The sequence below is a fragment of the Miscanthus floridulus genome, chromosome 4, assembly GCF_019320115.1.
Source record: "Miscanthus floridulus cultivar M001 chromosome 4, ASM1932011v1, whole genome shotgun sequence".
NCBI classification, from domain to species: Eukaryota; Viridiplantae; Streptophyta; class Magnoliopsida; order Poales; family Poaceae; genus Miscanthus; species Miscanthus floridulus.
In genome coordinates, this window is record NC_089583.1 from 13190126 (window position 1) to 13261701 (window position 71576).

Here is a 71576-nt window from a genome sequence, read left to right on the forward strand (position 1 = left end):
CGTGCGTGCACAGCCCTGGTCAAACCCGTCGGCCCCCACGTGGCGGTCAATGCCAGCGGAGCATGGTCAAAACTGCTCCACGTAGGACAAAATAGCTCTGCCCGTGCCTAGGTGCTAAAAGTGAACGGTTTTGACAGTTGAGATATCACCAATAGACGGTTTTGTAGTTGAGTGTTAAAATTAGACGAACCCTATAGTTGAGGGGTTAAAAGTGGACTTAATCCAAAAAAAACATCAAAGACCATTGCAGACTGGCAGTGTAGTCTGGGCCTGAAATTGCCCCAGTTGATCCATATATCCAATGGGCTACGCGTTCCAGCCCTTTAACTAAGCATCGTGGCTACTGGCTAGTAATGAGCTGTTATTAGGCTTTAAATCCTTACATTTTGGGCTTCAGGTTCAGCAAACATTGAACTCAGCTTTTACAAACAATGGACCACCTTAGCCCAACATGGCTACAAGCCGACAACACAATGTGTTTTTCCCTTCCTATTCATTCGTTTGAGAAAAACCCATAAACCACATAAAATTAATTTATCCTAATAAAAAGTACAGCGTGGCTCGCTCCAGGACGTCCAGACGGATATCCACGTGCGGATGCACCTCTCACGTCGTGCCTGCATCCCATCCCACGCTAAGGCCCACATCCTATCCCGCGCCAGCGCCCGCCTCCGGACGCAACACCTACGCCCGCGCCCGCACCCCATCCTAGCTGCGCCCCACGTCAGCCTATGGCGTTTCGTCTCTATCGCGCGGCTCCCTCATTCCCTGTCTTATGCCTATGCCCCCGCTGTGCCGCGCTCCTTCCCCCGCCGTGGCGCCATCCCCTACCGCGCCCTGTCCTCCGTCGTGCTCTGTCTCCGCCACGCCCCTTCCCCCACCGTGCACCGTCCTTCGCCGCACTACGCTCCCATCGTAATGTCTCATCTCCTCTTCAAGCATCCGTCCTACGATTACAACATATGCAACATACTTGTATAGTCATTGCAACATTAAGATGAAACACTTGCAACATATGTCTGAAAACAGATGAAACATTTGGAACATACACTTGTAACATATGTCTCAAACAGCCGAAACATTTGGAATATACACTTGCAACATACGTGTATAGCCATTGCAACATATGCAACACCGGATCTACTTTTGCAACACATACAACATACATCTGAAACGTATGAAAGATGGTTACAGTATGTACTCATCTACTTGTTGCTTGGGAAATCGAGCCTCGTTGACGTGGAGCTCAATGCCGGCGTGGAACTCAATGCTACGAAGTGGCGCAGAGGTCGCTAGTGCGGAGCTCATCAGCGGCACGGATCTCGGCACTATCCACGCCCGGCGGATGGAGCACGGCTGTGGCGGGAGATGCGGTGGAGGCGGTGAATCCGCACGGGCAGGTGGGCGGCGCGAGCCGTCCGTCCGGCTCCCCCTAGATAAGATGGTATTTTGTCTAACATGCCCTTCTTCCTTCTTTCTTTAATTATCCTGATCAACCTGTTAATCAGGATCGATGCATGCACTTCTTCCTTCTTTCTTTAATTATCCTGATCAACCTGTTAATTTTATATTAAAAAACCGATGTATTACAACCACTCTTCTCTATCCTAACTTGCTTAAGACTAAAACATTTCTATCGTGTTGTTGTTGTTGTTGTTGCTGCTGCTGCATGTCGCAAGATCTTAGGTTTACCACGTCACCTAAGGTAGGTAGGTATCCGGGACGGGTGCGAGCACCCTCTAGGCCTCTGCCAAGCAAGCGATCGGTCTATATATAAAGCAACTTAAGTTCATACTCTATCCGTTTTAAATTATAAGATATTGCAATATATAAAAAAGTTAAAATATCTTATAATTTGTAACGAAGGGAGTAATATTTAGGTTCTAATTGGATCAACAAATCTAATTAATGAGCTATTAACTAGCTAACTATTAGTAACTAATGGATCTAAACGTGATTTTACTAACATTCCCTCCTGAATTCCTCGGGTGTATTTATATTCCTCCTAAAATATAATGGGACCAAGGTAATAAATAGCGGTGGTAGCGGCTGCAATTGCAGCCGCAATAGCGGTAGCGTCCCATTGCCGCTATCGCTACGAGGTAGAGCTCTGAACTTTGTAGCCTGGAACTTTGTGGCCGTAATTCTGAATAGCAAGCGATATTGCGGGACGCAATTGCACGTAGCAGGCCGTAGTAGCGTGGAAGCAAATAATATGTTTCTTTGCAAATTCTTAATGTGATGATTTAATGCGTGGAACACCATGTTTGTTTTATTAATTTAAATATGTGCGACATCGGTTCTTTGAGTGCAATTAAATGTCTATTTATACTCATTATTTATGATATATGTATTTAAAATTATGTAAGATTATCAAATGCCGCTATTGGAGCTTATCATTCATAATATCGTCCACTATCCGTAATCCGCTACCTCAACACTAATCAGCTACCGACCCTTTATACGTTATTTATTACCTTGAATGGGGCGAACTGATGTACAGAAAAAACAAGTGCGATTAACATCCTCTGGTACGGTACCTAATTAACTGACTTTGACCGGGAGACTGGCCTGGGATCGAGATAGAGGGACACGAGATGATGACGATGAGTCATGCATGCAGTCCTGCTCTTGCATCGCTCTCCACGCATCCACCGGTAAGATGGTGTTCGCGTGATTAAAATTTAGGAGGTGTGTCCAAAGAATGTTGTATGAGGTGCTTAAATATTAATAAAAAAATAAATTATATAATCCGTCAGTACTTCACGAGATAAATTTTTTTAAGTCTAATTAATTTATTATTAGCACATGTTACTGTAGCACCATATTGTCAAGTCATGGATTAATTAGGCTTAAAAGATCCGTCTCACAAATTTGTCGTAAACTATGCAATTAGTTTCATAATTAGTCTATATTTAATACTCCATGCATATGTCTAAATATTTGATGGAGCAGCGACTAAAATTTAGGAGGGCAACCAAACACCACCTAAAAAGGCTAAAGTCATGTCATGATGCCACATCACATCACTAAATCCGGTACGATTTGCACCTTCTTCTTTGGCATATATACATACAAAATCTATTCCCGAAACATGGATGCTTATCTTGAGCAGACGGCCGAAAAGAGATTAGAGCCAGGTAGGATGGGCTTGTCGTCCTAACAGAAATCATCCCTGCCCTACTCATCACAAATCATGCATGGATAATGGACTCATCAGTTGATTAGCTTAATGAGCGCAGCTTCAAGGCATCGAGTCTACTAATGCATATATTCGCAATCTTTAGAAAATGCGTGCTTTTTCCCTACAACAAAGAAAGAAGATGCAATATTCAATTGTGTTAGTTTAGAGTTCCAAATCATGAGTACAATCTGCGCCTGATATTCTTCACAGTGACCGCAAATATTCAGAAATGTTTTGTACCACGTGTGTCCTGCAGCGTCGACGGACGGACGCGTGTGATGTGAACTTGGAGAACGTGCCAATTCGAATTTCAGAATTCTCTTGGTCTGAGTGGAAATAAAGTCTTGTAATTTTTTCTCATGTATATGGGTGGCTAACGTCCGAACGTCCGAACGCGATGTCTAGCGCTTGTCCTAGCCTGCTGCACGCGCCCGCAAACGCCTCCTGCTGCTACGCACCTACGCATGCTGCCCTGCCTCGGGGATGGAACATGCACGCTCCACGGGTTAAGGCGTAGGGAAGTCGCCGCTTTTGGCGTGCAACACCGAGCCAATATAAAGTGGCTTGGCAATCGAAGAGATCGCCTGTTTAGTCTCCCTCTAAAACGTCAAAATTTTTAAGATTTTCTATCACATCAAATCTTTAGACGCATAAAGTATTAAATATAAATAAAAAATAAAACTAATTACATAGTTTAGACAAAATCCACGAGACAAATCTTTTAAGCCTAATTAGACTATAATTAGACACTAATTATTAAATAACAACGAAAATGCTATAGTGTCATTTTGTCAAAATTTTCAACAACTAAACTAGGCCTAAATACCGGAGTAGTTGCAACTACTATGCTGCATGCCCCACGTGCAGCGCACGTGCATGCCTGCTGCTGCTACGCATGCTAGTGCGCATGCACGCGGGACTGTCTCCGCCTCTGCCTGCGCTTCGCGTGCTTGCTAATAAAAACACTCCGCCTGCAGCGCACGTGCATGCCTGCTGCTGCTACGCATGCTAGTGCGCATGCACGCGGGACTGTCTCCGCCTCCGCCTCCGCCTCCGCCTGCGCTTCGCGTGCTTGCTAATAAAAATACTTGTTGCAATGTACGTCTGAAATATGTAAAATATTTGGAACATATTCGTGTAACATACGTGTATAGCCACTACAACATATGCAACATCCAGATAAAATACTTACAACCTACTTCTGAAACAGCTGAAATATTTGAAACATACATATATACCAATGGCATATGCAACACTAGATCTACTTTTGCAACATTCAAATAAACACACATGCAACATCCAGATAAAACATATAAAACGTACACCTAAAGCACACGAAACATACGGAGCTCGACGCCGGCGCATCGGAATAACCGGCCACGGTGCTCGAAAAAATAGACCAGCATTTAGCTGTCCACGGTCACCCATCATGGGGACCAGCAAACAGCGCATGCAGATGCGGCCCCACACTCCTCTCACGAAATCCAAGCGTCAGTCCTTCTCTCTGGTCACAGGCTCACAGCGCAAGCAGTACCCCACACGCCTCATGCATCCCCAGCCGAGCGAGCGGCCGCACGCGCTCCCGTATGCTGACCCACACAAAAAAAAAAACAGGTGAGGGCCCGCTTGACTGCAACTATACGCCTTGCTTTTTTTTTTAATTTCTTGGTCATCGCACACGTGCTGCAGCGTGGGTCGATCCGTCCTGAAGGATGCCCGCAACGAAGCATTACCGAAATAACATACACACACCATCCCTAATTAACATATGTATACACACCCTACTTTTGCGAGCAACAACTGAATTGGTAAATTTTGAGATCGACAAAATCACCGTAAAATGGACATGTCTTCTGCCACTAAACTATTAATTAACACCACTTCTTGCCTTTTTCTTTGGAATAAATGTAGAAAAATATTGGCACTTTGTCGAGGGAGGGGAAGAGTTCCATCATAGAGAATCCAAATTTTTTTTAAGGTCAATCCAAAAAATTAAGCTATGCTCATTTCACTATTAATCTTTTTTCGTGAAACAAGGTATATATGTAGACAATCATACACATATCTACTCGCCCTTATATACGAACACATGTGGATCTTATCTCTATGAACATCCAGTATATCTTGAGATTGATGATGGTGAGTAACCATAGACGACACCTCTTGCTATCGGTGGCTATGTTCTCTACTCCTCGCAATCATCATGCATGGATTCATCAGCTGATGTTGATTAGCTTAAGAGGTATTTAATCTATATAAGATATATATTAACTCTAAATCGATTAACACTTAAACACCGCAATCTTTAGGAAAATGCTTTTCTTTTTTGCCTAAAAAGAAAGAAAATGCAATATTCTTTAATTGTGTTAGTTCAGAGTTCCCGATCAAGAATAAAACCTGCGCCTCAAAAATCTTTGTACTGACTGCAATATTCAGAAATGCTTACACACCTGCATGTCCTGCGGCGTGCACGGATGCGTGTGATGAGTGGTTGGAGAATGTGCCAATTGGAATGACATAATTCTCTTGATCTGATTGAAAATTATTAATATTACAGTATGATGAAAGAAACATTTCACTAAAAAAGAGATGGAAAAACTGTGACACATTTTATATTTCGTAAAAGGAAAGAGAATGTCATATTCAATTTGGTTAGTCCAGAGCTCCGGATCAAGAAAAATTGTGCCTGTCAGGAAATCTTGCTCAGGTGTGTCCTGCAGCGTGTGCAAGTACGCGTGTGATGGGGATGCAGAACGTGCCAATTGGAAGGCCAGAGATCTCTTTGCTCTGAATGAAAATTAATTATGTATTTTATTTTGATATGATGAAAGGAACATTTCGATTAAATAAGATTTAAAATAGTTTAATTTGGTTTGGGACCAGAGAACAAAGCTGGATCCTGTGCCCTACCAAGCCATGCGACGTGTGTGGCATTCTTTGCGCTAACGAAAGTCTCCAATGGCTCTATTAAATTGAAGCAACTTCAGAAGGCGCCAGTTATCCACTCATGTCCATTTAGGGCACAAAAAATGGAAATTCATAAAGAGAGGGGAAACTAAAAGGTATATATAGAGGCCATCAAGCAACATCAAAATAATGTCTGTCTTTTTCTTCTTTGTTCTAGAGGGCATCAACCTCTTCATAGACTTGACGAGATCTTTCTATACAGTTTCGCTTAACTTCTGAACAAAATTTCAGCTCAATTTACTCACCCAAATTATTTCAGTTTGTTCAATCAATCTACACTATGACTTGTGAGATTTCTCCTTTTTTTTTCCTCTGCATACAAGTTGATTTTTAAGTTCAGTTTTGTGGGGTAATGGAGTACTACATCATAACTTTTGTTAAAAAAAATACGTTACTAATTTTTATGACTATTTTTATCGCCTGAGTGTTCATTAAAAAATAGTTTCCTTGAAGAGCAAACCAACAATCCTTGACAACAAAAAAAGTTTTCTTGCCCTTTCTCCAAAAAGGCCAACCTGAATTAAGGCTTGTTTGACATTTTGATATTATTGAGAACAGTCGAATTCCTACAACATTCAGGTGAATTCCCCCTATTCGAAATGGGGTGCCAAGAAAATTCCCCAGATGCCATGAGAAGAACAAACAGAGGTTGTTTTTTTTGATACTCAAACAGAGGTTGTTGGCCATTGAAGGTTGCTCCGGTACTAATTCGGCCACGGCAGCAAAGCAGTAGCATGGTATCAACCGTTAATTCCCATGATTAGTTATTCGGTTGGTGTCACGAGAATCAGTACGATCAGAGCCACCAAATTTCGGCATATTTCCACGCACAAATTCTGCACTGGGGGCGATCAAAATTTCTTGCTCGAGCCTTTATGGACGGCATGTACAACGAAACGCGTATGAATTCCGCTATCACGGCCGGGGATACGAATAAGCCCATAAAGAATAGTGCTAGTACACGCAGCCACACTAAACCAAGGGGTTTTTTTAGTCAAATCTCTCTTTCTCTCTCTGAGCCTCTGTGCAGTGTGTGTTGTGTCTTGTGTGTGCTTGGCTCCCACCACTTTCTCTCTCTGCACTTTGAAAACTTTGAAAGCCTCTAGCAAGCTAAGCACAGCCAGCCCTCCATTTCGTTGTCAGCATGTCAACCCTCGCCTCTCTCTTTTTCTCCCGTGCACTCCATCAGCCATACTTTCTCGCTCTAAAAATGGGAGCCGAGCACTGAGGAAGAACAAGAACAAGGTGCCCTTCATCCATTAGCCACCCAAGGTAAGGAGGGAACCCTCATTCTCTTCCACTTTTAAGCGTCATCAGTGTCGATTCAACATTCAACGTTCCCATTCAAGAATCAATTCGATGATGATTAAGTTGGTCCATTGCAATTTCTAAATTCTCCATGTGATCAGTTCTTGCTTCGTACCCTTCACCTTTTGTGTTCAAATGCTATTCCGTGAGTTTGAATTGAGAAGTATTGCACGGGTTTCTTTTGCACTGTTCACAATCAATACTTCCCAAATTTGAAGTGGTTTTAATTTGTTTATGACATACTATCTATTTTTTTTAAAAAAAACTTCTCTTTTATGTTCTGACAACATTTCATTTAGTGGTACAATTAATTTCTTTGACAAATTCTTCGTCCGCCTTGCAGGTGATTTCTGAACCAGGAGCTTCACAATCAGTCAATCACAAGGATGGAGCAGTACGAGGTGTTGGAGCAGATTGGCAAGGGTTCATTCGGCTCGGCGCTCCTGGTGAGGCACAAGGTTGAGAGGAAAAGGTGAGGTGGCCGGCAGATGCTGCCACAATGGATGGATGCGCTTTGTTTCCATGGTGTCACTCTGAAACCTGGCTCATTTTGCTACAGGTATGTCTTGAAGAAGATCCGCCTTGCACGCCAGACCAACCGGTGCCGTCGATCAGCACACCAGGAGGTATGCTCATACTTTCTGTCCAATTATAATTTGAAATTGGTTCCTGAAGAGAGAGAGAGAGAGAGAGAGAGCTATGTAATTACGTCCTCTGAAAAGAAAAAAAGGTTCAAATTTTGGTTCCTGAAGAGAGAGAGAGACTATGTATATGTAATTAGCTCCTCTGAAAAGAAAAAGGTTCAAATTTTGGTTCCTGAAGAGAAAGAGAGAACTATGTAATTGGCTCCTCTGAAAAAGAAAAAGGTTCAGATTTTGGTGCTGGATTGGACCTAGTACCTTCTTGTAGTATTCTTCATGGTTTAGCAACACACCTTGTGGTCCAGTTTCTGATGAAGAATTTGAATTTGAACACAAGTGGTTATAAATTTTGCAAAAGGGAGAGAAATTGAGCTCTCCAAGGGGACAAACGCCTTTGTTTCCTTGTAGAGCATTCGTGACTGCTAGTTAGGAAGCAGACTTTGTTTTGTCATTATCATCTTGTGCTAAACTGCTAATACATGAATAAGCCAAAGGGCCTCTAGTCCAGTTGGTCAGAGTGCCCTGGCGGCACTCCTCAGGTCCTGGGTTCGACTCCCCGTGGGAGCGAATTTCAGGCTAAGGTTAAAAAAATCCCCTCGTCTATCCCATATCCAAAGCACTGGGGGCACCGGCCCAATTCTCACTTGGGCGACGGAAAGCCACCGTGTAAGGATGGGGCGGGGGTTCGAGGGTTTTCTCGGCCTGGTGAGAAGGTCTTGTTATTTGGAATGCTGTGGGGGCAGTCTTAATCCCTTCAGGTCGATTTTGCTAATACATGAATAAACCTACACAAAACATGTGAAAGATTCACCACCCTTGCTGAATGTTCATACAGATGGAGCTCATTGCAAAAGTAAGGAATCCTTACATTGTGGAATACAAAGAGGCTTGGGTAGAGAAGGTGAGCATGGTCCCCTGTACTTGCTGTTCACAGTTGCAGCATCCGAAGGGCAATCTCCGGTCTTGTTCCTTTCCTTGATGTTTCAATGGTCCTGATGAAGGATGTGTATGCTCATAATTGCTTGAAAAGGAACGATTTTTGTTGTTATCAGGGTTGCTACGTGTGTATTGTCATTGGTTACTGCGAGGGAGGGGACATGTATGTCGAGTTCTGAAACTTCATCCCTTAATTGATCTAAACTACAATTGTGACCACTGTTCCAAAACATTTTTTGGGTCTATGCAGGTCCGAGGCCATCAAGAAGGCTAACAGTAACCATTTCTCAGAAGAGGTAGTTAACTAGTCTGTACTCTGTATAGTTTGTTCTGTACCCTCACATTCTGCTCACTGAACTTTGCCCCTTTGTGGCGTCCACCTTTTACTGCATGCAGAAACTTTGTATGTGGTTTGTGCAGCTCCTGATGGCACTTGATTACTTGCATATCAATCATATCCTTCATCGTGATGTCAAGGTTATCCATAACCTTTATGTTACTTACACTGCAATGGACTCAAGCTGCTTGAGTGATACCGATACTCATCACTCCTTGTAACTGTTTCAGTGCTCAAATATATTTCTCACAAAGGATCAAAACATAAGGCTTGGTAAGCATCCTATTGTCAAGTGTGGTTTTGGAAAAATTACTATGTACTGTATTTATAAAGTCCTTCATATAAATGATTCAACTATAACGCCCTTTTGTTCCGAACATGTGGTCTGAAACAGGTGATTTTGGTCTTGCTAAAGTCTTAACTTCTGACGATTTAGCTTGTTCAGTGAGTTTTCTTGCTCGACCCTTCGGTGTTTGACGTGTTTCTCTGTCGATGTTGCTTCTGTTTCTAATTATGTGCTGCTTCTGAAGGTTGTGGGAACTCCAAGTTACATGTGCCCTGAACTTCTTGCTGACATTCCATATGGTTCCAAGTCTGACATATGGTCCCTTGGTAAGATTGTATACATCAATTTTCAGTTGCACCTATTCTTCTGAACATTGAGTGTCTGTCATCTTACCTAAACTCCTGCAATGTCCATTCTCCAGGCTGCTGCATCTATGAGATGGCTGCTTTCAAGCCTGCGTTCAAAGCATTTGTGAGTAACACATCATGTTTTTGATGAAATCTAGTTTTATCATAACCTGTACCTTCATTTGTGATTTTCGACTCTTACAGGATATGCAAGCACTGATAAATAAGATTAACAAGTCTGCTGTACCTCCTCTACCAACGATGTACTCTGGTGCATTGTAAGTCATTGGCCTATACAATTTATACACAGTCCTTGTGAAATCCTTATGAAGATTCAGCATATAATATCTTTTTAGCTTAAATATGAAATACTAAGAAATTTTTTACTCTGGTCATACAGTAGGGGACTCGTCAAAAGCATGCTGCGCAAAAGTCCAGATCATAGACCAAATGTATCTGTTGGTTCACCATCACTGCGAATTGCACCTCACCCTGAAATCTGAGCTTATTTATTCATCCCGGTTCCTCTGTTTCAGGCTGCAGAACTGCTTAAGCATCCACACCTTCAGCCCTACGTGTTCGAACTCCAATTGAAATCGACTCCTCGCAATTTGTTCTCTGCTAAGCTTCCTACCAAATACGTCACAAATAAGGCTTCACTTTCTGATGCCGAAGACAATTGTCCATCCAAATACAGCAAGAGCCATTCATTTAAATTGGAGAGGGCTGTAAAATTTGACCAAGACACTTCTAGGCATGGCGGTCCTGGTTCTACAACTGGGAAAGACTGCCCAGAACTAAGTGAACAAATGGAGGGATTGCCAGACCAAGTCACCAAGAATGTTACTGACGAACTGATACATGAGAAGTATTCAAAAGTTACAAGATCTCCTGCACCTACTCCGAGAAGAGCTTCATCGACACCAAGAAGACATCTAGAACCTTCAAAGACATTTCATGCTAGAACAGCTCACAAGGAGGTATGAAGTACCTGACCATTTGAAAAGTCAACAAGTTGTTGGTAGCCTTATTGTCAGTCATTGTTGATTTCACAACATAATTGTTGATATTACCAGTCCCTACCCAGTAGACACCACTAATGCACTAACCTGTTCTTCAGAAAATGAAGAGCAACTAGTTTTTTCAGAAACTGACATTTCCTTGCCTCTTACCAAGAAGAAAAATGTTGAAAGATTGCTTCTAGCTGCTTGTGGCATCTTAAAATATTTTAATTGGCAACTTGTTAGCTTTGAAGCAATTCTGCATAACTTATGTTGTTTTGACACCAGCAGCCTCCATCGTCAAGGTCTTCAACAAACCAAACGGGTCAAGCCACACGGAGAGAATCGCTCCCCATGCGTATGGTCAAAACTCCTGATAAGAAGCAGGCCACCGACATTCTCACCAGATTGAAATCTCCTGACGTTTCAGTAAACTCTCCTCGAATCGACAGAATTGCTGAATTTCCACTAGCATCCTTTCAAAACCCATTGCATCGCATCACAAAGCTCACATCGCCATCTGTCATTGATCAATCCATTACCAAGGACAAGTGCACTTTCCAAGTGCTCCGAAGCGATAGCGAAAACTACATTGACTCTCCTGACATCGACCTTCTTGGTGCTGACAATTCACCTAGGAGTTCATCTGATTGGAGGCAGAGAAGGTTTGACACGAGGTCTTACCAGCAGAGAGCTGAGGCTCTGGAGGGATTGCTTGAGTTCAGTGTCCAATTGCTACAGCAGGAGAGGTTTGAGGAGTTGGGGATCTTGCTGAAGCCATTCGGACCCGGTAAGGCATCTCCAAGAGAGACAGTCATATGGTTGTCAAGGAGTTTGAAAGAAACTGGACTATAACCAGAGGCCTGTAAGTGCAAGACTAAACCTGCAATAGCTTTGTATCTTAACAAGCTTCAGTCTACCCTGTGCAGTTTAAGTATTGTGATTTTTTCACTTGACTGGTCTTAGTGGAATACTGCAACATGTAGACATGTTGTTAGTTCGGCAATCGTCCTGTTTCTGTAAACCTGTAATAACATGCTTGAGAATTTACCAATCAGATGAAAATACCTTAGATGCCTGTAAAATTGTATCTTGAAACCATGTTGACATTTGGAGAGCCATTTTCTATTGACATTTGGAGAGCCATTTTCTATTGACATTTCATTGTCATTGCATTTTGTATTTTTCTGCAGATCATGAAAACAGTGAGATGTTTATGGTCCTTCAGATCTGTTCTTGATTTTTATATGTCTTCTATAGAGAACTGGTTCAGATCTGGTGTTTATGATCCTTCAATTCTGTTCTTGATTTATATATATCTTCTATAGAAAACTGGTTCAGAGCCGTCCCTTGCTGCTCTGCACGACCCATAGATAAACAATCAACATGTCATGTACGGCATCCCCTACTCCAGGCGACGTCGCGCCCGCGACATACGCAGGGCAGCCGAACATGCAGCACAGGAGGAGGCGGCCCAACAGATTAGTGGCTAGAATTAGGCAATAGAAGATATTTAGCCTTTTATTTAGGAGGGAATTACTCCATTCTGTTTAGCCGTGGGCTATTTATGCGTGTAATCAGCACTTGAGTAAGGAAGGAAGAATAATTACCCATCTCTCTCTCTCTCGTTCTCAAGCCCGGCAACCGTGAGGGGCATAACCTTCGGTTCTGGAAGACACGGCAGGAGACTACGAACTCCGTAGTCGAGGGCCGCCTACCCTTGATCGCTACGCCCTTGACAACCTGGTATCACGGTCAAGTCGATCCTCAACCTCCTCCGCCACCGCGCCATCATCCCCTACACCAGCCGCCGCCAACCCTAGCCCACCACCAGCGCCGCCATCACCGGCATCCTCATCCGCCTCCGCACCCAACCCAGCCGCCACTATGTCCGAACCATCTCTCGCCGAGGTGATGGACATGCTGAAGAACATGAACTCGGAGATGCAGACCCTCAAGACCGACATGGCGGCCATGAAGGACAAGACCTCGTCGTCCTCTGGCACCGCCGACGGCCACCGGCCGGACGGGAACCGCGATCACGACTTCTCCCCGAAACATAAGAAGTGGGATTTTCCCCGCTTCGACGGCACGATCGATCCAATGCTCTTCCTCAACAAGTGCGAGGCCTACTTCCGCCAACATCGAACCATGGCGGAGGAGCGCGTGCGCATGGCGTCCTATCACCTGGACGACGTCGCGCAGCTGTGGTACGTGCAGCTTCAGGATGATGAGGGCACGCCATCGTGGGGCCATTTCAAAGATCTCCTGACCCTACGGTTCGGGCCTCCGCTCCGATCTGCCCCGATGTTCGAGCTCGCCGAATGCCGGCGCACCGGGACCGTGGAGGAGTACGCCAATCGCTTCCAGGCCCTCCTACCTCGCGCCGGTCGACTTGACGAGGCACAGCGCGTTCAACTCTTCACCGGGGGTCTTCTTCCGCCGCTCAGCCATGCCGTCCGCATCCACCATCCGGACACACTCGCGGCGGCCATCAGCTTGGCACGCCAAGTGGAACTGATGGAGAGCGACCGGCCGGCGCAGCAACCGACGCGGCCAGCACCGCGCGTTCCCTCGGGCCCCGCGCCATGGGCTGCCCTGCCAGCGCCAGCGCCGCTCCTGGCGCTTCCTGCCCCTCCAGCGGCCGCCCAGCAAGGTCGCGGCGAGGGCAACCAACGGCGCCTCACCCAGGAGGAGATGGCGGAACGACGACGCCAAGGTCTGTGCTTCAATTGCAATGAGAAGTTCACCCGTGGCCACAACAGGTTCTGTCGCCGCCTCTTCTTCCTCGATGGTGTGGAGATCGATGACGTCGCGGGGGACGGCGCCGCTGCTGCGGATGATCCAGGCGACAAGGAGGGGCCGTGCTCGCCATACGGGCCGCACCTGGGGCGCCCACCACGGCCTCGCCATGTTTCTCCCTCTCCGCTCTCGCCGGGGTACGCTTCACCGACACCCTCCAGATCGGCGTCACCATCGGCAGCGTCCTCTTCTCCGCGCTCCTAGACTCGGGCTCCTCGCACAACTTCATCTCGGAGTCCGCAGCGCGCCGCACCGGGCTCCCTATCTCCGCCCGGCCACGCATGACGGCGACAGTGGCCAACGGCGAGCGAGTCACCTGCCCGGGCGTCCTGCCCCACGTCACGTTCTCCGTCCAGGGCGACGTGTTCAGCACCGACCTCTTCGTCATGCCGCTGGCAGGGTATGATGTCGTGCTGGGTGCCCAGTGGCTCGGCACGCTCGGGCCGGTGACGTGGGACTTCCAGCGCCGCACCATGTCCTTCACCCGGCAGGGGCGCCCAATCTGCTGGCCGTGCGTCCAGGGCGCCACGGCGGCGGCCATCTGCTCCACCACGACCTCCGCGTCCCTCCTCGACGAGCTCCTGCACTCCTTCCACTCCGTTTTCGCCGAGCCTCAAGGACTGCCTCCACCGCGCTCCCGCGACCACTGCATCACCCTCCAGCCCGGCGCCCAGCCCGTTGCCGTGCGGCCATACCGCTACCCCGCAACGCACAAGGACGAGCTGGAACACCAGTGCGCCACGATGCTCTCCCAAGGGCTAATCCACCGGAGTTCCTCGGCGTTCTCCTCGCCCGTTCTGTTGGTCAAGAAGGCCGATGGCTCGTGGCGGTTCTGCGTGGACTACCGCGCCCTGAACGCCATCACCGTCAAGGACGCCTTCCCCATTCCAGTCGTCGACGAGCTGCTCGACGAACTTCACGACGCCAAGTTCTTCACCAAGCTGGACCTCCGCTCGGGCTATCACCAAGTCCGCATGCGGCCCGACGACATCGCCAAGACGGCGTTCCGCACGCATGACGGGCTGTATGAGTTCCTCGTCATGCCGTTCGGCCTGTGCAACGCTCCGGCGACGTTCCAAGCGCTCATGAACGACGTCCTACGTCCCTTCCTCCGCCGGTTCGTATTAGTGTTTTTCGATGACATTTTGATCTACAGCTCCTCTTGGGCCGACCATCTCCGCCACCTCCGCGCCGTGCTCACCATGCTGCAGCAGCACCAGCTGTTCATCAAGCGCTCCAAGTGTGCCTTTGGGGCGTCGTCCATCGCCTACCTCGGCCACGTCATCTCCGACACCGGCGTCGCCATGGATCCCGCCAAGGTGCAGGCGGTGGCCGACTGGCCCCAACCGCGCTCTGCCCGCGCGGTCCACGGATTCTTGGGTCTTGCGGGTTATTACCGCAAGTTCGTCCACGACTACGGCTCCATCGCAGCTCCCCTGACGGCGCTACTGAAGAAGGAGGGGTTCTCATGGACCGAGGAGGCAGCGGCGGCGTTCACGGCCCTCAAGGCCGCCGTCACCTCGGCCCCGGTCTTGGCGCTCCCGGATTTCACACGGCCCTTCGTCGTCGAGTGTGACGCCTCTACGCACGGATTTGGGGGGGGTGCTGCTCCAAGACAAGCATCCCATCGCCTTCTTCAGCCGCCCCGTTGCGCCACGCCATCGCTCTCTCGCTGCATATGAGCGCGAACTCATCGGGCTCGTGCATGCCATCCGCCACTGGCGCCCATACTTGTGGGGACGGCGCTTCACGGTCCGGACGGACCACTACAGCTTGAAGTTTCTCCTCGACCAACGCCTCGCGACGATCCCGCAACATCACTGGGTCGGCAAGCTTCTCGGCTTCGACTTCGAGGTGGAATACAAACCGGGCGCCCAGAACACCGTCGCTGACGCGCTGTCCCGTCGGGACACCCCGGACGGCGTAGTGCTCGCCATCTCGGCTCCGCGCTTCGACTACATGGAGCGGCTACGTCAGGCACATGCTCACGATCCCGCCCTCGTCGCCATCCGGGATGAGCTGGCCGCAGGCTCCCGCACGGCTCCGTGGGGCTTCGTCGACGGGCTGGTCACCTACGACGGCCGGCTGTACGTCCCTCCGGCCTCGCCACTACTGCCGGAGATCGTGGCCGCGGTGCATGATGATGGGCATGAAGGCATGCAGCGCACTCTCCACCGCCTCCGGCGTGATTTCCACTTCCCCGACATGCGCCGTGTCGTCCAGGACTACGTCCGCGCCTGCCCTACGTGCCAACGCTTCAAGACGGAGCATCTGCAGCCGGCCGGCCTCCTTCTCCCACTGCCCGTGCCGACCGGCGTGTGGACTGACATCGGGCTGGACTTCATCGAGGCGCTGCCCCAGGTCAAAGGAAAATCCGTCATCCTAACGGTGGTGGATCGCTTCAGCAAGTACTGTCATTTCATCCCTTTAGCTCACCCGTACTCTGCTGAGTCTGTGGCACAGGCGTTTCTTCACCGACATTGTACGCCTCCACGGGATGCCGCAATCCATGGTTTCCGATCGCGATCCTGTGTTCACCTCCATGTTCTGGAGGGAGCTAATGCGGCTCATGGGCGCCAAGCTGCATATGACCACGGCGTTTCATCCGCAATCCGATGGACAGTCGGAGGCTGCCAACCGCGTCATCGCCATGTACCTCCGCTGTTTCTCCGGCGACCGGCTGCGGGACTGGCTGCGGTGGCTGCCTTGGGCAGAATATACTTACAACACCGCGTACCAGTCCTCTCTACAGGAGACGCCGTTTCGCGTGGTCTACGGCCGCGACCCGCCCACCATCAGATCCTATGAAGCGGGTGACACGCGCGTGGCTGCTGTGGCCAAAACAATGCCCGAACGTGACGCGTTCCTGGCCGACGTCCGTCATCGCCTTGAGCAGGCCCAGGAAATCCAGAAGCGCTACTACGACAAAGCTCACCGCCACGTCTCCTATGCCGTGGGGGACTGGGTGCTCCTCCGCCTTCGTCAGTGGCCGGTGGCTTCCCTCTCTCAGGCGCCGAAGAGCAAGCTGCAGCCCCGCTTCTTTGGGCCGTACCGCGTCACCGAGCTCATCAACGAGGTGGCTGTACGTCTCGAGTTGCCTCCACGCGCCAAGCTTCATGACGTGTTCCATGTCGGCCTCCTCAAGAAATGGGTGGGCGCGCCTCCCGCGACGCCACCACCGTTGCCAGCTGTTCATCATGGAGCCATCAGTCCCGAGCCGGAACGTGCTGTGCGCACTCGCGTCGCTCGCGGTGTTCGGCAGGTGCTCATCCGTTGGAAGGGAGAACTAGTAGCATCCTCCACATGGGAAGACCTCGACGCCTTCTCCGCCCAGTATCGAGCGTTCCAGCTCGAGGACGAGCTGGTCGTCGAGGGGGGGAGAGATGTCATGTAGGGCATCCCCTACTCCAGGCGACGTCGCGCCCGCGACATACGCAGGGCAGCCGAACATGAAGCACAGGAGGAGGCGGCCCAACAGATTAGTGGCTAGAATTAGGCAATAGAAGATATTTAGCCTTTTATTTAGGAGGAAATTACTCCATTCTGTTTAGCCGTGGGCTATTTATGTGTGTAATCAGCACTTGAGTAAGGAAGGAAGAATAATTACCCATCTCTCTCTCTCTCTCGTTCTCAAGCCCGGCAACCGTGAGGGGCATAACCTTCGGTTCTGGAAGACACGGCAGGAGACTACGAACTCCGTAGTCGAGGGCCGCCTACCCTTGATCGCTACGCCCTTGACACAACATTTGTTCTCCAAAACAAAAGGCTTTCACAACTGCACCAAAGCTACCATAAGCATTTGCCAATTTGCTGGTGTCAGGGTTGAGAGCATGTCATTATAACTTGCTTGCCTGCGTTTCCTGGGCTCAGCATGCATTTGCCTGTCCTTGTTACTTGTTGTTCCATTTGTCACCGCAAAAACATAAAAATATACTTGCTGCAACTCTACACCCCAGTTCAAGCTGATGAAAACCTACCTGATCAGTAAAATCTGATGACCTTCCAAACAATTCAACCGGACCAGGTAATTCATCCCATACAAGCACAATTGTCGTTGACCAGTTCCATCCAAGTTTTACTGGTGAAAACTAAGCAGCACTTGTTGAAATCATACACCCACATATTGGTCCTTTCCCAACTCAGGTTTCTGAAAGTAGTTTAGGGATTCATGTCGAACTTCTGTTCCTAACAATATAACATGGAGACACTTGAACTGATTTGCTGAAAGTGGCACATATACACCATCTTCTGCCTAGTTATATCAGCCAACATACACAAACCTTTCTTTCTGCACTAAATATTATTTTTTGGAAGTTTGCATCATTGACAACATGTAGTGTAGCATACAGCCTCACTTTATTTACCAAATTCAGCAGTCAGGAGGCAACATTCACATTTTATTTTATTTTATTTTTTCCGCAACATCTCAAAAATCAGTTTTTAGGAGAAACGTTTTTCTGGCCAAACTTTCCATTTTTCAAAGACAATTTGATTGCTAGGTTGAACGACATTCTGATCTTACAAATATACATGCAGGGCCCAAGTTCATTAAAAACACTGTAGTGCAAGAGATGTCAAAGACACTTGGTCCAACAGCTTGCAAGATAACACACCAGAATCAATCAAATATTTTTATGGATCAACAGAAGTTTCAACCTAGTAAAATGGCTTTTTATCCCACAATAGAGTAGATTGATTGTCAATCCTCACAGCACAAACTAAATGTATGAATGTGAACTAGAGGAACATTGGGGAACATATTTATTGAAGCATCTTATTACCTGCTTACACCAATAGCTTATACATTAAATTGTAAAATTCAACACAACCAGCAAAGTAACTCAAAAACTCACTTCGTTTTGACACTGACACCGTCCGTTCCAGCAATGATCACTGAATTCGCCATGTTCAAGAACAACCCATGGTCAACAACTCCTTCCAACGCTGCAATTTCCTGTCCTGCTGCCAATGCATCCTTGATTGGCGTCTTGAAGTATAAATCGACGATGTAGTTTGAGTTGTCAGTGACATAGGGCTTGTCGCCTTCAAATCTAAGCTTGGCCTCGACTCCTTCCTCCTTAAACAGTTCCTGCAATCTTACTAGGTTGTACTTCCAGCAGAACTGCACAACTTCCACTGGCATGGCTAGACCACTACCTCCTAATCCATCAACTAGTTTTGTCTCGTCAACAACAACGATAAACTTGGCTGATGCTGCCTCAACCATCTTCTCACGAAGAAGAGCACCACCCCGTCCTTTCACAAGGTTCAGGTCAGGGTCAACCTATTTTAATTAAGGAATGTAATTAGCCAACCAAAAATAAAGTGGTTTGATGAATACAACAGGAAGTCAGGAATCCCCAAAAAACTGTAAGCATTTGGAGAAAATAGCAGCATAAAGTTGGCATAATATTGACCGTTTTCGAATTGTTGATATTTCCTATGATACTTTGGGAACCTGACCACAAAAATACAAAATTTCAGAACATTCCAACGAAACACAACCTTTCAAATGACAAAAAGGCTAAAGGCCAAAGTCACTTTTTCTCACTATGAACAGACAAAATAACACACGGACTCATCTTCTTTCATGCAGTCAGCAACAGGACAAGGTATGACGTATGTGCAAAGTCAAACCTTCCATGTCCAAATCTTTACACGACAGCAACTCTAGCTCGCAGGTACCACTAATCACTAGTACAGATATTACCAAGAAGCAATCAAAGGAGATGATTTATTTTCTGTATAAGCTTTTCCCCGGGATTGAAGATGGTTTGATTGGTTTATACAGCCCATACCAACCCAAAGGAAGAAAAAAAAAAAAGCGGCAATGAGACAAAAGCGGACCTCGTCGGCACCGTCGATAGCGAGGTCGATGCTCGGGTGGTCGTCGAGCGTGGAGAGCGGGATGCCGAGCGACTGCGCCTGCTCGAAGGTGCGCTTGGAGGTGGGCACGCCGACGATCTTCTCGAGCTTGCCGGCGGCAAGGAGCGCGCCGATCTCGGCGACGGCGAAGGCGGCCGTGGAGCCCGTCCCGAGCCCGAGCACCATCCCGCTCTGCACCTGCTCGACGGCGCGCACCGCCGCCAGCCTCTTGAGGTCGTCCTGCGTCAGCGCGGCCGCCGCCGCCGGCGCGGACTGCGCGCGGACGGACCCGAGGCGGGCGCGGCGGGCGGAGGAGGCGACATGGCGCGCCGCGGTGGGGGTGGAGGCGGACTGAGATCGCGGTGGCGGCCATGGGGGCGGGCGCGTGTGGGGTGGCGGGAGGTGCTGCAGCTCGGGGAGGTGAGGTGAGGTGAGCCAAGAGGGGGAGACGATGGGGAGTTGGTGGTGGAGGCCAGCGGCGATGGTGATCGTCAGTTGGGTTTTGGTTGGTGGTGACTTAAAGGCCAGGGCTTTTTCTTCCTCGTATTTCTTGATATATATTTTTTTTTCAAAAAAAAATAATTTGGCTGCCACGTAGGACATCACCATGAAATCAAACTTGTGTGGACATCAGAGCAAAGATGAACTTTTGTGATCAAATTTGTGAGGACATCAGAGCAAAAGACTAACTTTTGTGACATTCAAAAAGATTAACTTTTGTGTGTCTAGAAGTAGATAATGGCAGCACTTATTTGTGCAACAAGTTCATTTGAAAACTATGACTTGGGTTACCTCTAAACCTTGTAATGCCAAACTGAACCAACAATATTATGTGTATTCGGCGAAGGATATGTGCTGCCTTACAGATGAATGCAACTTCAAGGGTAGTCCGCTTCAGGGCATGAACAATAGCTCCGGCTGGGGTCACCTGAAATGCTAATAATTCAGTATAAATTCAACAATAAAGCCTAGCAATTGCTATAGTACTCCTTACTATCCAAGCAAAATGTCACGATCCTTGGGGGATCGGACGATAACTGGGTTCCAGAATGGAATTGGAAGGGAATTTAGGCAGGGAAGAGCAAGAACAGCACGAGGAAGAACAGACAGAATAGTTTCAGAGTTCAGTTATTTCATCGATGCCGAGTCCAATGTTACATCGGGCTTATATAACCGCCCGTGAACCGCCAATCAACCGACTAACTTGACAACTAAGTTAACTAACACGGGTCCACCCGTCAGCCACTAATCCTGTCAACATTCACCTCCGCTTCCTTTGTTGTCGGACGACCAACAGTGCCGTGTGCCTTGGTCTTATGCCTCTTTTTCATGACATTCCCCTTCCCTTGAAATCCAGCTTGACCCCAAGCTGGGCTTGATGGATAGCGTCATCGTAAATCTGACGCCTCTTCCCAAGTCGTCAGATTAGGCGAGCACCCAGACCACCGGACCTGAATCTCTGAGAGCACCGAAGCCCCTTTGTGAACCATGCGTGATGCCTGAAAACTGACAGGTGTCAAAGCAATAGAATGATCCACCGGTATAGCAGTAATCTAATATCCCCATCCACCACCATGGAGGCCGGAATATGCTGCTTAAGTTGTGAAACGTGGACAACCGGGTGAATCTTAGCTTCCGGTGGGAGCTCCAGCCTATAAGCCACCTTGCCAACCTGAGCCACAATCTTGAATGGCCCATAGAATCTGAAACTCAACTTCTGATTAGACCTGGCAGCAATGGAGGACTGAATATAGGGTTGTAACTTGAGATACACCAAATCTCCAACAGCAAATTCCCTTTCAGATCTCCTCTTGTCAGCCTGATTTTTCATCCTTTGCTGAGCCCTATGTAGATGATGTTTAACTACATCTTCCAACAAATGTCGCTCAGTCAACCACTGATCCAGATCTGGAGCATGAAAACTGACCTCATTAGATATCCCAAAGTGCCGAGGAGAATGACCATATAACACTTGAAAAGGAGAGTAGCCCAATGAAGACTGGTAATTGGTATTGTACCAATACTCAGCCAAGGGAAGCCACTTATGCCACTGCTTAGGACAGGAGTGAACAGCACACCTCAGAAAAGTCTCTAAGCATTGATTCAGTCTCTCAGATTGTCCATCAGTCTGTGGGTGATATGATGAACTCATAAGCAACTTTGTGTCAGTCAACCTAAACAGCTCTGTCCAAAGGTGACTGGTGAACACTTTATCCTTGTCTGATATAATTGCAGTAGGTAGACCATGCAGCTTATACACATTTTCCATGAAAGCCTGGGCAACTTGTAATGCAGTAAATGGATGTGACAGTGAAATGAAATAAGCATACTTGGTGAATTTGTCAATAACCACCAAAATGGTATCAAATCTATTTGATTTTGGCAACCCTTCAATAAAATCCATGCAGATAGTCTGCCAAGCCTGATCAGCAACAGGCAAGGGCTGCAATAATCCAGGCACTCTTACATGTTCCACTTTGGCCTGTTGACAGGTTTCACAAGCTGCCACAAACTGCTTAACATGTTGCTTCATATTAGGCCAAGCAAACAACTGCTTAATCCTATGCAATGTTGCCAGAAACCCTGAATGACCACCCACTCCAGAAGAATGTACTGCCAACATGACATGCTATTGGGCCAACTCATTTTTACCCAACCAGACTCTACCATTGCACCTGATCAACCCATCATGTAAAGTAAATGGCCCACACTCACCATTGCTTGAATGGAGCTTTGCCACCAGTTCTTTGTAACACCCCGGTGTTATGATTTTATTTAGCACCACATTTTAGGCCTAAGTAAAAATTTTCGTAACGAGTTTTCAGAATTTTTAATCTAAACGTACTTGAGGCGATAAGCGAATCTTGGGTGACTTAGTTTCACGGACTCGAATTAAGCGCTCAAGTTAAATTACGCAGTGAAATATTTAGGAATGTCCATAACGATTCTAGCAAATAAATAGCGAACGGTTTGTTCTATTAGATTAAGCGGGAAAAGCAACTTTTATAAATAAAATAAAATCCATTAATAAATATAACGATCCATATATATATATATATATATATATACATATATATATATACACATATATACATATATATATATACACATATATACATATATATATATATATATATATATATATATATATATATATATATATATATATATATATATATATATATATATATATATATATATATACACGACCGGGTTTATGTTGATAAGCACGAAATGAATGTTACATTGCATGTCACGTTATATTATTTGGTGTCCTAAACGGATTTTTATTTAAACAAAAAGGCTAATGAACGCATGCATGTGAATTTGCTCTTGCTTTCATGTTTGCACGCAAAGCCACGCAGAGTTGTCGTCACGTTGTGTTGGACGGTGGCCGGCCAAACCATTGTACTAGCCCATCCTTAATTTCGTGCACGTGTGAAAGGACGAATGAGAGGTCGGTGCCTAACTCGTCACTGTGCGGTAGTACGATGTTGGGGAGACAATGCAAGTTTCGTCATCACCGGCTGTTTTAAGTTCCGAACGCGGTCGCCTCTGCAAAGTAGCCTAGCAGCACTCCACCATTTTTCCAGTTAGCCATACTCCCATCGCGCTATTCGACATCGAGCTAGTAGCAGCGCCGACGAACTCCACCGCACCGCGTCTGAGCAAGAAAACAAAGCAGCCGGAGGTGCGTACTGTTGTTGTTAGCTTGTTGACATCGGCATGATGTCATCCCTGCGTCACACCTATTTTAGAGCCGCTTTCGTGTAGGAAAATTAATCAGTCAATACATTGAAATACGCCTGTGGGCAGCCTCTGCAGCCGCCTGGGCCAGCGCCACCGCGCTGGGCCTGCTCGCGCTCATGTCCGCGCTGGGCCAGCGCCGCCGCGCTCGGCCTGCTCGCGCCCACCTGCTCCTGCCGCGCCGGCCTGCTCGCACTGCGTCCGCTAGGCCTGCGCATCGCCGTGGCCTGCTGCTGCCGCGCTGCCATGCCGGGCCGGCCTGCCCGCGCTCGCGCGCGCCCCGCCGTCTGGGCTGCGCCCGCACGCCGGCCGCTGCGCTGGGCCGCGCTCGCGCCGCTGCCGCTGCCGGGCCGCGCGCGCGCTCTCTCCCGCGCTGGGCCGCTGCCACTGTTGGGCCGCGCTGTGATTGCATTTTTCAATTTCCAGTAAAATAGGAAATGTTTATTCAATAAAGATTTTAGCTGAACTTTGATAAATCGTAGTAAATTGTGTAGATGTCCAAAAATAGTGAAACTAAGTTTATTAGGTTCACAATAATGCCATCTATTTGTTAGTGTAGTTAGTTCACAGTTAGCTGTTATGATGATAGGCTCATAAAGTCTAATTAGAAAGCTGAACATTATATAGATTAAAATTTGTAGGAATTGGTACGGTAAATTGGTAATAGTGTTGAATCTGAAAATTTCACATTAGGCTCCTAGCAATATTAGGTACTTACTATAATTTTTATAGCTCCAGAATAATTAGTTTACTAAATAGATAATGAGGCCCTATTCTGAATAAAGATTAGATGGGTGAAATGAGATAAAGAAGTAACTCGGGTTTGTATAACTAGAACAATTGTTGGGAAGTAACGCCTTATTCGACAATATGGATACGTAGACCCGCGTTAGAGCTATCGCGTTAGCTTGTGAGACGTTATCGGATTTCTAAGCTTTTCGGCTATCGTTGATTATTTATATCTATGCATTTGCATCAATGCATATCATATAGGTACGATGAGGGATCAACGGATCGATCGAAGGGTGATTGAAAATCCAAAGATGGTGTAATGATATTCTCTCCAGATGCAATGGGCTTGTTATTCAGCTGATGATGGATGATCTGAAGATGCAGATACTAACTTTTAATAGATATCTTACCCAGGCAAGCCCCGATGCATAACCCCTACTTTCTGCAGTTTAAATTATAATTGTGCATTAAGTTTCAAGGAGTTGAATGAAACTCACTTGCATATATATATATATATATATATATATATATATATATATATATATATATATATCTTTATCATATGAGTCTTACTGGTATGATAGGATCGTGTAGATTGCTATGCTACAGGACTCCGGTAGAAGTCGAGTGATTGCTTGTCATTCACGAGATATAGAAAATATGTTACTATATGATTATCACTTGGAATATATAAAATGGTGGAAAGGAAAATGATGATCGGGTAGGGATATGGTTTGGGTATTGGTGGGTGTAAGAAGTTGTGTCGCCGCGGAGGCGGGTCATAGCTTGGTTACACTGTCTTTCCCTGTCTGGTCGGTTAAGGACCGATCGTTGCATATGACTCTAGGCAGGTCACAGACTTATTATCCCGAGCACATACTTGTGTATGGGCGCTTGGAAGACTTGTTGCTCTCTTGTCGCGGATCCGACTCTTTCCGGACCGACTGTTAGGGTTTTATTTTGGTGGAGGAGGTCCTTGCACCGCACTGAGTCCGGGACTCAGGGACGGGGGCTTGGAGTCCCAGTTTGGACGGGGACCTGGACACCCGGGACAGGAGGGTAGTGGGTTGGTCCTGCTTGTACCTTGGATACAAGCGGGGCATGTGTTTTCGGGGTACCCAGCTGGGGGCATTGATTCGCGAATCGCCGGGCTATCCGGTACGGCTTGTCTGCGGTTTAGCATCGTAGTAAGAACTGAAGATGAAAGATGGAAAAGGAAATCTGATTGCTTACCACCTGCTTGAAAGTAGCACAGGTGCTTACATATAATGGTTAGTTAATGAACCAATGCGACTATTATTAAAAATCAAATATAATGACGCACGCTTAGTAATGCTTCCTGCAATGCAATAAACCCACAAACCAAATAGCTTTGCATATCCTTGGAGTCTTTTCTTTTCTCCTGTCGGGTAAGTCTTGCTGAGTACAATTGAGTACTCAGAGTTTTATTCCTCCTGTTGCAGGTAACAGGTGGTGGCTTGAGCTGACCTTTGTGTGTGGATTTCCTCCTGGTGGGCTCAGAGAGGATTTCCTTTACGCTGCGATCGTAGTTGTTATTTATAACTCTCACCAAATACTTTTATAAATGAAAGTTTCATAATCTGTTGCCGTAGTCCATATATATCAATACTTCATCATGACATGATTAGATATTTATTTCCGCTGTAATTCTGATCACATGTTTATATTTCGCTGTTCAATTAAATTGTTTATAACTCTGATAATACGATTACATTCCGCTGTTATAATAATAAATGTTATACTCTGATGTACGTGTAAAGTGATGTAAGAAATGGTTAAGAATGATGTAAGCTTTATTCTCTCATTTGTGATCCTGGTGGCAAAAATGTGGATTTTCGGGTTCTCCCCTGGGGTGTGCCCGACGGAATCGAGTAATTTAGTGTTCTCCCTCAAGTGCTTAGTGTCTAATGGAAGACAAGCACTCGTGTGAGGCGTTAAATTAGGTGGTTCTGCCACATTCTTTAGCCTCAGAATCATCTTCATAGACATCCACTACCTTCTGTAACCAGGATGAATCCGAAATGGCCAAGGCACGAATGACTTGCTCTTGAGTTTTCCTAGACAAAGCATCAGCAGCAAGGTTTGAAGGACCCTGTCTGTAGATAATTCTGTATTGCAGATCCATAAGCTTGACTAAGGCTTTTTGTTGAATTTTAGTTAGGATCCTTTGATCAGTAAGGTGAAGCAAACTCCTGTGATCAATTTTGATGATGAAGGGCTGATGCTGTAAGTAAGGTCTCCACTTGTCCACAGCCATCAAAATTGCCATACATTCCTTCTCATAAGTGGATAAACCTTGATTCTTAGTACAGACAGCCTTACTGAGATAAGCTACTGGATGGTCCTTTTGCATTAACACAGCACCAAATCCCAAATCACTGGCATCAGTTTCCAGTACAAAAGGTTGTGAAAAATCTGGGATGGCCAATACTGGAGCCTGAATCGAAGCCTGTTTGAGTTGCTGAAAGGCATTGTCAGTGATAGATGTCCAAATATAAGGCACACCCTTCTTGAGTAACTCAGATAAGGGCTTACTAATCAGGCCACAGTGCCTAATGAATTTCCTGTAATACCCAGTCAACCCCAAGAACCCTCTGAGTTCCTTCAAATTCTTTGGTTGAGGCCAGTTTTTTACAGCAATAATTTTAGATGGCTCAGTTGATACCCCAGCTCCAGAGATACAGTGTCCCAAATACTCCACCTCAGCAGTAGCAAATGAGCACTTAGACAACTTGATATAAAACTGATGCTTCCTGAGGATATCAAATACCTCCTTCAACAGTTTCAAATGTTCCTCAAGTGTTGCTGAATAAATGAGGATATCATCCATGAACACTAGCACCCCTTTTCTTAACAACTTCTGAAAGATTATGTTCATGATGCCTTGAAAGGTTGCTGGGGCATTAGTCAATCCAAAGGGCATAACCAAGAATTCATATAGACCATTGTGAGTTTTAAATGCTGTCTTGAAGGTATCCTCAGGAGTGATGCAAATCTGGTGATAACCTGCCCTAAAGTCCAGTTTGGAGAACCACTGAGCTCCTGCCAGCTCATCTATCAGTTCTTCCTATAATCTACACAAAATCTCCATGACTCATCTTTTTTTCTCACCAACAGGACTGGAGATGCATAGGGGCTAGCACTAGGCCTTATGATTCCATTTTTCAGCATTTCAGACAGTTGACTTTCAATCTCATCCTTCTGAGCTGGTGAATACCTGTAGGGTCTGATGTTCACAGGTTGAGCCCCTGGTATTAGCTGTATATGATGGTCAAACTGTCTCTGTGGAGGTAATGCTGTTGGGGTCTGGAACAAGTCAGCATACTCTTCTAATAACTGTTTGATTTCAGGCAACAACTCCTGTTCTGTCAACACAGCCTTGATAGCATGAACTTCTTCACATTCCACCTGTAAGACCTCATTTTCAGCAAGCTTGAACTGCACACAATGGGTAACAGCCTTCCTATTCAGCAGCCCTTTTAGCCTTTGACCAGATAGTGGAGTGCACTTGGTCAGATCCTGTTTTACACCTTTTAATGATATCCTCTGGCCATCCTTGGTAAACCTCATTTCTTTATGTGGCCAGTGAACCCACATAGGACTATGAGATTCCAACCAATCCTGGCCTAAAATCATGTCAAAGCTTTTCAATGGAAGAATGCCAACTGAGGATACAAGTGTATGCCCTTGAACAGCCCACTGTAATTCTTCCACTCTCTGTGAGCAAACCATAGGACCCCCATCAGCTGCCACAAAATGAACTGGAGCACAATCAACAGTCTGCAACTGAAGTTTACTGGCCAACTGCTCACTTATGAAAGTTCCCACACTTCCAGAATCAACAAGAATCAACACTTCCACTTTTGCAATCTTGCCACACAATTTCATTGTTTTTCTTCTGATCACATCATCAGATGGAGTCTGTCCCACAGCTAACACCACATCCTCTACAACTTCTTCCTCAGAACAATCCATCTCATGACCATCATCTTCCAAAGCATCTAACAACTCTTCTAACACATGCTGAGGAATTTGGGCAGCACACTTGTGAGCTTTATCCCACTTACCCCCACACTTGAAACAGAGGCCATTTTGACGCCTGTAGTCCCTGAGTGTTGCTAACTTGTCCCCCTGATCAGACTTGTTCAGGTTGGTTTTACCCATTTCTCCATCAGCACCCTTCAGTTTGTTAGCTGACGGCTTGAACCCATTCTTGGTGAAATCCCGCCCAAAGGGTTTTGACCAACAACGACTCAACTCATCTTCCTATAAAGCAGCCAACACACTGGCTGTAGCAACATCTTGAGGACGATGTAAGGCGATAGCAGCCCTGATCTCTTCCTTCAATCCAGCCATAAAACGGGTCACAAAGAAAGTGTCATCATAATGATCATTGTACAGAAGCATCCCATGAGCCAGCCTTTCAAACTCAATATGATATTCTGACACCGATCCTATCTGCTTCAAGGTCTCAAACTGATTCAAGAGCATTTGGTACTGATCCCGATCAAACCGCCCCATCACCAGCTCACACAACTGCCCCCAATCTGTGATCCTGCCCTTGCGCTGCACCGTTTGAAGCCATGCCGCCGCTGGGTCTTTGAAGTTCAGCGCCGCGAACCTTGTCTTCAACGATGGATGGACAACATACACCTCGAAAAACATTTCACAATTGTCGCGCCATAAGCGGGGGTTTTCACCATCAAACTTCGGAAAATCGATCTTGGGAAATGGTGGTGATCAGTTATGGGGAGGAAAAGCATCATCCACTGGCGGGAAAGGAGGGTGAGGAATCGGATCCGGTAACGTACCCCCGTTGCAGACCTGCGGCCGGAGTTCGAGGATTCCGCCGCAGTGTTCGCCGTGGCCCTTGGCCCGCTCCCCGTCCATCGCAGGTGAGCACGAGGGCGACCCGGTAGCCGCGTTGAGGTCCATGTTCCTCAGTGCCGGTTGGGGTTACGTCGACGGTGGTGGTGCGGCGGCTGTCGTCGCAGGAGCTGTGATCCTTGCCTCCAGCGAATCCACCCGCGACGCCGCGAAATCGATCCGCGTAGAGACCGCGTCCAGCGATGCCTTCGTACCTTCGGCCCGCTCCCGCAAATCCCCGAACACCTTGTCCGTAGAAGCTTGCCACGAACCCATGGCGTTCAGCGAATCCAACGTATTCTGCATCATGTTCTGAAATCCCTCCAACTGCTTTGGCATGGTCTCGAAACGCGTCGAGAGGTCCTCCATGGACTGCGCCATCAACGCTGGAGCTTCGTAGGCTTCTTTTTCGGCGCCAGACCGCTCTCGCCCGCGCTCACCGCCGACCCAACCACATCCCAATCGGACTTCTGGAGCGACTCGACTTCACCCGAAGATGAAGAACAAGCACCTCCTGCCGTCAGGAATTATAGTCGCGATCAAGACGATGAACACAGCGGCTTTGATACCAATTGTCACGATCCTTGGGGGATCGGACGATAACTGGGTTCCAGAATGGAATTGGAAGGGAATTTAGGCAGGAAAGAGCAAGAACAGCATGAGGGAGAACAGACAGAATAGTTTCAGAGTTCAGTTATTTCATCGATGCCACTAATCCTGTCAACATTCACCTCCGTTTCCTTTGTTGTCGGACGACCAACAGTGCCGTGCGCCTTGGTCTTATGCCTCTTCTTCATGACACAAAATTGCTAAAAGTTTCTTGTATCGAGGGAGTTGATGAGGGAATACATTAACACAGAGAATATGGAACTGATCAGGTGTATATTCAGTAATGGTGATGTCATAATTTGTAACTGGAGATAATGTGTCGTTTCTGAGTGCCAAACTTACTCTTCTGCTTCAATTTCTCAACAGAAAAATTCAGAACATATGCTCATGGTACATAAGTACACTGTGTGCCCATATCATCAGTCACTGATCAGGCTGCTCAGACACAGAACCACGAGTAGCACATCAGGGATGCTCAACTGCATTTCATATACCAATCTTTTGTTTCCCATACGACCCCTATATCAGGTCCCTCTAGATACAAATTATGTGACAGAAGAGGTCATCTCAGTTCATGGTTCAAGCCAACATCCATCACCAATAAACATAACGCAAATGTTGCCAAGACATCCTACTCCCGGTATCCATGAGCATTACTCATCAAGAGGCCAAGCGAACCTGACTGATCCATCACCTCTTCTTGAACCCATACTTCTTGCGCTCATAGAAGAGGTCGGTCTTGGCGCTACCGAGGTTGACGATCTTGGGGCACCCGTCCCGGTCCTTCTCCTGCTGCGTGCACTCCTTGCAGTAGTAGGCATCCGAGATGCCCACGCCACCGCAGATGACGCACCGCCCCTGGAACGACCCGTAGTTGCACTCGTCACAGACACGGACCAGTGTGCACGGTCGCACGTATGAGTCGCAGATGACGCACTTGCCATCGCACTTCTCGCATAGCCGCCCGATGGCGATGCCGGGCTGCTTCCGGCACATGATCAGGTCAGGGTGGTGCTTTGCCATGGCTGTCAGATGTTAATCTGGCAAGCAATAGTACAATGGTTAGTGCATTATCATGGAGCAATGTTACAGCTTTGTGAGGAACGACATGAACATGCACAGAAACAGTTGAAGGTTGAATACCTAATGCAAAGAGAATTGTTAATTCGTTATTTATTTAACTTGATAGCAAGTAATAAGGGGAAACTTCGCTTTGGCAACTAAGCTCTTCCCATATGCATTGCTCATTTTGATTTTTTCCAGTCTATCGTTAATCTTTATATGATTTGGAGATGGCCATCCTATATTCCTATGTACCATAGTTAAAGCAATTGAGTCTATAGCCACAAAGAAGAAGAAAAGATACAAAAGGGTGGCAAAGAAGAGAGACGGAAGGAGGGAGGGAGAGCAGATCAGAAATTTCAGTCGAACAATGAAGAAATGATTAGCCCAAGCGGGAAGAAGATTGAAACCTCCCTACCAATAGTCGATGTACAAGGCATGGCAATAGGCACCGCATAATGCACATTGCTTCAACAATTTTTTTGTTTGATGGAAATAGGTGATCATCCAAATAAAAAAATGTTGTGGTCAATTTTCAACTTTGAAATTAGCACATTAAAGAATTCTTAGAATTGCAGCCACTTTTAACAATCCAACCATATTGTTAAGTCCTTCCACAAAGAAGAGGTTCAGCATACTGAATTACAAACTATGCCCACATAGGATATTTCTTGCTTCGCCACAAGTCAGAAAGATTGCAATCTACAATGCAGTTCAAGTACAAATATGCAGAGTGTAAAGATGTGCAGAGAGCTCCCGCTCTGTGCGGGGTCTGGGGAAGGGTGTCAGTGGCAAGCCTTACCCTCGCCTGTGCAATGCGAGGAGACCGCGACTCGAACCGGGGACCTTCCGGTCACAGGCGGTAAGACTCTACCGCTTGCACCAGCTCCCGGTCAGTATATCCCCTGTCATGAAACAATATTAGGTGTATCATCAGAAAATGATAAATAAGACTACTGCAAGGTTGGTATGATTACTTGGAGGCTTGAAAGTATACATCATTGCATTTATATGTGATATTTCTATTTAAAAGGTGTGCCATGGAGTTACGTTAAAATATTTCTTGATGCTGCTAAAATGAATATGTTGTAACAAATTTAGTGGTTAAGAAAGACATTGGACTGACAACAACCATTTGTGTCGATGTTGATTGCACTCAGGCCTTGTGGACACCTAAGGTAAGGGTGGAAGGACGAATAATCTGTTCTAAACGAAGTGCCAATATTAGCATCAAATAGTCCCTTTAGCAAAGATAGAAACAAACAGCCCAAATGTTGTCCCCTTTGATTGGATATATTAGACCCAAAGTCAGTGGCGTTTGCAAACAAACGGTTGAATCAAGAGTTTGCTTCTCTTACAGACACAGGTACTTTGTCTGAAGCTGTACAATGCTGCTACGGATGTGGATGAGCAGTCAAATCAATGAGTTGCCTGTTACGCAGGTGCTCCATTTGAGCACAGACCGCGTCGACAGAGGCTTGGAACCAACAGGGCGACAGGCAGAATTGCAGAAATCACACAGGGCACGGCAGGGGCGGCCCCCCGGACAGGGAGCAAACCTAGAAGCCGGGTTCTACGAAGTACGAAGGGTCAGTGCGGGGCGCCAATCAGCAGCAACTAAGCACACGCGCGCGGCGCGCCATCTGCTAGCGGAGCCACGCGCCGACGACGATATTTCTCGAGGGCGGGCGTAACCGGCGGGATCTAGCGTAGCACGCGATTGGTTGATCAACAGTGTTCAGTAGCGCATGAACCAAGGGGGGATGGGGACGGATCCATGGGAGCGACTGAGCGAGGACCACGTACCGGCGAAAGGAGAGGTGGAGCAGGACCGCCGCTGCGGCGAGGCCGATGGAGGGGCGGGAGCGGTGGAGGCGGAGCAGCAGGGGATGGGATAGGTCCCGTTGGGCCTTGGGCTTGGGAGTCAGGTTTAGCAGGCTGCTTGAAGGAACTGGAAGCCTGGGCTCCTGCGCATGCTGGGCTTGGCACGACGGGCCCATCGAAGCCTAAACATCCGCCGTCGTCGGGCCGTGCTACTTGACACAAGACGCGACGAGGATGGGGGTCACTGTTTCCTCTCTCAAACGTAAAATGGTCAGGCGCTGCTGGTCTTGTCTTGATCTTGAGCCGGTTCAGTTCGCCAGATGTTGTTGTTGAAACGATGGGCTTGGGAGGTGATTACATGAAGGAGGAGACCTGTATCAAGACGATGCTCTTACTCTGGAAACGGTGGAGTGTGAGTGAGAAATAAAATGAACAAATTAAGGAGAGAAGGGACGGACTGTCTGGGGATGAAGTGGCAGCAGAAGTGATGGAACTTATTGGCGATTTGGGCACACAGCAGCAAACTCGTCGGGAAGAAGCCACACAGCGCACCACCGCAGGGACAGCTGAAAATTAATACGGATGGTTCTTTCATTCCGGACACTTTGCGGGCAGTTGGGGTTTCATCATCCGTGACCATGAAGGTGAAGCGATCTTGGCAGGGGCTGGACGCCTAATTGCTGTTTCAGACGCATTAACAGCCGAGACGGCGGCATGCCAGAATGCTTTGCAGGTGGCATCAGATTATGGTATATCTCGTATCCAATTGGAGGTAGATTCCTCTGTCCTCAAACAAGCTCTTCTGTCCCCTTCTAGGGATTTGGCGTCGTGTGGAATGATGATTATGGACACTCAGATTCTTGCTGCGGGAGCATTTTGTTTGTAGTGGCATTTTTTTCTATTCCTAGTGCTTGTAATTCTGTGTCACATGAGTTAGCCAAAGTTGCTATGTGTTGGGACCCGGGTGACCTGCATGTGTGGGCAAACCCCCTCCAAGAATTTGTAAAAACTCTTGTTGCTCGCGATTTGGTCGAGTCTGTGTTTTCAATATCAAGGCCTTAGAGCTGACTGTTATATCAAAAAAAAAAAAAAATCTCCAACATACTCTCCAATTGCATATCTAAGTATAGATATTCTCTATTTCTGATTTCTCTCTACCTAAAGATGGAGAGCAAGATAGCTCTCTAAATAGCGCACAAGATATATATAGAAAGGCTGTTGGATAAATGCAAAGATATATAAAACAATTTGTACTCAAATGACTCTAGATTTTAGAAATGTTTTTAGAGATGCTCTTAAACATGGATAAAACGTGCATGGATTTTTAATTTTTCACCAAAGGCACAACCAAAAGTCATCAAGTGGGGCATCCACAGCTCCACAAAAGCATTTTCCTGAGGACTGTTGAGCTATGGATAACATTAACATATCAAACTCGTAGATACCTTATGCATTTCTAGGTAGATGACATTAATAATAGTGTCATAAATTAATGATTTGAGATGTTATTTCTCATAGCCCCGAATACTTGTGGCCATGGCACGAGATGGGCAGTTGTCATCCTTCTTTGATGATAACAAACAAACTCAAGTGCTCCCTCCGTTCTAAATTATAAGATATTTTAACTTTTCTAGATTCATAGCTTTTGCTACGTGCTAAATCCGTTCCAAATTATAGTTCATTTAACTTTTTTGACCCCAAATTTGACCACTCGTTTTATTCAAAATTTGTGCTAAATATCACTTCTTTTGTTGTGGCTTGCTTTATTAACAAAAGTTCTTCAAGAATGACTTAAATTTGACTATGTTTGTGAAAGGATCAAGATGCCCAAGAAGTAGGGGTGAATTGGGCTAATCCTAAATTTTATGTAATAATTAAGCCCTACACTTAACCCATTCACCCCTTGTGCCTAAAATGTGTTTCTATTGTTCTCCCACACAAAAGTTTTGCACCCTAGATTCTAATTCTACTCTAGCATGGTAATTCTAGAAATGTAAAGACATGAAATGAATTGCTCAAATATAAATGCTTAAAGTAAAGAGAGAAAAAAACACGGCGATGTTTTTCCGAGGTATCAGAGAGTCGCCACTCCCCACTAGTCCTCGTTGGAGCACCCGCGCAAGGGTGTAGCTCCCCTTGATCCGTGTAAGAATCAAGTGCTCTCCACGGGCTGATTCTTTGATACTCCGTCATGGTGAATCGGCCACAACCGCTCACAACATGACTTGGATCATCCACAAGCTCCGTCGAATAATCACCAAGTTCCCAATCACCACCGAACCGTCTAGGTGATGGCGATCACCAAGAGTAACAAGCACAAACTCTCACTTAATCAAGACAATCCTAATGAGAAAGGAGGATACACACTTGCTACTCCCTATACACTAATGAGGTCCTTAATCTTGGATTATCAAATCTCAATCGCCCCACTAGGCTCTTGCTCTCCCTTGCACTCCAAAGGTATTTCTCAGCTGAACAAATGGGCAAGAGACCTCCCATGGACGAGTGGAGTAAGTATTTATACCCCTTCATTCAAAACATAATGTTTGGAGGCTAAGTCATCACTCTGCGGGCTAACCGGACGCTCCGGTCAGGGTGACCAGACGCTCCGGTCAGTTGTGCCACCACTATGTCAGAGAGAGCCATTAAGCTATGACCAGACTCTGACTAGTGTCCGATCAACACCCACCGGATGCGTCCGGCCAGAAAAAGCCTCTATAGAACCTCTCTGGAGTTGACCGGATATAGGTACCCCAGCGTTCGGTGCTCCTCCACTCAGTGTTCGGTCAGTACCAGATGACTGCAGTTGATCAAATGAAATGACAGGGCTCATCCTCCAGTGTCCGGTCACAACCATACCAGCGCCCGGTCAGTCATTTGACCCTCCATTAACTTCGAACTCAAAATCCTTTGTGAATGAAGTTGATTCCAATTGATCTTAGGGCTATTCCTGAGCTACCTAGTGCTAGGTTTGATAAGTGTGCACCATACCTAACCCACTAGACTCACCTAGGTCAAGCTACTAGTCCATACCCCTCTTAATAGTATGGCCAAAGGAAAAAAAGCAAAGTCCTAAACTACTCTAAGTGTCTCTCCAACACCAAACGACACTTAGAACTAGTCCGTCCTTAACCTTGTCGTTCATCCTTTGAAAACTGAAACAAATTCCATCGACGGGGGCATGAAAACCATAATTGCCCAATCAATTGCCATTACCATGACCTAACTTAAATTGCCTCTACAAAACACATGTTAGTCATAGTAATCTTGTGTCGTCATTAATCACCGAAACCCAACTAGGTGATTGATGACAACACAACCTCGAGTATGTAAAAGAGATGAGTGAGGTTTTCAACAAGCTTAGTTCATATAAGCTTTTGACAATAAGAACAAGGAGTTAGACATACTTATATGATCCAAGCCAACATGGTGTACTCAAAAGACATGAAATAAGCATGAGTACATAAAGTAGCGCTCATTTGAATCGAAGTAAAACGTGGAAGCAAAGAAAATGAGCATTACCAAGTGACATGACATATATATATATCAATGTAGAGAGCACACATGTCACATAAGTCTCACCATCACATGTATATGATGCAATGCATGAAAGTAAACGTGAAGTATCACACACAAAAGACCAAAAGAATCGAATTGAGACTACTATCTCACACGCTCCCCCTAAATCTAACATACTCGCTCCCTCTCCCCCTTTGGCGTCAAGCACCAAAACCTAAGAGTCGGATAGCGGGACAGGAGCAGTCGAGTAGGGCGTTGAGGTGCGGTGAGAGATCTAGAACTGAGCTGCATCATCCTCTAACCCTGAGCTCTGAGCGATCTAACCCTCTGTAGATGGAAGTGAAGGTGAAGCGATCTAGGTCTGCTCAGTAACTGGCGCGGCCTGTGACTCTAGAGGTGTCGCTGTAGGAGGTGGAGCCACAACTGCTGCTGTCGCTGAAGCCTCAAGTGTAGGAGTGACTATCTGAGGTGGCTCGGACGATGCAACAGATGAAGAAATCGTCTTAGTAGTCCCAGTAACTAGAGCAGCTGTGGTAGGGATAGGGACTCATAAGTCTGGAGGTGTAGGCTGCCCTATAAGCTCACTAAAGGTAGCGCCAAGGCTCCTAGAGACTGGGGTGTCCGTCACTAACACTGAAGAACTCTGAGTCGGAGTGAAGCCCATAACAATAGAAGTAAAGTGAGGACCCTAAGCTGTCCCTGGTGAAGCAAACCACTAAGACACCTTCTCTATAGGTGAAGCAAACTGAGGAGCTAGCTATCTCTGACTTTGAAGCCCACTGGGCTGTACAGCTGGAGTCACTAGAGTGGTGGTGGCAGACCGGCCTCTCTGAGGTGTAGACTACTGAGGAGCAACCCCAATAGCAGTGAATACATGCTACATGAAGCCGAGTAACCGCTATTGAATCATAAGCTGTTGCTGCTGCATGGCCTGCTGCTCTCGCTAAAACTCATCCTGTCATGCCTGAGCCTGAGCAAGTGTAGCTATGGTCTCCTATGCCTGATGTGCCTGGTCCTGTCTCATCCACTCAAGTACAGCTAGAAGTGCTGGGTCAGTCTACGGTGGCTGTGGTGGAGCTGAGCTAGAGCCACTGGCCTCTCTATCATGTGGTTGAGGAGCCATCTGTGGAATTGGCTGATAGTCATCATCTGAGCTGTCACTCGGGTCGCTCTTGACCTCATCCTCCTGTTGTGCATCAAGCTGCTGCTACTCTATCGCTGCAATGCCTCTGATGATCTCATTCTACTGAGCTACTGTCTTTGGTACCTTTAGGCGATGGCTTGGCTGGCAAGGTGTCCTAGCATGACTATGACGTAGCATCTGGCTCATGTCATACCGTGGAAACTCAGTAGTCGCACATGTCCACTCTGCCATAGTCTCTAGGGACTTGTGTGTAACTACCTTTTGGAGTAGGAAGGTGATCCAATGAGCATAAGGCAGCTGACGGTGACCTCTGAAGCCCTCTGCTAGTGTGTCCTCCATCTTTGAAAGCATCACATCCCAAATATAAAAAATAGTCTGAGATACCAGATAATACACTAGCCATAGCTGAATACGAGTCAAGTCTTCGTGGTAGCCCATCCTCGGGAGCAGAGTCCTCCTCATGATAGCATCAAGGAGCCGAGCTATAGGTGTAAGGTCATGTGGTGTCCTACTCGAACCCCCGCCAAATGGCTCTATGAAGCACGATCTGACAAGGTCTATAGGTGGCACAAGTCCGCCGTGAGGGCATCTCGGAGGCTCTATCTAGTCCATAGCATACCTCATGAAGGCGAAAAGGGGACTCTGGAATCCTTAGTATCTCTCTGATCCTCGAGCTCTGGAGCCTATAGTCATGGCCTCTGAAAGCAAAGTGAATAAACATGTGCCTCGGGTCAATCCAAAGAGAGGAGTACAACTCACGAACCCATGATGGAACATAGCGACCAGTCTGTCCAAGAAGATCTGTCAAGCCTGGCAAATAAGAAAGGTGTGGACGGATTTGCTCACCTAGAGCTGCAACCAGAGACTCTATGGAGCAGACCCGCTGAGATCTAAATGCAACACCGCTATTGAGATAAGCACTATATAAGTCCTCCTGCAACACAATGTAGAAGTGCTCTGAGGCATGCTCATCCCACCTCGGCGGAAACCAATCCTCAAACTGTACAAACCATAACTACTGCACCTTTTTGGCTGTGGCTGCCCTCAGGTCAAGGTGAACCACCAGAGGCGGACCCTATGGTCTAGGAGGTGGACGAGAGCCCTACCTCTGTGTCTGAGGCCTCGGTGACACTTGAGTACGTGTATGACTAGAGCGTTGAAGCTATGGCTGAGCTGCCTGCTCTGCCTCCTCAACCTACTCTCCTTGCTGAGCGTCCTCTGTCTACTCTGCCGACTATGTCTGCTGCTCAGTCACCCTCTGAGTCTGACTCTCCTCTGCATTAGAAACCTCTGGAGCATCCTCTAAAAAGACACGTCGTCCTCCAAGCATGACAGTCCTGGGTGCACTACCAAGACTAGTCTCAATCCTCTCGATGGTAGCCCTCTGAGCCAGTGATAACTGGTCACCTATATGAATGCCACTGCTAGATCCACCTCTCTCTACATGCTCTGCGACGGCTGCCACTGTTGCTGCCCTCTCTGCCTCAACATCATCTAACTTGTGCGTCTTCTTTGTAGTCTTTTTCGCCTTTCCTTTTTGCTGAGCAGTTAGGCGAGGCAGAGGCCTTGGATCCTCATCACCAGGACCACCTCTGGCATTCTTGCAATGTGCCATCTCTAAAGCTAACGAGAATCACTGCCACTGATAAGAAATAGCTGTCAACTAACACTCGTGAGGCTTGGTCTCAATTCGTACTCGCGGGCTTGGCCCCAAGTAAAACTACCACTGTCAAATCAACCACAAGAGCACCGACTCGCTGCATGATGGAATAGATAGGAAATATAAATAATCACTATATTCATCTAGAGGTGAGAAACCCTAAGAAGCAAGAAGTAGTTGAGAAATTGAAATCGATAGCTTGCTACCTAATGAAATCCGAGGATCGACAAGAAAAGGAGAGGATCACGGGGCACCACTTGGGATCGACAAGGTTACGCCTAGGGCTAGGGTTGCTGGCACTTGGACAGAAAGCTCGATGGCATGAACTAGGCTGGCGGTGGAGGCGCAGGCGTGGGCATGGCAGTAGAGGCGCAGGTGCGACGGTGGAGGCGCAGGCGCGGGCGTGGCAGCAGAGACGTAGGCACGATGGTGGCACAGCAGCATGGGCAAGCGGCACGGGTGCGTGAGCTACACAACGGCGGAGCATGGGTGCGGCAGAGCAGAGCAGCACGACGGCATGGTGGATCAACGGCAACAACAAGGACGGCGGCGTAGTGGAGGCGGGCTAGGGCACAATGGCGCGATGAACAGGGAACAAACAAGGTGAGGAGAAAACTATTTATGGTGGCCCCCGCATGACAGAGAAGAAAAAGAATCTAAGATCCACTCGGATTCAACTGACCGGACGCACCGGTGGCAACTATCGGATGCTGTCACCCGGAGTTCGATCGACAACAGAGGGGTCCAAAACCCCTCAAGTCGCGACCGGACGCGTTAGGTGCCTCATGATCGGACGCTCCACTAAGTCTAGTTGATTCTGACATCTTCTCTTTGTTTGACCAGATGTAGGGCCATCTTCACACCAGACGCTGGAGGTACACTGTTTAGTGTCCGGTCACTCCTGTGCATCTATTCACCTCCTGTGAACTGATCGGACGTTGGAAGCAGAGTCTGGTGCAGCGTTCGGTCACCATTCTTCAGCAAATCTTTAAAGTTCCTTCGCGCTACCTTTCCCCAATCAAGTCTCAACTTAAATAAGACACAAATAAACACCAATTTGGACTGATGTGAAAGACCTCTCTTAAGTCCTCAATTTTTTTTAAAGTATTTTGCCTTAGGCTATAATTCTTTTTAAGAAAATATACAATAAAAGAGGTGAGGAGCACATGTGGCCAGACAATAGGGTTTAGAATCAAAAGAAGCTTCAAATACTCTCCCTATTTGTGGACAAAAATAGCGGGTGCTCAAAAGATAACCAAAAATAAACGACAAAGCAACACACATGCACATGCAATGCAATACTTGAAAGTAAGTCTAGTTGCTTGTCAAGTTTGATCCAAGGTTAAGCTTCTTCACATGCTTTTCGGCGGTTATCTTAACCGTGTTAGACAAGCCCTAAGTGCATTACTAAAAATTAAACATGTTTTATATTACAATGCAATGCAAGGGACAATACAAGCTCATTTTTTAGTGAAGTTACTAAAGTCAAGCACATTGAGCTCATTTCTCAACCGACAAAATGTAGCCTCATCTAGCGGTTTAGTGAAGATATCCGCCAATTGATCCTCGGTCCTTACGCCTTCTAGTGATATATCATTTTTAGCAACATGATCTCTAAGAAAGTGGTGACGGATATCTATGTGCTTGGTGCGAGAGTGTTGAACTGGGTTATTAGCAAGCTTTACGGTGCTCTCATTATCATATAAAAGAGGTACCTTTTCTAGAACTACACCATAGTCTAGCAAAGTTTGCTTCATATAAATAATTTGTGCACAACAAGCACCCACGGCAATGTATTCTGTCTCGGCGGTGGACAAAGCCACACTATTTTGCTTCTTTGAGATCCAAGACACTAGTGATCTACCAAGCAAATGGCACCCTCTAGATATGCTCTTTATATTAATTTTGCAACCGGCATAATCCAAATCGGAATAGCCAACTAGTTGGAAACTAGCTCCTTTGGGATACCAAAGACCAATGCTTAGTGTGTGCTTAAGGTACCTAAGGATTCTTTTAACGGCAACTAAATAAGCCTCCTTAGGATTAGCTTGAAATCTAGCACATATACACACACTAAACATGATGTCGGACCTAGATGCGGTTAAGTATAACAAGCTACCAATCATAGAGCGGTAGAGAGTTTGATCAACCATTTTACCTCCCTCATCTAGGTCAAGATGTCCATTGGATGGCATAGGTGTCTTGATTGGCTTATATTTATCCATTTTGAACCTCTTGAGACGGTCCTTGGTATACCATTCTTGAGAGATGAAAATCCCTTCTCTCATTTGCTTGACTTGAAAACCAAGAAAGAATGTAAGCTCTCCAATCATCGACATCTTAGACTCCTTCAACATCAATTCACCAAACTCTTTACAATAATCTTCATTTGATGAGCCAAATATGATATCATCAACATATACTTGACAAATAAAGATCTCTCCATCAAGCTTCTTGGTGAATAGTGTGGTGTCGACCTTCCCAATGATGAAGCCTTTCTCAATGAGGAAATCCCGAAGGCGCTCATACCAAGCTCTTGGGGCTTGCTTTAGCCCATAAAGCTACTTGGAAAACCTATAAACATGATTAAGATATCTAGGATCTTCAAACCCGGAAGGTTAATCAACATAGACTAGTTCATTTAAGAAGCCATTTAAAAATGCACTTTTAACATCCATTTGATATAATTTCATTTCATAATATGATGCATATACAAGGAGGATACGAATGGCTTTAAGTCTTGCAACCAGTGCAAAGGTCTCTCTAAAATCCAACCCTTCAACTTGAGAGAACCCCTTTACAACTAGTCTTGCCTTGTTTCTCACAACAATACCTTGATCATCTTGCTTGTTGTGGAACACCAACTTTGTTCCAATGACTCTTGCACTTTGTGGTCGCTCTTTAAGTGTCCAAACTTCATTGCGGGTGAAGTTGTTCAACTCTTCATGCATGGCATTTATCCAATCCAGATCTTGAAGAGCTTCTTCTACATTCTTAGGTTCAATGCAAGAAACAAACGAGTGATGTTTAATAAATGATGTAATTTTTTGAGAGCGAGTCATTACTCCCTTTGAAGGACTCCCTATGATGAGATCTTGTGGATGTGCTTGTAGTAGGGGTGAATTTCTTCTATCAACCACTTGAGGGGGAGGTTGTGGAGCATCAACATCTTGAGCTTGTACCACCATTTGATCATGGGAGACATGAGTATCTTCATTTTCTACTCTCCTATCTTTATCATCATCTTGTGGCATATTTGATGAAGAGGATGGATCAATCACTTGTACATCATCTTAATTATCTTTGGGCTTGATGTCTCCAACCGGAATGTTCTTTATGGCCTCCCTTAATGGTTCATCACCTACATCATCAAAATTCTCATGTGCTCCTTGGGAGCCGTTAGATTCATCAAATTTCACATCATATGTTTCTTCAACCAAGCCGGTGGCATGATTAAATACTCTATATGCTTTGGACTTTGATGAGTAACCAACAAGAAAACCAATATCACAATGTCTTTGAAACTTCCCTAGGTGTTGCCGCTTCTTGTAGATGTAGCATTTGCAACCAAACACCCAGAAGAATGAGACGTTCGGCTTCTTCCCATTGAGCAACTCATAAGGGGTCTTGCCAAGAAACGTTTGAAGAAATAGGCGATTGGATGCATAACATGCGGTGTTGATAGCTTTCGCCCATAGAGCTTTGGGTGTATTATACTCATCAAGCATTGTTCTTGCAAGGGTGATAAGTGTCCGGTTCTTTCTCTCTACTACACCATTTTGTTGAGGAGTGCATGTTGCAGAGACCTCATGCTTGATCCCTACTTCATCACAATATGCTTCAATGTTTGTGTTGTCAAATTCTTTTCCATTGTCACTTCTTATCTTCTTGAGCTTCACTTCAAATTCATTTTGTGCTCTCTTGGCAAACTTCTTGAAACATGCGTCCACTTCGGTCTTGTCATGAAGGAAGAACACCCAAGTATATCTAGAGTAGTCATCAACTATCACAAGACATTAGAGATTGTCTCCCAAACTCTTGTAAGTTGTTGGTCCAAATAAGTCCATGTGGAGAAGCTCTAGCACTCTTATTGTTGATATGTAAGCTTTGGTTGGATGAGTGTTGGCAACTTGCTTGCCGGCTTGACATGCACTACAAAGCTTGTCCTTCTCAAATTTCACATCCTTCAAACCTCTCACCAAATCATTCTTCATTAGCTTCTTGAGTGAGCTCATCCCAACATGTGCAAGTCTTCTATGTCATAGCCACTTAAGTGTTGTTTTGGTGAATAAGCATGTCTTCAAGTTTGCATCTTCAGAGGTAAAATCCACTAAATATAGGTTGTTGTATCTAAAGCCCTTAAATATGACTTGATCATCATCTTTCTTTGACACAACCACTTCCTTCTTGGTGAACAAATATTGAAAGCCAAGATCACACAATTGACCAACGGATAGCAAGTTTAAACTCAATGAAGCAACATATAGCACATTTGATATTGAATGATCATTTGATATTACAACTTTGCCTAATCCTTGAACTTTGCCCTTTGAATTATCACCAAATGTAATCATTTCTTGACCATCTACTTCTTCATCTAATGAGGTGAACATACAAGGATCACCAGCCATATGTTGAGTGCAACCACTATCAATAACTCAATGACTTCCACTGGTCTTATAGTTCACCTACACACAAGAGATCAAGCTTGTTGTTTAGGGACCCAAACTTGATGGGGGCCCTTGACTTTCTCAATTAGTGGCTTTGCAACCCAAATTTTCTTAGGCCTATTCTTGTTGGGAGGACCTAAGAACATGACTTTCATCTTTCCACTAGAATCCTTTCTAAGCATGTAGTGAGCATTGAAGGCAAAGGGTCTAGCAACTTGGTCAAGGGTTGTGGTGGTGGAGTTTGACACTCATGAGCAAAATAACCTTCTTGTCCACACTCAAAGCATCTCTTTGGCTTAGGCTTTGACTTGTATTGTTGTTGATGTTGAACTTGAGCTTTCTTCTCTTGATTTGCCAAGTATCCAATACCACTTCTATCCATCTTCATCACGGTGTTCATGAGTAGCTCACTTTAGAGATATTGGCCTCTTGTGAACTTGCTCAAACCGGTCTTGAGATATTCTTTCTCCAACGTGAGCTTCTTGTTTTCTTCTCTAAGTTCATCATGATCTTTCTCAATCTTGAGTCTCTTGTTCTCTTCTTTAAGCATCTCATTCTCAAGAGCCATATCATAATCTTTGTCAAGATTCTCTATCACAATTGTGTTAGTGGTTGATAGCTTTTCAAGATCTTTCTTGAGCTTTTCATTCTCATTCTTGAGCTTGACATAATCATCATAGTTGTCGGACTCAACCACTTTCTTGCCTTTGCTACTAGAACCTTGCTCAATGCTCTCAACAATCAAGTCATCACATGATGTAGCTATATCAATCTTAACAACATTGTTAGTAGCATCATGTGGCTCATTGGATAATAACTCATGAGAAAGAACAAGATTGTCATGATTAATCTTGAGATTGGTGTACTATTCTTTAAGCAAATTGTAACTAGTGGTGAGCTCATTATGTATCCCCTCAAGTTTATCATGTTTTTCTCTAAGCTCCCTTTTAGAGGTTTTGAGCTTCTTGAGTTTGGCTGACACAATTTTATTTTCTTCTCTAAGCTCAGCACTAGCTTTTTTGGCTGTCATATTTTGCTAAGAGTGAATCCTTCTCAAGTTCTAGCTTTTCATTTTTAGCTCTTGTCTTTCTAATGATTTTACTGTATTGGTTTAGCAACTTGACAAGATCATCATAAGTAGGTGATTCAAATTCTTCATAACTATCACTACCACTTTCATCATTGCTAGCATTATCATCACCGCTACTAGCATCATCATTTTATACCTTTCATTCACCCTTGGCCATAAGGCATAGGTGTGTAGAGGATGATGGCGGCAGTGTTGATGAAGATAGTGAAGAACCAATCACAAGAGCGGCCACCTTCTCCTTCTCATTCTCACTTTCATCATCGGATGAGCCACTTGATGATTTAATGTCCGTGAGCCAATCACCAACAATGTATGCCTTACCATTCTTCTTCTTCTTCTTGTGAAATTCCTTTTTCTTGCCATCCTTCTTCTTGTATGGCTTGTTCTTCTTCTTCTCATCATCATCTTCATCACTTGAGTCATCTTTCTTGCCCTTGTACTTCTTCTTGTACTTGTCTTTCTTGGGTTTGGGCATTGATGAGCTAGATGACCAAGTTCTCCATAATAATAGCAATCCATTTCGGAGATGGGCTTCCTTCTACTACTAGTGAAGAATTTCTTCTTCTTGCCATCAAACTTGACACCATTCTTATTTAGCTTCTTGAGCATCTTGGCGGTTCTTCTCACCCTGAGAGCAAGGCTTACATCATCAATCTTATCATCACTTGAGCTATCATGATCAACTCTTGTTTTGCCTCTCTTCTCTTGGATTGCCTTGAATGCCAAATCTTTCTTCTTGGTGGAAGAAGAGCCATCTTATAGAGTGATGTGCATGTACATCTCATGTGCATTGATCTTCCCTAATATTTGAGTTGGTGTAGCGGTGGAAAGATCACCTTGATGAAGTACCATCACAATATGCCCATACTTGTCAATGGGGAGGATACTCAAGATCTTTCTCACAACATCGGATGGTTGCATTTGTATGAGTCTAAGCCCATTGACTTCCTCTACAAGAACATTCAAGCGTGAATACATCTCATTGGCACTTTCTCTAGGAAGCATCTTAAATGAATTAAGCTTTTTCATCACAAGGTGATAGCATTCCTCATGCTCACTCTTGGTTCCCTCATGGAGCGCACAAATGTTTGACCATAGTGCATGGGCATTTTTGTGGTTCTGCACATGGTTAAAGAAATCCTTGCAAAGGCCTCTAAAAGGGTGTTTCTAGCCTTTTCATTCCACTTCTCGTAGTTAACTTCATCGCCTTGAAGGTTGGCAGGATCCTTAGGTTTTAGGAAGCCTTATGAGGCAGCTCTAAGAACTCCAACATCTAAAGCCTCTAGGTATGCATCCATGCGAATTTTCCAATAAGAAAAATCATCTCCCTCAAAGACAGGAGGGGGTCCATCCCCATGAGACATCTTGCTCTAGGCAGTTAAGCCTAATTTAGGGAGCATGAGGCTCCGATACCAATTAAAAGGATTAAGATACCCAAGAGGGGGGGTGAATTGGGCTAATTCTAAATTTTTTGTAATAACTAAGCCCTACACTTAGCCCATTTCATCCCTTGTGCCTGGAATGTGTTTCTATTGTTCTCCCGCATAAAAGTTTTGCACCCTAGGTTCCAATACTACTCTAGCATAGTAATTCTAGGAATGTAAAGACATGAAATGAATTGCTCAAATGTAAATGCTTAAAGTAAAGAGAGGGAAAAGAATATGATGATGTTTTCCTGAGGTATTGGAGAGTCGCCACTCCCCACTAGTACTCGTTGGAGCACCCATGCAAGGGTGTAGCTCCTCCTTGATTCGCGTAAGAATCAAGTGCTCTCTATGGGCTGATTCTTTGATACTCCATCATGGTGAATCACCCACAACCGCTCACAACATGACTTGGATCATCCACAAGTTCTGCCGGATGATCACCAAGTTCCCAATCACGACCGAACTGTCTAGGTGATGGCGATCACCAAGAGTAACAAGCACAAACTCTCACTTGATCAAGACAAGCCTAATGAGAAAGGTGGATGCACACTTGCTACTCCCTATGCACTAATGAGGTCCTTAATCTTGGATTATCATATCTCAATCATCCCACTAGGCTCTTGTTCTCCCTTGCACTCCAAAGGTGTTTCTCAGCAGAATAAATGGGCAAGAGACCTCCCATGGATGAGTGGAGTAAGTATTTATACCCCCTCATTCAAAACATAATGTTTGGAGGCTGAGTCATCACTCTACGGGCTGACCGGACGCTTTGGTCAGTTATGCCTACCACTGTGTCAAAGAGAGCCGTTAAGCTCTGACCGGACTCTGACCAGTGTCCGATCAAGAAAAAGCCTCTCTAGAACCTCTCTAGAGTTGACCAGACGTAGGCACCCCAGCTTCCGGTGCTCCTCCACTCAGCGTTCGATCAGTACTAGATGTAACACCCCTGGTGTTAGGCTTGCCTAATTGCACTTACATTTTATGAACATGAGCATCATTCATCCATTCATGAGCATATATCACGTAAAATATGTGAAACATGACTATGAAACAAAAGTATCATTTCAATTGTTTTTCATCATTTCAGTACATTCAGTGTTTGATTCTTGTGTGGCCAATGTGTGGTATGGCTAAATATATTATTAAACAACTTAGCTATACTTAGAAGGTCATTAGGAACAATGTTCATGTTGATCATTTTGCCTAATTAAGTTTCCAAGTCATGGTTTGGCTTGTTTTGACCCTAGGACTTTTTGGTTTGACTGCTCAAAAAGTACCGCTTAGAATGTTTGCATGTCTGAGCAACCTAAAACAAAGTTGTAGCAAATTATATAAGGAACAAAAGTTATTTTGTGACCAAGTCATGAAAATGTCCACAACATGCTCTAAATGGTCCCACAAGTCAGAATTTGGGGTTGGATTCAACACTTAGAATTTTCTAAGTCTAGATGTTGATTTTCAGTTCGTATACCATTGTTTGGAGCCTTGTATCTCCCTAACCTGACCAAATCAGTTCGAGTGCCAATTGGAAATGTTGTAGCTCTCACTTCAGTCTCCAACTTTGTCAACCTAACCTAGAGCTAGATCATCACCATTTACAAGTTTTTGGTCATTGAAAACTTGCTGTCAGACGTTGAGGATTCGACTGAATCACGCTACAGTGTTTTGGCTTCAGAACGGTCATGGCCGACCGAGGTCAGATGGTGGCCGTCGCGTGTCCGCCATGCGCTCGGCTCGCCCTGACCATGCCGTGCGCTGGCTGGCTTGAAGAGGAGCACGCCCTGCTGCCCTCCGCACGTGCTCTGCCCTCATCCAGTCCTCCGTTGCCTTCCCCATTCACAGCCGCAGCGCACCGCCGATGCCATCAACTCCGCCAAGCTCGCTCGAGCTCGCCACGGCGCCACAGCCACCACCATCCCACCCGTAGCTCCGCCATCGCCTCACGGACCTTGTCAGCGCTCTCACAGAGCCAGCCAAGCTTTAGGTGAGCGGCATTGCCGAACCATGCACCACCGCGGCATGGCTGCCATGGTCGCCGCCGGTGATCTCACGCGGTCCCGCCTGACCGCTTCACCATAGCCGGTAGCCGTAGCATAGGAAGGTCCGTCTTGTTCACTAAAAGCTTACGCGCACCTTGTCTAGCCACCAAATGCCGGGGTTCGCTGGAGCACCACCGTGCGCCATGGCCGAGCCACCGTGGGCCATGGCCAACGTCCCTGGAGTCCGCTAGAGCTTAGGGTTAGTAGGTCTTCTGGCGTGGTAGGTCATGGCGTGCACGGAGGTAACCTCCGCATCACCGGTGAAGCCGCCGCTGGTGAGCTATGCCGTCTTCCGCGCCATCGAGGCCGCCTCCTCTATTCTGGAGTGGATGACATGCAGGCCCGATTTGCTGGAGGGCCCCAGCTGTCAGCGTCTATTGAATGAAAAGCTAGTGCATTTGTTCAGATTTTGATGCTATTTTGTGAAATTTGTATCTCAAGTTTTGTAGATCCAATTTGAGTGAGTCTAATTTTGTTAGGATCTGAGTGGAGTCTAGTATTTAAGAAAAATATAACATCAACACTTATAGTATAATTTTTGGATGAATTAAATAGGAACTTGAAATGTATTTTTAGATGCATGCAAATTTGTTTGAATTTTATCTTGAGTTTTTGTGGTCCAAAAATTATGAAATTTTGTGGGTATGCTAGTTTTGCTTAGTAGAGTCTCTAGTAAAAATTTGAGAGTCATTGCATGTATGATTTTTGAGTTAGAGATTTTACTTTTATCATTGATTAATACTTGTGTGAATTTTCATAATTTTTCTATAGATCCAGTAAAGGTAAAAATTGGTGAGTGCTATTCTTATGCTAGAATGATACTAGGAAAAATATGAAATCTATTGTTTGACACTTTTAACTAAGGTTTCCTATTTATGCCTTTTTAAGCATTTATGCCTTGTCATTTTTGTGTAGGCTATTTTAGTTATCCAAATGCCATGAAAATTTTATGGTAGTCTACTTAGAGTAGTACTATGCTACTGTAATTTTCTCAGATTTTTATGAGTAACAGAAATATATGTTGCTGTGGTAGCCCTAGTTAAAATGAAATAAAATAATCTTCTTTAATGCGAGTTTAGTTGATAATGTTCGCCTTGGTGTATCTTTGAAGCATCTTAATTTGTCGGAGTGATTTGGCATGTTAGTACAGTGGTTGTCATAGTAGATAGTAGTACATGTTCTTGGATGATGTTGACTACCTTGTAGAAGAACTTCGCTACGACTATGTCCAATGAAGTTAAACATGCTCATCCACATTTCATGCATCATGATCATTACATGCCACCTCTTCGATGCACCTATGCATTAGCACTTATATATCTGCATCATACAGGATCGCAGGAGGAGTTGCTAGTAACAGTTCAGGAAGAGCAGACCGGGACCGATCCACAAGAAGTCCAGGCACCGGAGGTGCCAGAGGAAGAGGGGCAAGGAGAGGACTTGCCGGAGTGCATGGATCACCAACCTAGTTCGTTTGAACGAGGCAAGCCCTAGAGCATTTGAAGTCTCCTACTTTATAAAAACAATTCTTTCTATATATATAAGTTTATATATTGTTGCATTAAGTTGTAGGAGTTGATTGAAACCGTTGATGCATTTATTACTATCCTTGCCTATCTTCTTACCTTTTACCCTATTAGGTCAGAATCGAATAACTGCTTAGCCTTGCTTAGACCAGTAGCAATCAGTGATACCCAATCACCTACATTATAGGTGGTTACTGGAAGAAATTGGCTATGGAAAGAATGATATCCTGGAATTAACCATATGTGATGGAAAACTGGAGACCGAACGGAAAAGTTGGAAGCAACCAGATAGGGTTCGGGGGTGCTATTAGTTTCCATCTGTGTTGATGAAGGACCGATCATTGCTCATCTCTCTTATCATGTTGAATGCATGCCTCACATTTAGCTGGCCGAATAAAGTACTTTTCGACCGCAAAGCTAGTGGCACTATTCAGGCCGGGATCTACACGGGTGCACGTATTGGTGCTGATGGGGGTATGACAGGGGCGCGAAGAGTGAGCCCAAGGGTAGGTGTGACCTGATTCCTGGCAGTCGGGTGGTCCCTGGGTACTGTGGCTCCAGATTGTCCCGTGGCTACCTGAAAAGTGTCATTGGTGATCTGTAGCTCACTTGATCGGTGGGTGTGGTTTGTGTGAGGAATAAATCACCAGCTGGTTAGGAATCGATTCGAATCGCCATCGCTCCTGGATAGTGAGCACTTGACTCGAGCTATGGCATCGTAGTAATTATTATGGAACAATGATGGTTATCTAGATGGTATGGACATGCTAAAGCTAAATTGGTAACTGGATGTTAACGGTTAATCATGTGATTGCTATAGTACAGGTGCTTACCTAGATGAATAGGTTATAATAAAAGAGGATGCAAAGTATTTAAAATGATGTTTTCAGGATAGCTTATGCTTTTTGTAAAAAAGTCAGCTAGTTCACTAAAGAAAGCCTTGTATAATCCTTGGTGTCGCTTTATTTTGGTTTAAGACGGGTAAGTCTAGCTGAGTACCTTCTCGTACTCAGGGCGTTGTTCCCATTGTTGTTGCAGATGGTCAAATGTACTACGGCTATTGCATTAACTGCCTGTATCCGGCGATGGGTGACAACTAGGACCAAGGGCAATTGGTCACTCTGTATCTCTCATCTGATGCTTTTGTTGGAGATGACTACCTACTGGCACTATATCTGAACTAAAAGTGTGTGTGTGGCTTTAAAACTGATTTACTTCCGCTATTTCTGTTGAACTTGTTTTGTAATAACTTTATGTTCTAAACTCTGATGTATCCACTGTCGTTGTAAACTTTATGTAACGTGTGACGGTACTTGCTAAACTTGTGCAATCTTGGTTTGTATGTCGATTGGTTTGAAATCCTTCGTGGTTTCATAGACTACCGGGTTATACGGGCTTAAGTTCGCTAAATTATCTGCTTCGGTGGAAGATTTTCTTACTTAATCTCGTATAATTGGTCGGTTCTATTACAGCTGGCATCAGAGCAAGGTTTAGCAGGTTACTGTTCATGCGTGTATTTAAAACAAAAGGGTTTTGTGTTACAAAACTAATTACGAACTTATAGTATATAGGTGTTTCAACCTTTAATTTAAAACTTAAGAGTGTGCCAGTGGTCATATCCTGTATGCCCAGTTAAGGACTTTAGGTGGCTTATTTAAGTACTAACTTGGGGGTCTTTGCATCATATTTCTATTTCGTCGCTCATACGGCGTGCTATTGTATGAGTGCCATTCACTTGAGTGGTAATGTATGGATCCGTTGCCTCTACGCCTCGGTAAGTGAGAGTTGTGAGAGCATGATCAGATACACTGCCGATCTAGGGAAGTGTTTATATGATGCCGGATTATTTACATGCCATACGCATGTTTGTATGAAGGTATCCAATGTGTGGGAATTCTGTCCTGTGGTGACGATGCCAGTCGATAGGATGATGGTTTGGGTAGTTGCTACCGTTGTACGCGTATCAGGGAATACATGTAAAACGAGTAGATTACTTTACTGCTTCCATGCATAAATTTCATAATGTCGGGGTTTGGGCTGAAGTGGATCTTTTGCAGGTACATAACAGCGCTATCGTGTAGTACGTATTAGCTACGTTATGAGAGATTGTTGTATGCCACCGTCTATGCCGCTAGCCATTTTTATTTTCCTAAGTTTGTGAGAACGTACTGGAACGTGCATGCATCATGTTGTTACATATCATTCATGGCATTGTTCCTCCCCTTATAAGTTGATTATCTAATTTGGATAAAAATGACAACTTAACCTTGTTCTCACGTGGGTGATAAAACAAAATTTTGTTACAGATGGCCCGCACGAAGCAGACTGCCCGTAAGTCCACCGGATGGAAGAGCACCTCGACGTCAGTTGGCCCTAAGGGAGCACCGCACCACAGACACCTTCTTGAGCAAGTTTGGCATGCCGACCTTGCTTTGGAGAGTGCTCCATGATGTGGAGTACCCAGAGGGTCAAGAGCCGGTGTACTCTTGGAATGAGAGCCAGTTAGCAGAGGATGGACTCGCAGTGGTAGAGATCACCAGTTCCTGCTCTTGGTGATGCTCCAGAGTGGGACGGTTGGCACTTGGAGTTTGAGGGTCGCACTCCTGTTGAGGGTGCAGAGGGAGCAGCTTTCCATGTCATTAGGGACATCATGAGCAGATTTCCCAGGGAGCTTGCAGCAGCTCTAGCTGGCACTTTTCCTAGGGATGATCCTCGTGATGCTATTTGGGTTCAGCCTCATGGAAGTGCTTTGGTCAGAGGTCCAGCTGAGGGACAGGCTAGCGACAACCATGCTATGAGTGCGATGTTTGCCGCTATCAGAGCGTACCAGGGTCTTGAGTGTACCTACTAGGACTTTGACTAGGTTTGCGTGGTGATGATAAGCTCAAGGCAAGAAAGCAAAAGAAGCAGCAAGCACGTGCTATAGATAGTTTGCAGGAGCAGTTGGCTGATATGAGCTTACAGCGGGACCAGGCAGCAGAGAGAGGTAATAGAGCTAGGCAGCGGGTGCATACGTTGACTCAAGCCAACAATAATGTAGACCGCATGATTGGACAGCTGGTTTAGGAAAGGAATGAAGTCTGGAACGCAGGGAACCTTCTGTGATAGAGGGTCGATGAGCTAGAGGAGTACAACGTCAACCTGCATGAGGAGTTTCACGCGCTCTACAATGGGGTTGGCCCATATGCTCCTCTAGACACCGCTGGCATGGACATCGACGATGAGAACGAGCCTGTAGTTTCACCTAGGGGCAATGGTGACATCTCTGACCCCAACGACAGCCCCGAGGAGTAGTCTAGTGGCCTTGCGTTAGTGTGTAGGTCCTGTCGCGATGACTTTTCTTTTGTTGCTTGTAACCTGATGTATCTTGTTTCGAACTTATGAGACTTGGCATGTGTTGGAACTTGGCTAGTACTGCGATATCTGAATGCACAAAAGTCTAGTGTATGTATGCTGGCAACCCAGTTGTAATGGATGCGATGTGTGTGCTTAAGTAATCTAATTAGTGATGTTGTGTTAATTGGAATGAATTATTGTGCCCCTGTTTTATTGTATGAATTTATTCTCTCCAGTGAATTCAGTACGGCATAATTTCTTTCCATTCACCTGCAATTTCTACAACATCGCCTAATGATTACTGTTGCTGAAATATGCAGATGCCGAACACTCGCCGCACCATGTATGACGCTACTAAGGCAGGTGGTAGTGCTGCTGGAAATGAGAACCGTGAACCGCCACCACCTCCTCCTCCACCATACACTGCGGAACAGTTCTTCGCATAGTTCCTTGGAAGTCAACGCAACATGGAGGGCATGCAGCAGAACATGGAAGCTGCATTGCGCCATATTGCTGACAACACCCGCCGTGGGTTAAACCCAGGTGGACATGAAGCGAATCAGCATAGCAGTTTCAAGGACTTTATGGACACCAGACCACCAATTTTCAAGGAAGCTGCAGAGCCGTTGGATGCAGAAGAGTGGATAAACACCATGGAAGATAAGTTTCGTGTTCTCAGGATGACCGAGGTATTGAAAACTGAGTATGCAGCTCATCAGCTGCAAGGCCCTGCGGGAATGTGGTGGAAGCACCACCGCACCACTTTTCCCCCTAATGCCCACATTACTTGGAGGGAATTCACTGAAGCTTTTCGTGGAACATACATTCCCCCTGGGTTGACAGAAATGAAGTTTGGAGAGTTTCTCGCACTGACTCAAGGTACCAAGACTGTGACCCAGTACCTACATGCATTCAACAATCTGAGTCGCTATGCCTCTGACATGGTGAATACCGATGCCAAAAAGATTGCTAGTTTCAAGAGAGGTCTGAATCCCAAGATGATGAAGCACTGTGGGTACTAACACAAGGACTGGGTTTCAATGACTTTGTTAGTGACTGCTTAAAGCAAGAGAAGAACAACAATGTGTATGCTACTTCCAAGACTCGCAAGAGAGCTTTTGAGTCGGGTCCGTCCTAGCCAAGGGCCCCGATGGCAAACCGTTCTGCGTATCGTTCGCCTGCCCCTGGTGCGAGGTTCAGGCCACCCCAACGTAGGAATCAGAATGCCCAGCAACCTCAGAGGAATCAGAAGCCATTCAAGATGGCGGTGCCACAAGCCAAGACCGGACATGGCAGTTCATCTAGAGCTGCTACTCAAGTAAGAGGCCCGTGTTTCAACTGCAATCAATCTGGGCACTTTGCGAAGTTTTGCCCATATCCCAAGAAGCAGTAGAATCAGTACCAAGCTCGTGTGCACCACACCACCATTGATGACATCCCGGAAGGAGAACCCATGATAGCTGGTATGTTTTCTATCAACAATCATCCTGCAGTCGTTTTGTTTGATTCTAGATCGTCTCATTCATTCATAAGTCAAGCATTTGCAAGGAAGTATGAGCAAAAGATAGTTGAAATGGAATATGCTTATCAGATCAGTTCAGCTAGGGCTGATCTGTTAACTAATCAGGTAATCCAGGGGGTAACCCTATGTGTAGCAAATAGGCAGTATAAGCTTAACTTGATAGTTATGCCAGGGTTAGTTCTGGATGTAATCCTAGGAATGAACTGGATGAATAAGATGGGAGTAGTAATTGATGTTGGAGGAAGGAACATTTCTCTCAAGGAACCTGTTGGAGAAGGTACATTTCAAGTAACTTTACCTCAGAGAATAGAGCTGGCCAGTACAACTTGTGCAGTCCAAACTACACTTATAGCTAAGATTCCAGTAGTGTGCGAGTTTCCGGACGTGTTTCCAGATGAGTTACCTGGTCTTCCACCGGATCGAGATGTTGAGTTCGCCATTGAGTTAATCCCTGGAACACCACCAATCTCAAGAAGGCCGTATCAGGATGCCTCCAAATGAATTAGCTGAGTTGAAGAAGCAACTCAATGATCTGTTGGCTAAGGGTTTGATTCGTCCTAGTTCCTCTGAATGGGGATGTCCCGCACTGTTCATGAAGAAGAAGAAGGATAACTCCTTACGGATGTGCGTGGACTACCGGCCACTGAATGCGGTGACAATTAAAAACAAGTATCCTTTACCTCGGATTGATATCTTGTTTGATCAATTGTCAAAAGCCAAAGTGTTCTCCAAGATAGATTTGAGATCAGGGTACCATCAGATCAAGATTAGACCACAAGATATACCCAAAACTGCGTTCTCCACCAGATATGGTTTGTACGAGTATCTTGTCATGTCCTTTGGTTTGACAAATGCTCCTGCATACTTTATGTATCTGATGAATTCGGTCTTTATGCCGGAGTTGGATCAGTTCGTGATTGTGTTCATTGATGACATTCTGATATACTCTGTGAACTGAACAAGATCATGCCGAGCACCTAAGAATTGTCTTGACTAGACTCAGAGATCACCAGTTGTTTGCTAAGTTTAGTAAATGTGAGTTCTGGCTGAAGACAGTTCCTTTTCTCGGTCATGTGTTATCCGAGAATGGAATCTCAGTAGATCCGAGCAAAGTACAAGAGGTTATGGACTGGAAGGCACCAAGCACAGTTCATGAGGTTCGAAGTTTTCTCGGATTAGCCGGATACTATCGCCGTTTTATCCCGGACTTCTCAAAGATTGCCAAGCCGAATGACAAGTTTGCTACAAAAGGACCATAAGTTCGCTTGGACAGAGGAGTGTGAGGCAGCTTTCTGCACCTTGCGGAAATTGCTAACCACTGCTCCTGTTCTGGCGCAACCAGACATAGAGAAGCCGTTTGATGTGTTTTGCGATGCATCAAAGAATGGTTTAGGATGTGTCCTGATGCAAGATGGAAGAGTTATTGCGTATGCCTCACGTCAGTTGAGGAAGCATGAGGTTAACTATCCTACGCACGATTTAGAGCTTGCAGCTGTTGTGCATGCTCTAAAGATTTGGAGACACTACTTGCTTGGGAATGTGTGCAATATCTTTACAGATCATAAGAGTCTCAAGTACATATTTACTCAGTCTGAGTTGAATATGTGACAAAGAAGATGGTTAGAGTTGATAAAGGATTATAATCTGAATGTGCACTATCATCCGGGAAAGGCAAATGTAGTAGCAGATGCCTTAAGTAGGAAGTCACATTCTCTTGCTGTGCAACCATTGTTTGAGGATGGGTTCAATTTGTTACATCCTGCTGTGTTGCATAATATCCTAGGTTAGCTGTACCTTGGAGAGCAAGATCATTGAGGGTCAGAAAACAGATAAGGGAATATTCTATATCAAGGAGAAAATAAAGAAAGAACCAACTAAGCACTTTAGAGTGGATGAACAAGGAGTGTTATGGTTTAAGGACCGTTTGGTTGTACCGAAGGATCGAGAGCTCAAGAACAAATTGATGGATGAAGCTCATCACTCTAAGTTATCTATCCATCCTGGAAGTAACAAGATGTACCAAGAATTGAGACCTCGTTATTGGTGGACAAAGATGAAGAAGGAGATTGCAGCATATGTTGCTCGTTGCGACACATGTTGTAGAGTGAAAGCTCTTCACATGAGACCCGCAGGAATGTTGCAACCTTTGTCAATACCAGATTGGAAATGGGATGATATAAGTATGGATTTTATCACCGGATTCCCTACCACACCAAAGGGAAATGATTCGATTTGGGTAATTGTAGATCGCCTTACCAAATCAGCTCACTTTTTACCAGTCAAAACAACATTTCGACCACCTCAGTATGCTGAGAAGTATATTGCAGAGATTGTCCGATTACATGGTATACCAAAGACTATCGTGTCTGACCGTGGGTCACAATTTACCGCTCATTTTTGGGAGCATCTTCATAAAGGTTTGGGTACTAGCTTGATTCGTAGTACAGCTTACCACCCACAGACAGATGGGCAGACAGAGCGAGTTAATGCTGTTCTTGAAGATATGCTTAGAGCTTGTGTGTTGTCGTCTAAGGGTTCATGGGAATCATGGTTACCTTTGGCAGAGTTCGCTTACAACAATAGCTACCAAGAGAGTATAAAGATGGCTCCATTTGAAGCATTGTATGGCAGGAAATGTAGGACACCATTGAATTGGGTAGAGCCGGGAGAAAGAAGGTTTTACGGAGTCGATTTTGTGGACGATGCTGAGAAAAAGGTCCATATTATCCAACAAAACATGAAGGCGGCACAGTCACGCCAGAAGAGCTATGCCGATAGGAGAAGGAGACCGCTAGAATTTCAAGTTGGTGACTACGTTTATCTGAAGGTCACTCCAATGAAGAAAGTGCAAAGGTTTGGAGTAAAGAGAAAACTTGCTCCTAGGTTTGTAGGACCGTACCAGATCGTAGAAAAGAAGGGTCCCGTGGCTTATAAGTTACAGTTACCAGAAGCGATGGGTTCGATCTTCCCAGTCTTCCATGTATCACAATTGAAGAAGTGCTTGCGTATTCCGAAGAGAGAATAGAACCTCAGAGTATTCAGCTCAAATCAGACTTGGAATACCATGAGCAACCGTTTCGAGTTTTGGACACTAAGGACTAGAGTCACTCGGAATAAAGTGGTAAGAACATATAAGATACAGTGGAGTCATCACGATGATGGTGATGCGACGTGGGAAACAGGAGAGTATCTTCAAAATGCTTATAAGGATTTTTATAACAAATGGTTCATAACTCTAAATCTCAGGGACGAGATTCTTATAAGGGGGGAGGGCTGTAACACCCCTGGTGTTAGGCTTGCCTAATTGCACTTACATTTCATGAACATGAGCATCATTCATCCATTCATGAGCATATATCACGTAAACATGTGAAACATGACTATGAAACAAAAGTATCATTTCAATTGTTTTTCATCGTTTCAGTACATTCAGTGTTTGATTCTTGTATGGCCAATGTGTGGTATGGCTAAATATATTGTTAAACAACTTAGCTATACTTAGAAGGTCATTAGGAACAATGTTCATGTTGATCATTTTGCCTAATTAAGTTTCCAAGTCATGGTTTGGACTTGTTTTGACCCTAGGACTTTTTGGTTTGACTGTTCAAAAAGTACCACTTAGAATGTTTGCATGTCTGAGCAACCTAAAACAAAGTTGTAGCAAATTATATAAGGAACAAAAGTTATTTTGTGACCAAGTCATGAAAATGTCCACAACATGCTCTAAATGGTCCCACAAGTCAGAATTTGGGGTTGGATTCAACACTTAGAATTTTCTAAGTCTAGATGTTATTTTCAGTTCGTATACCATTGTTTGGAGCCTTGTATCTCCCTAACCTGACCAAATCAGTTCGAGTGCCAATTGGAAATGTTGTAGCTCTCACTTCAGTCTCCAACTTTGTCAACCTAACCTAGAGCTAGATCGTCACTGTTTACGAGTTTTTGGTCATTGAAAACTTGCTGTTAGACGTTGAGGATTCGACTGAATCGCGCTACAGTGTTTCGGCTTCAGAACGGTCATGGCCGACTGAGGTCAGATGGCGGCCGCTGCGTGTCCGCCACACGCTCGGCTCGCACTGACCACGCCGCGCGCTGGCTGGCTTGAAGAGGAGCGCGCCCTGCTGCCCTTCGCACATGCTCTGCCCTCATCCACTCCTCTGTTGCCTTCCCCATTCACAGCCGCAGCGCACAGCCGACGCCATCAGCTCCGCCGAGCTCGCTCAAGCTCGCCACGGCGCCACAGCCACCACCATCCCACCCGTAGCTCCGCCATCGCCTCACGGACCTCGTCAGCGCCCTCACGGAGCCAGCCAAGCTTTAGGTGAGCGGCATTGCCGAACCATGCACCACCGCGGCATGGCTGCCATGGTCGCCGCCGGTGATCTCACGCGGTCCCGCCTGACCGCATCACCATAGCTGGTAGCCGTAGCGTAGGAAGGTCCGTCTTGTTCACTAAAAGCTTACGCGCCCCTTGTCTGGCCACCAAATGCTGGGGTTCGCTGGAGCACCACCGTGCGCCATGGCCGAGCCGCCGTGGGCCATGGCCAACGTCCCTTGGAGTCCGCTAGAGCTTAGGGTTAGTAGGTCTTTTGGCGTGGTAGGTCATGGCGTGCACGGAGGTAACCTCCGCGTCGCCGGTGAAGCCGCCGCCGGCGAGCTATGCCAGTCTTCGCGCCAGTCGAGGCCGCCTCCTCTGTTCTAGGTGTGGATGACATGCGGGCCCGATTTGCTGGAGGGCCCCAGCTAGTCAGCGTCTATTGAATGAAAAGCTAGTGCATTTGTTCAGATTTTGATGCTATTTTGTGAAATTTGTATCTCAAGTTTTGTAGATCCAATTTGAGTGAGTCTAATTTTGTTAGGATCTGAGTGGAGTCTAGTATTTAAGAAAAATATAACATCAGCACTTATAGTATAATTTTTGGATGAATTAAATAGGAACTTGAAATGTATTTTTAGATGCATGCAAACTTGTTTGAATTTTATCTTGAGTTTCTGTGGTCCAAAAATTATGAAATTTTGTGGGTATGCTAGTTTGCTTAGTAGAAGCTCTGGTAAAAATTTGAGAGTCATTGCATGTATGGTTTTTGAGTTAGAGATTTTACTTTTATCATTGATTAATACTTGTGTGAATTTTCATAATTTTTCTATAGATCCAGTAAAGGTAAAATTTGGTGAGTGCAATTCTTATGCTAGAATGATACTAGAAAAATATGAAATCTATTGTTTGACACTTTTAACTAAGGTTTCCTATTTATGCCTTTTTAAGTATTTATGCCTTGTCATTTTTGTGTAGGCTATTTTAGTTATCCAAATGCCATGAAAATTTTATGGTAGTCTACTTAGAGTAGTACTATGCTACTATAATTTTCTCAGATTTTTATGAGCACCAGAAATATATGTTGCTGTGGTAGCCCTAGTTAAAATGAAATAAAATAATATTCTTTAATGCGAGTTTAGTTGATAATATTCGCCTTGGTGTATCTTTGAAGCATCTTAATTTGCTGGAGTGATTTGGCCTGTTAGTACAGTGGTTGTCGTAGTAGATAGTAGTACATGTTCTTGGATGATGTTGACTACCTTGTAGAAGAACTTCGCTACGACTATGTCCAATGAAGTTAAACATGCTCATCCACATTTCATCCATCATGATCATTACATGTCACCTCTTCGATGCACCTATGCATTAGCACTTATACGTCTGCATCATACAGGATCACAGGAGGAGTTGCTAGTAATAGTTCAGGAAGAGCAGACCGGGACCGATCCACAAGAAGTCCAGGCACCGAAGGTGCCAGAGGAAGAGGAGCAAGGAGAGGACTTGCCGGAGTGCGTGGATCACCAACCTAGTTCGTTCGAACGAGGCAAGCCCCGAAGCATTTTAAGTCTCCTACTTTATAAAAGCAATTCTTTCTATATATATATGAGTTTATATATTGTTGCATTAAGTTGTAGAAGTTGATTGAAACCGTTGATGCATTTATTACTATCCTTGCCTACCTTCTTACCTTTTACCCTGTTAGGTCAGAATCGAAATAACTGCTTAGCCTTGCTTAGACCAGTAGCGATCGGTGATACCCGATCACCTACATTATAGGTGGTTACTGGAAGAAATTGGCTATGGAAAGAATGATATCCTGGAATTAACCATATGTGATGGAAAACTGGAGACCGGATGGAAAAGTTGGAAGCAACCAGACAGGGTTCTGGGGTGCTATTAGTTTTCCGGCTGTGTCGATTAAGGACCGGATCGTTGCTCGTCCCTCTTGTCATGTTGAATGCATGCCTCATATTTAGCTGGCCGAATAAAGTACTTTTCGACCGTGAAGCTAGTGGCACTATTTGGGCCGGGATCTACATGGGTGCGCGTATTGGTGCTGATGGGGGTATGACAGGGGCGCGAAGAGTGAGCCCAAGGGCAGGTATGACCTAATTCCTGGCAGTCGGGCGGTCCCTGGGTACTGCGGCTCCAGATTGTCCCACAGGCTACCTGAAAAGTGTCATTGGTGATCTATAGCTCACTTGATCGGTGGGTGTGGTTTGTGTGAGGAATAAATCACCAGCTGGTTAGGAATCGATTCGAATCGCCATCGCTCCTGGATAGTGAGCACTTGACTCGAGCTATGACATCGTAGTAATTATTATGGAACAATGATGGTTATCTTGATGGTATGGACATGCTAAAGCTAAATTGGTAACTGGATGTTAACGGTTAATCATGTGATTGCTATAGTACAGGTGCTTACCTAGATGAATAGGTTATAATAAAAGAGGATGCAAAGTATTTAAAATGATGTTTTCAGGATAGCTTATGCTTTTCGCAAACAAGTCAGCAAGTCTACTAAAGAAAGCCTTGCATAATCCTTGGTGTCGCTTTATTTTGGTTTAAGACGGGTAAGTCTAGCTGAGTACCTTCTCGTACTCAGGGCGTTGTTCCCATTGTTGTTGCAGATGGTCAAATGTACTACGGCTATTGCATTAACTGCCTGTATCCGGCGATGGGTGACAACTAGGACCAAGGGCAATTGGTCACTCTGTATCTCTCATATGATGCTTTTGTTGGAGATGACTACCTACTGGCACTATATCTGAACTAAAAATGTGTGTGTGGCTTTAAAACGATTTACTTCCGCTATTTCTGTTGAACTTGGTTTGTAATAACTTTATGTTCTAAACTCTGATGTATCCACTGTCGTTGTAAACTTTATGTAACGTGTGACGGTACTTGCTAAACTTGTGCGATCTTGGTTTGTATGTCGATTGGTTTGAAATCCTTCGTGGTTTCACGGACTACCGGGTTATACGGGCTTAAGTTCACTAAATTATCTACTTCGGTGGAAGATTTTCTTACTTAATCTCGTATAATTGGTCGGTTCTGTTACACTAGATGACTGTAGTTGATAAAATGAACTGACTAGACTCACCCTCTAGCTTTCGGTCACAACCAGACCAGCGTTCGGTCAGTTATTTGACCCTCCATTCACTTCTAACTCAAAATCCTTTGTGAATGAAGTTGACTCCAATTGATCTTAGGGCTATTCCTGAGCTACCTAGTGCTAGGTTTGACAAGTGTGCACCACACCTAACCCACTAGACTCACCTAGGTTAAGCTACTAGTCCATACCCCCCTTAATAGTACGGTCAAAGGAAAAAAACAAAGTCCTAAACTACTCTAAGTGTCTCTCCAACACTAAACGACACTTAGAACTAGTCCGTCCTTAATCTTGTCGTCCATCCTTTGAAAACCGAAATGAATTCCATCGACGAGGGCATGAAAACCATAATTGCCCAATCAATTGCCATTACCATGACCTAATTTAAATTGCCTCTGCAAAACACACGTTAGTCATAGTAATCTCGTGTCGTCATTAATCACTGAAACCCAACTAGGGGCCTAGATGCTTTCAGTTTGCACAATTTTTTCTTAGGTGTAGCACTAGCTTTGTTTTTATTTTTTCTTTTAAACTCCATTTGAAACAAGGCATATGGGTAGTCAAATGGATTCGCTTCGATGAGATCTTCACATCCATGGATTCTGATTAACCATACGATTTATGCAACTAAAAGTAAAAAAACAAATTTGTCAAACTTTAAAACGCATATTCGACGCTGACTTACAAATTTTTCTTAGGTGTTACAATGTAGGATGAAATGGAATAAGAAAAAAAGTTCTATATGTTGCAATTCACCATAGTTGTCTCCATCTTGATGCTATGTCCCTCTAGATAAGGTCCCTTTGCCACTGTCTATGCAAGAAGCAAGAAGCCAAGAATCATTCCGTTTGAACCAGGGATGCGATGAGGAAAATGATAGGTGTCTTATTGGTGATGGAAACCATAACATATCTCAAACAAAGGACATGATCGTGATAGTAGAATAAGTGAAGGACCCTCTCATCAATAGAAGACTACATATAGGTAACCGAAATACTGGTCGTAAATAACTGACTTGTCTTCTATCTTTGTAATGGCCCTATCTACTTTATAGCTGAGTGTTTCAGAACCTCCTGACACTCGAGTGTCAAGGGGCCAAAAATCACTCGAAATTGGTTTGTCGAAAGAATCGAGTGTTTCAAGGCCATGAAACGCTTGATTCTTATAACCACATGATCCAGAGCAAATGATCAAAATTAATGCAAACACATAAAACATATAAAATAAAAAATACCCAGATTATTTCTATGGAAGCCAGATTAAAAGATTCCAAAGGAAAACAAATATACTCCAGATACGAACAAAAAAGAGCAAAAAAAGATCAGAGAAGTGTTCAAGTAATCAAATGACCATTCTCATTTACGAACAATTAATTTACAACACAGAATTTACAACATAAGATCCAGAGATTGGCCCTGTTCACTTGTCTTATGAGCCATACTATTTCAGCGAACGAACAGTGTTTTTCTCTCACAACAAATCAATGAACAATACTTTTAACCATGGCTTTTCAGCAAAGCAAACAAGGCCATGTTTTTATCTATGCTATTTACTTCCCTTCTGTTGTCGTAGGTTGAGATTGGTTCAAGAATCATTGTCGTGAGTTTCATCTATTCAGACTACTGCTACAGTGTTGGGCCGATTAAATTAATTTAATTGTTTGATCTGCCGAGAGTCATTGTAAGTGAATAAATATTCTTGCTTTCTTGTGGACGTGAGGGATCTTGCTGCTACCACACGTGCTATCCTTTTTCATCCAGCAATAAAATCAGAATTGGTTGGATTTGAGTAAACAATTTCCTATCTTATTATTGTTGCTGATTCGTGTACCGTGAAAGATTAGGAAAATATTAAACTTCCTAGGCGTGTCCTCATCGGGCTCCTCCTCCTTATTCTTCTCTTCATCTCCTCCTTCTCCTTCATTATCATCTCTAGGAGGAGGGAAAGGGGAGGAGGGAGAAGGAGAAAAGAAGCCCTTCTCCGGCGAGGAGGATTAGCTTCTCCTTCTTCGTCTTCTTGTGCTTCTTCTTCCCTCTTTTTACTTTTGTCTTCTCCTCCTGCTCCTCCTACTCCTCCTTCTTCTTCTTCTCCTCCGCCCGCCTCGCCAACTCTCCTCCTTCTCCTTCTCTTCTTCTGCTAATTATTATTATTCTCCGTCTCCTCCTCCCAATAGCAGAAACTAAGAGTAGTTTCTATAGCCTAGGGACACCGTATCAAGAACTTGTTCTTCACAATGCAACTTAATTTTTCTGTCCTTTGGGTCTAGATGAAAATCTGAACAATCATTACTAGATTCTACTCCCTCCCTGTCCCTAAAGGAAGTCGTTTTGGACATCGACACGATCTTCAAAAATAACTTTTGACCGCTACTTTTTGCTATAAAATATTTATAAAGTAATAGTCAATATATACCTTTATAAAACTACGTTTCGAGAGTAATCTAATTACATCACTTTCATATCTTCAAACTCAAGCCAAAAGAATCTATTTGTGGTTAAAGTTTAAAATGTTTGACTTAAGACAACCTCAAAACGACCTCCTTTAAGAACATGGAAGGAGTAGTTTGCAACATTAGCAAATTGTCTAATTGGCAAGATAATTAATGAAGATAGAAACTAGTCTAGTTTGTGCATTATTGTGAGTGCCCTAACTAGTTAGAAGTATAATTTTAAAAGTTAACCCATCTATCAGCCCTCTGTTCGGATGAGTTCCCTATGTATCAAACAAAGCCGGCCTTAATATATTCGTGCTAGCTACCGAGTAATCATGCACCCCTCATTTTGTTCTAGAAGAAAACTATGTGCTAGCTCATTATAACACTTGTAAACTACGTACAATTTTTCATTCACACGGATTCGGTGGAAACGGCTTCGAACAAGTATAATAGCATGCTGGAAGTTGACTAAATGCTCAGATGGATGAGAGGGAGGAGAAGCGAACTGTAAGTTTACGGTCGGCTTGGGCAAGTGAGCCATGTATTAACAGCAGAGAGCTAACTACTATATGAGTAGGCTAAGAGAAGGCTGTAAGGAACCTTACAACTAGCAAGTCGGCTGTATTATTAGCCTGCTCTTAGAGAAATCCAATTTGCCTAGGTACTCAAAAGAGTATCTACTGTAAATAATCTAGACGAGTAAAAAGTTTGATAAATAAATTTAAGTCGTTGATTAGCTACAACTACACACCGCCGGCAGCGGCAGGCATGGAGAAGAAGCGGGTGGTCATCGTCGGAGCAGGCGTCAGCGACCTCACGGTGTGCAAGCACCTCCTGGAGCGGCTGCCAGCCGACCGTCTTCGAGGCCGACACCGTGCTCGGTGGCGTGTGGGCGCGCGCCCTGGCCTGCACCGAGCTCCAGACGCCGCGGTCCATGTACCAGTACTCCGACTTCCCGTGGCCGGAGAGCGTGACGGAGAAGTTCCCGAGCCACCGCCAGGTTGTGGCGTACCTCGACGCGTACGCGCGCCACTTCGGCGTGCTCGGCTGCGTCCGCTTCGGCCACCGGGTGGTCGGCATGGAGTACCACGGCGTCGGCGAGCAGGCCATGGCCGCGTGGGAGGAGTGGGCTGGGAACGGCCAGGCGTTCGGCTCCGGCGCCGGCGAGTGGCGGCTGTCGGTGGCCGACGCCGACGGCCACGTGGAGGTGAGCTAGCATGCATTCGTGTTGTGCCCGAGATACAAATCACGCAGCTCCGTACTCTTTTTTTCGCTAAAATATACGTACATGCGGTACACTATCAAATAATAAAAGAATTGACAAGGTCAAAAGGATGAACCGAGCTAGATAACAAAAGAAAGCAACATAACTATATTTTACTCACATTTATATTTTGAAGGAAAGGTACTTCTATAAATACAGATATGATATTATCACTGAAAAGAATTCAAATATATGTCCATATCCATATTTGGAAAATTATTTTTTCATGTATGTGTGACAGCAATATCCGTATCGAATGGTTGTTGCGTGAGCATATATATATCCGTTCAGCTATGGACATGGACATGGATATAAATAAACAGATATGGATATATGGACATATATAATATAAGTATATAACTGAACAGATATGGATTCATATATGTACATAACCTAACAAAATTCATCTCTTCTCAGCATAACTCAACAGTTGTGGACATTTTTTATACTAAAACTAAAGTTCAGTCCTAAGCCATCTAAATGGGTGGACTATTTCTTAGTCCCTAACTAACAACAACTAGTTTACTAACATGGGCGGATCTAGCAGTGGGGCGGGCGGGTCTCAAGCTCCCCCACCCAAGGAGCATCTCCTTTAGTCTCTCTTAATTCATATATAGACATCGAAAAGAGCACTACTACAGCCAGCCGCCCTTACGAAAACGTAGCTACAAATAGCCGATTTATAATGGTCCATTTTCCAAAAATCACGAATCTAACCAAAAAATATCCAAAAGAATTAATCAGGGCAGGCCCCCTTAGCTTCGCAGCACATGGGATTCAAACCCGCAACCTCCCCCAAGACGATACTCTTTTAACCACTACATCTCACACTCAATTATGCCTAGAATAGATTTTCGAGATCTACAACTTTCGTTTTTGCTGTTTGTTCATCGGAGGTCGTTTAGAAAATTTGAATTTCAAATGTAAGAAATTCAAACATAGTTTTTTTGACAAGATTATTTCAAATAAAAAAGTAGTCACTTTTTGAGATCTACAACTTTCATTGTGTTTGTTTCTCCATCCGACGTTGTTCAAAAATTCAAATTTTAAATTTGAGAAATTCAAACATAGTTTTTCTTGATAAAATAATTTTAAATGAAAAGGTTATCAACTACAAAGATTTATAACTTTTCCAGATCTACAATTTTTATTTTGGTTGTTTCTCCATCCGAGGTCGTTTGAAAAATTCAAAATTCAAATTTGAGAAATTCAAATGTAGTTTTCCTTGACAACATGATTTCAAATGAAAAAGTCATCATCTACAAAGTTTTATAACTTTTTGAGATTTATAACTTTTATTTTGGTCATCTTTTCATGTGATTTTATTTGAATAATTCAAAATTTGAATTTCAAAAAATGACTACTTCAAACAATATTTTGAAATAGCAAATAATTTTAACTGAAAAAGGTTATGAAAATAAAAGTTGTAGCACTCATCATGATCTATAACTTTTATTTTGGTCATTTGTTCATCCGATAAAGTGGTAGTATATATTGTTCACAAATTTACATATCTCCCTTATAGTTTATGAAACTATACGAGAGATGTAAATTAGTGAATAATTTTATCATCACTTTGTTGGATGAAGAAATGTCCAAAATAAAAGTTGTAGGACTTTATCAGTTGTACGACTTTTATGTTCATTACTTTTTCATTTAAAATCATTTACTATTTCGAAATGTTGTTTGTAGTTACTATTTTTTGAAATTCAAATTTTGAATTGATAAAACAAAGTTACATGAAAAGATGATCAAAATAATAGCTATAAGAATACAATAAATTGATAGAGCATGATTTTATAAATTTTTAAGAAAAAAAATCATCAAATTTGAAATGGTACGAGGGAGAAAGACTAGTTACAAGTTTTAGCCAGAGATTAAAAAGAGAAATCAGAGTTCTTCAATAATTTAAAAATTGAATTTCCAATAGCATTTTGAAACAGTAAATGATTTCAAATGAAAAAGTTGTAAACAACAAACTTCTATAACTTTTCGAGATTTACAACTTTTATTTCGGTCATTTCTCCATCCAAGGTTGTTTGAAAAAATTTAAATTTTAGCACTTAATTTTTACTATTTGTTGTCTATTTGTAGGGGCGGCTCTATATCCATCCGCCCCTATCCCTACAAATAGGACCATTTATAGGGCCGGCTCATTTGGGAACCATTTGCAGAGGCGGCTACAAATTCTTTCTGTAGTAGTGGAGAAAGAAGGGGCTCTAGAGCTTGAAGATGAGCTTTAGCCGCCTCTTCTATGAATTTCTTGGTCCACCACAAATCATTAGTTGGCAAAGGCAAGCTAAAGTGGAGTGGTAGTAGCTACTAGTCCATGTATACAAATAAGACTAAACTTTAGAGGAGTTAGACTAATAACTAGTTCTAGGTGATCCAAACAGGACCTTGCATTTGCGTGAACTCAGCTTGGCTGGTAAAATCTAGTCTAGTGCTTTATTTGACTCAATACAACCCATGCTATAGTTTGTGGCAACCAAAACAGACCATAATATAAGTATGCACCTAGGTATTAAAAAAATAACTTGAGCCTACAAACAAACAACAACAGAGTATGCATGTTTACTTACAGAGTATTGTTGTATAATCCAGAAACTAGTTTTTACCTTTGTGTAGACACACAAAGCAGACTTTGTCGCTCTTTGCATAGGGAGGTTCAGTGGTGTGCCCATACCCACATTCCCAGCAGGTAAAGGTCCAGAAGTATTTGATGGGAAGGTGATCCACTCCATGGACTACGCCAAAATGGGCACAAGTAAAGCTAAGGAGATGACCAGGGGCAAGCGTGTGACTGTCGTTGGCTACATGAAATCTGCACTTGATATTGCCGCTGAATGTGCCAAAGTAAATGGTAGGGCGCAGCTATGTAGTCCTCTTCATCACTCCCTCTGGACGTCTAATATTATCTATTTGACAATCTAAATTGGTATTTGTATATATCATATAGCATTTTGAACAGTTGTTAAAACTAAAACTTCAGAGTTACAGTATTTAAAAATGTTCTGTACGCATTCACTTAATGTTGGTTTGTGCTGTAGGCACTGCTCACCCATGTACAATGGTGGTCCGGACAAAGCACTGGATCTTACCGGACTACTCCGTCTGGGGCATCAACGGCTCAAAGTTCTGTTTCAACCATTTCTCTGAACTCCTCATCCACAAGCCTGGCGAAGGCCTCCTCCTGTCGATCTTGGCCACTCTTCTGACTCCCTTGGTAACTATATAAACTAATGCCTAACGCATTCAATTATTGGTAGTACTTCTGTAATCATTAATTAACAACTGATAAACTGTTACGATCCTTTCACTACTGAATAGCAATTATGCAAGAGTAACTGGTACAAATCGGGAAGGATTAGAGAGAGTTGGACTAGGTACAGCAAGGAATCAGGGGTAGAGATAGCAAGAACAGCAAGGAAGCTGAGTACTAGACGGAGGTAGACGACGACTTCGTATTCTCTTCCCTCCCTGTGCAGGTGTTCCTCTGTTCTCTTGTAGGCACTGTCCCGGTTGCTTGAGCAGGCCCAAAGTCCACCCCACATGTCCAGCGCTCCAGCCGATAGCCCAAGTCGAAGGCCCACTTATGTGACAGTAGAGTACCTGACAATAAACATATATATAAACACTAATGTCTAATGCATCCAGTTATTACTACTTCTGTAATAATTATGAACTGATAAACATATATACTACTTTTCGGAATGATGAATTCAGAAATAAATTAAATAATTCGTGTGTTTAATTTAACTGTGCGTGTAGAGGTGGGCGTTCCACAAGTTCGCCGAGAGCTACTACTCCATCCCAATGAGGAAGCACGGCATGGTGCCTGACCACAGCCTGTTCCAGGCGCTGGCTGCGGACATGATCTCCATCACGCCCAAGGACCACTACAAGAGGCTGGAAGAAGGCAGCATCGTGCTCAAGAAGTCCAAGACATTCAGCTTCTGCAAGGAAGGCGTGCTCGTGGAGGGCGAGCCGTCGCCGGTGAAGAGCGACGTGGTGATCTTCGGCACCGGGTTCAAGGGCGACGAGAAGATCAAGGACATGTTCACTTCAGAGTACCTCCGGAGCGTCGCGGTTGGGTCAGAATCCACTACTGTGCCTCTCTACAGGTGTATATCTATATATATGTATATATATCTTTCTCACCATTTGTCCTAATTTGAACCCTCGATCTTGGCCATCATTTATGGATCGTGCTAAATTTTAAAACATGCATGTTTCACAAACAGATTGTGCATAAATCCTAAGATACCTCAGCTCGCCGTGATCGGATATTCTGAGACCCTTTCGAACATGTACGCCTCGGACATTCGCGCCAAGTGGTTGGCGCGCTTCTTGGACGGCGGCTTCAGACTACCGAACGTCGCGGCAATGCAGAAGGATGTGCTCGAACGGGAGAAGTACATGAAGAGATATTGTGGAAGATACTTCCGCCGGTCCAGCATCATGATCCTGAACACTTGGTACAACGACCAGCTCTGCCGTGACATGGGGTGCAATCCTAGGAGGAAGAAAGGGTTCTTTTCAGAACTGTTTGAGGTCTATGGCCCTGGTGATTATGCTAACCTACTCTCCAACTCCAAGTCCAAGGAACAGTAGAACTTGTCTTTAAAGCTGTTCGGCTGATGGTTTCTACGGCTGATGTTTTCTTGTGAGAGAAAAATATTGTATCATGACTGATAAACCGGGATGATAAGTTCAAGCGAACAGGGATTTAAATTCCTTTGGCACGTATGGATCACTTCATGGCTTCATGCTCTCAGATATTCTTGTTACAGCGAATATATAATGTGTGTACTGTCACATGTGTGAGGACCATTTTGCACTTATCTAAATGATGTAAAGCTTTCATGGTATATAATAAAGTTGGATGTATGTTACCCCCTCCGTCCACAGAAGAATGTAACTATGAGATACGTTCGAGTCAAACTAGTTTAACTTTGACCGAGTCTATAGTGGATAACATTAATATTTATATCTCCAGCTAAGTTTATTATGAAAATATATTTCATAATCAATTTAATGGTACTTATTTTGTATTACGGATATTTTGTATTACGGATGAACAACCCATTCTAAGGCCTTGTTTGGATGCGCATGTATTCGTCTCAATCCACATGTGTTGAAGTGGACTGGTGTGGAATTAAACTAAGTTCTATTCCATTCCACTCCAACACATGTGGATTGAAGTGAATACACATGCATCCAAACAAAACCTAAATGGAAAGTTTCACTCAATGGTTTCGTAGATATTAAATTTCATGACTCGGAGAGTTGGTATTCGGTAATCGTGCCACGAGAATTTCAGTGGATTCAAGAACCAAACATGCCGCCCTAACTCGGCATGGATCGAGCTACGAGTTATCCTATGAGCATCGGTATTTGAGTCCCTTTGCTCATGTATAAACTCGACACTTCTAAAAGTTGCCTTCCTCGCATTGATCTTCCAGATAACCTGTCCATAGGTTCCGAGATGGCCTTGTTGGATACTCTTCACGACATTCAGATAGTCACTGGCTAACCTAAAATTGTCGGCTCGTAGGTCTGAAGCGAGAGCCATCTCTTCTCTGCATGCAATGGATTCCATCACCTCCGGGTCGACAATTCCCCGAAGGACCAGCGCCGAGGCTCCCATAAATCGACCATCCTCGTCTCTTGCTATTGCTGCCGCCGAAGTCGTGGATGTGTTGGATAAAGCTGCATCGATATTGATTTTAACAACACCAGAGGGAGGTGCAATCCATGTTGACCTACTCTGGTACACCCAAGCCTGGGGCCGTTGCACTTGCTTCCCCTCCCCTAGCTCCAACACAAGCCTCTCCTCAAAATTATGCGTCAACAGAGGGCTTTGGTAAACATCCTCATGGATCGCCTTCCGTCGTGCAGACCAAATAGCCCACAATGTGATTGCCACTCTAGCGATATCTTCTAGGATTTTCGCCATGATTGCCAGCCAAGACTTAGC

The 71576-nt window shown here is 44.8% G+C and overlaps 3 protein-coding genes and 2 pseudogenes across 7 annotated transcripts; 2 read left to right on the forward strand and 3 right to left on the reverse strand.

Annotated features, from left to right (window-relative positions):
• The first annotated feature begins 7192 nt into the window (after nt 1-7192).
• On the forward strand, nt 7193-12389 carry LOC136550967 (serine/threonine-protein kinase Nek3-like). 2 transcript variants are annotated; one of them, XM_066542550.1, is made up of 15 exons: nt 7193-7423; nt 7803-7931; nt 8019-8085; nt 8936-9001; nt 9153-9199; nt 9287-9332; nt 9433-9513; nt 9604-9646; nt 9768-9817; nt 9904-9985; nt 10081-10130; nt 10211-10284; nt 10407-10458; nt 10543-10986; nt 11296-12389. In XM_066542550.1, the coding sequence occupies exons 2-15, from the start codon at nt 7846-7848 to the stop codon at nt 11860-11862; spliced, it is 1755 nt and encodes a 584-aa protein (XP_066398647.1). In that variant the 5' UTR covers nt 7193-7423; nt 7803-7845; the 3' UTR covers nt 11863-12389. The 2 variants fall into 2 exon arrangements, with proteins under 2 accessions (XP_066398647.1, XP_066398648.1); XM_066542551.1 differs by having other exon boundaries at nt 7197-7423; nt 11299-12388.
• A 6158-nt stretch (nt 12390-18547) lies between these two features.
• Nucleotides 18548-20165, reverse strand: LOC136550968 (probable ribose-5-phosphate isomerase 3, chloroplastic; annotated as a pseudogene).
• Nucleotides 20166-21190: 1025 nt separating this feature from the next.
• LOC136548067 (uncharacterized) lies at nt 21191-28338 on the reverse strand. Its single transcript, XM_066539714.1, has 4 exons — nt 27286-28338; nt 26446-26635; nt 23589-23821; nt 21191-22156 (listed from the first exon to the last, which is right to left on the reverse strand). Exons 1-4 carry the CDS (start codon nt 28336-28338, stop codon nt 21191-21193), a joined length of 2442 nt encoding a protein of 813 aa, XP_066395811.1.
• A 1634-nt stretch (nt 28339-29972) lies between these two features.
• LOC136550969 (PHD finger-like domain-containing protein 5A) lies at nt 29973-32614 on the reverse strand. Of its 4 annotated transcripts, none has more exons than XM_066542552.1 (3): nt 32518-32614; nt 31514-31616; nt 29973-30689 (listed from the first exon to the last, which is right to left on the reverse strand). In XM_066542552.1, the coding sequence occupies exon 3, from the start codon at nt 30670-30672 to the stop codon at nt 30340-30342; it is 333 nt and encodes a 110-aa protein (XP_066398649.1). In that variant the 5' UTR covers nt 30673-30689; nt 31514-31616; nt 32518-32614; the 3' UTR covers nt 29973-30339. The 4 variants fall into 4 exon arrangements, with proteins under 4 accessions (XP_066398649.1, XP_066398650.1, XP_066398651.1 ...); XM_066542553.1 differs by lacking the exon at nt 32518-32614 and adding an exon at nt 31844-32447; XM_066542554.1 differs by lacking the exon at nt 31514-31616.
• Nucleotides 32615-65100: 32486 nt separating this feature from the next.
• On the forward strand, nt 65101-70210 carry LOC136550971 (probable flavin-containing monooxygenase 1; annotated as a pseudogene).
• The last annotated feature ends 1366 nt before the right edge of the window (nt 70211-71576 follow it).

What these genes read in the sequence shown, in the direction of transcription:
- LOC136550967 (XM_066542550.1), top strand. Translation starts at nt 7,846, where the DNA reads ATGGAGCAGTACGAGGTGTTGGAGCAGATTGGCAAGGGTTCATTCGGC. An exon ending in CACAAGGTTGAGAGGAAAAG is followed by an intron (nt 7,932 to 8,018) that starts GTGAGGTGGCCG and finishes ATTTTGCTACAG; the next exon opens with GTATGTCTTGAAGAAGATCC. An exon ending in GTCCAGATCATAGACCAAAT is followed by an intron (nt 10,459 to 10,542) that starts GTATCTGTTGGT and finishes CCTCTGTTTCAG; the next exon opens with GCTGCAGAACTGCTTAAGCA.
- LOC136548067 (XM_066539714.1), bottom strand. Translation starts at nt 28,338, where the DNA reads ATGGGTAAAACCAACCTGAACAAGTCTGATCAGGGGGACAAGTTAGCA. An exon ending in ATCCACTTATGAGAAGGAAT is followed by an intron (nt 23,822 to 26,445) that starts GTATGGCAATTT and finishes ATGCAATCACAG; the next exon opens with CGCGGCCCAACAGTGGCAGC. An exon ending in GGCCGGCGCGGCAGGAGCAG is followed by an intron (nt 22,157 to 23,588) that starts GTGGGCGCGAGC and finishes ACCTGTCAACAG; the next exon opens with GCCAAAGTGGAACATGTAAG.
- LOC136550969 (XM_066542554.1), bottom strand. Translation starts at nt 30,672, where the DNA reads ATGGCAAAGCACCACCCTGACCTGATCATGTGCCGGAAGCAGCCCGGC.